Source organism: Oncorhynchus nerka, linkage group LG10 (genome assembly GCF_034236695.1).
Source record: "Oncorhynchus nerka isolate Pitt River linkage group LG10, Oner_Uvic_2.0, whole genome shotgun sequence".
NCBI lineage: Eukaryota > Metazoa > Chordata > Actinopteri > Salmoniformes > Salmonidae > Oncorhynchus > Oncorhynchus nerka.
In genome coordinates this window covers 30,538,440-30,610,528 of record NC_088405.1, presented here as the reverse complement: position 1 = coordinate 30,610,528, position 72,089 = coordinate 30,538,440, and the positions used below count along the sequence as shown (strand labels likewise).

Here is a 72,089-nt window from a genome sequence, read left to right as displayed (position 1 = left end):
ATCCTGTTTACAACAGCGCACTGAAGTAATACTGCAAAAAAGTGCCAAAGCAATTCACTTTTTGACCTGAATATAAAGTGTTATGTTAGGGGCAAATCCAATACAACATATTACTGATTACCACACAAATTTTCAAGCATAGTGGTGGACTGGGGAATTTTTCAGGGGGGGAAATCATTTAAATGGAGCTAAGCACAGGCAAAATCCTAGAGGAAAACCTGGTTTAGTCTGCTTTACACCAGATACTGGGAGATGAATTCACCTTTCAGCAGTACAACAACTTAAAACACAAGGTTAAAATCTACACTGGAGTTGCTTACCAAGAAAACAGTGAATGTTCCTGAGTTGCCAAGTTACAGTTTTGACTTAAATATCTACGGCAAGACCTGCAGATCTTGCATTGATCGACAACCAATTTGACAGAGCTTGAAAAATGTTTGAAAAAAAGAGTAAATGGGCAAATGTTGCACAATCCAGGTGTGGAAAGCTGTACATAACACAGATGATCTGATTTCAAAAAAGAAAGCTTAGGCTTGACTACTACATTTCAGTAAGTAAACCTCACTGGCTAGCAGTTCTTCAAAAGCTAGTAACGTCTGCCCAGCATCCACATACCTATGTCCTGAATGTCGCTTGCTGTGCCAGTCTGGTTAGTCAATAAATAAATGATGAAATGTGAAATGAATAAAAACATGAATGACTGTGGCGATGACACCCAGTGACAGCGCTGAGATGGGAATTAGGCCAAAGCAGCTCTAAAGCTGGTTATTGGGCAGGGGCCCCACTAACGAGCCGTGAGATTGAGTTTGACACGTCAGAGAACAGGTGCTCCTTTATTTCATGAATAAAAGGACCCGGCAACGTATTGCCCGCTGCCATGCCAGCGCAAAAACACAACAATATATATATATATTTTTTAATTCATGTTTTGTGAGAATTAAAGTGTGCTAATGAAGACAGCATGCTTGTTTTAGGTTGATCCGTCTCCCTATCCTCACTCTTCATGCCGCCCTGGTTTGCTGTTATCCCGTTCGCGACGCTCTTCAGATATTCTAATATCCGCCGGCTCGTTTTGGGCGCAGGTGTGGTAATGTGGGCAATAACAAGCTCCTAGTAATTACCATAGCTATATCCATAACAGCCCTAAACCCCCAAAGTATCCTCTGTATCCTCTGTACCCCTGGCACCCCCTCCTCCTCCCTTCCTCCACCCAAGCCCCCCTTCACTCTCTTGCAAAATTACAGAACTGGGCTTCTGTCCAGGCCCGGCACTGCCCGGTTAGAAGGAAATAAAGCTGTGGATCCTCGTGGGGACGCGCTAATTTCTGCGTTAATTGTGAGTTATGGGTAAACATGGCAGGACTGCCGAGGTCAGGCCTGTCAGCAATCAGACTTTTCAGGAGGAATTTATGAGATGCTTCCTGTTTATCCCGCCGTGACAGGAAGGAGCGGGTGGAATTAGTGCCTGGGTCTGTTGTTGTCGTTTTTGTTTTTGCATTTGCTCACTTCTATCAATGGCGTCCTCCCTGGCTGTCCTCCAATGGTAGCAGTTAAAACAGAGTTTAGGCTCCTCCAGTGCCTTCGTCCTAAATGTAACGACGTCATTCAGTTCTGTAGCTTTGGGAAATACAGACATGCAGTACAATGGAATACAGCAGAGGAGGGATCATATTCATTCAATGGCTATATCTCAACCCCTCTCACAGTCTCTGGCTCCAAGGTGAAATGATACCCATAACACCCCTTAGAATGGGTAGTTATTCTCTCTGAACCATTGAACACTCAGAAACCAGGGTCCGTGTCTCCATTCCCCATTAATATGTCCGGAACATGCCAGGTGCCATACAAGGGAATGTATCAGAGCATGTGTTGTGCCAGACTAGAATAATCTGGTCGGGATAGGAGGTCAAGCAAAGTAGAGAGACAGAGAGAGAGAGAGAGAGAGACAGACAGAGAGAGAGACAGACAGAGAGAGAGACAGAGAGAGAGAGAGAGAGAGAGAGAGACAGACAGCGAGAGAGAGAGAGACAGACAGCGAGAGAGAGAGAGACAGAGAGAGACAGAGAGAAAGAGAGAGAGAAAGAAGGCAGACCTCAGGAGAGGTCGGTATTAACGGTTGTGAGCCACGCAGGTCCAGCAGCAGAAAGCAGGGTATGAGATAGCATTACTTTAACAGCTGTGCAAACAGCGCTGATGCCAGCTTCTGCTGGGCCCTGCGAGTCCACACACAGCTAATGATACCACACTTCTCTCTGTTTCTCCTAAAGCCCTGAGTTAAACAGAGATGCAGCCCCCCCAAAATGATGTCTTTCTCTGTTGTCATCCCAATGAGTCTTGAAATGAGCTGATGAAGATACGTAGACAAGGGAGAGATGTTAGGAAAGTTAAACACACACAGGTTGTGATGCATTTTTAACAGCATGCCGAGACAATGAGTACAGGTTTATTAGAGCCACCGCTACTTCCCTCTCTATGAGTTACTATCTCAAGACGTCTAGTCCTAACCTGAGCCATGTACAGTGTTTAGAGAGTTAGGACAACTTTTAGAATTGTGAATATTGTCGTTCAGTTACATCTTATAATAAAACTATTCCCCATGTAATGTTAATGGGGTTCTAACATGGCTGCCATAATGTCATGTCAATGTATCATGATACAGAACCCTCAATGGCCGGACTCTCTAAATACATGGCTCTGATCCTAACCCCCCCACATGACCTACGTTAGAGTTCTCTCCAGGATCACCTAGAATGCATCTGCTACAATTACCTGGCCTCTCCCCCTCCCACGACCTCTCAACCTGCCAGCGAACATGAAAGAGACCCTCGGTATTGTAAATAAATACATAGAAATATGTTAACTACGCTAGTGAGTGACAAGGAATAAATCATAAATAATACACACAGGACATCACAGGCTACGCAGGAGAGCGAGTGGCTTCCCTCCTCCTCCTCTGGAGATAAATAATGCATTAAAAAGAAGGAAAAGCTTGTTCATATGTGGCTTTTGTGATTCTTCACAGGCAAATTATTCCTTGGGAATTGACTGATAGGTCAACAGACGGAAAGTGCTGAAGGTACAGTACATTTTTCTTACCGTACTTGAAGTTGAATTACTGTACTGGCTGTAGTGTCAGAAGGAGTTTTGAAGGGGTGTGAGTCTAATTAGATTAAACTAACCACGCCACCTCTTGGTAAATAGTGGGAGCCATGATGTTTTCTAGATGCTGCATGGTTGCTAGAGTATGAACATATTAATATCCTACAATACTGTTCGGATGTGTTACTTCTCCTGATGTGAAACCTCACTTTATTGATGGAGAGTTTATTTACAATTTGAACACAGACCAGTTGACTCTCCTGAATGTCACATCACACGTCAGTGTGTGAGCTGTAAGAAAGCTTTCTGTACTCTGATGAGCTGTCAGATCAATGGAAAGCCTGTGTATGTGTATGTGTGCATGTATCTGTGTGTGTAAGCATGTGTGTGCGGCTTTAATGGCTTGCTGATTCCAACAGTGTTAAAAGTGTGAAAATTCACCTCACGAACAGGTCGGGCCATGGAGAGGTGTGATCCTCACCTCAGCAAGAGAAACAGTAGAGAGGTGAGAGGACAGCACAGAATTAGCTACAGCAATTAGAGCCACGGCAACACACAGGGATGCTTCTTGGTAAGGTGGAGGTGTGTTAGCCAGCAGGTTAAACCAGATACTGTGTTTAACAGGAAATGATGAAGGTCTTAGGTCTCACAGGGTTTACTGTCAGAAGGGAGATATCGCCAACCAAAATAGATTTGTTTAACAGCAGCAACACTTGAGATTGGTGGATTTTATTTGATTCTTTGGTGGTATGTAAAGCGTGCCAGTTGTGATGACAGGTCATGTGTGTGAGTGTGTTTACAGTATGTCTGTATGTGAAAGAATGAGAGTGTGTGTGTGTGTGTGTGTGTGTGTGTGTGTGTGTGTGTGTGTGTGTGTGTGTGTGTGTGTGTGTGTGTGTGTGTGTGTGTGTGTGTGTGTGTGTGTGTGTGAAAGAATGAGAGAGTGTGCGTGTGCGAGTGAATGTGTGTGAATGTGTGTGTGTGTGTGTGTGTGTGTGTGTGTGTGTGTGTGTGTGTGTGTGTGTGTGTGTGTGTGTGTGTGTGCGTGCAAGGCTGGTCACAGGTGAGTGTCATGTGTGATTATTATTATTATTTTACACCTGCTCCGCTCCTGCAATTAACTTTGGATATGCAAATTAGGTGCATTGCATCATGAAGCACTCTTTCCTCCTCTACAGACAAGAGGATGTTCATCTGCTGGATCTAATTAGGATAATGAGAGAGGGAGGGAGGGATGAGGAAAGAAGAGGAAGAAGGAGGTAAAGAGGGAAGGAGGATGACTTGGTTGAGAGGACGAGTGAGGGGTAGAAATTGAAATATTGTGGTGAAAAAACAAGGGGGTGAAGTTGTGAGGAAATATAAGCTCCTGCGTGTGTGTGTGTGTGTGTGATGACCTTTCCTCTGTCCTGTGCTTTCTCTGGTGGTCCCCTTAATGCCAGCTCTGATAAGAGGGGATTGATGAAGTGTCGGAAGGAGGGAGGAGAGGAGGAGGGCGAGAGGAGAAGAGGGAAGGAAACAGCAGGTGTTCTGACAAGGACAACAGCTTTCACACCACCATGCCAGTCACACACACACACACACCTAAATGCTATACTGTCTCACTTCCCATCTGCAGAGTTAGTATCATCACCTGGATCTATCACACACGGGGTCAGACAAATATCCCCAAAAACATGTTTTTCACAAAAGTCACATTTGAAAGTGACCTCACACCAGATTATTGACTCACACATGCTCTAGAACTTTACTGATTATTTTTAAACCTTCCGCTTTGAGCTGTATGTGTCAATGTGTAGTTCATACATGCATAATCTAGGAGCATAATTACTGTTTTACCTCAATTAGCAATGAAATGCCTAGTTTGAAAGTGACTGTTTTTCTGGAAAGCTGTGCTACACCATTTTCCCTACATTTTCCTCCAAGTGCTCCGGCCCCCTAGCAATTTGAGATTCAACCAATAAGCTATAGCTCCTTGCCATTTGAGTGACAGTTAGCTAAGATGCACACATGGCACAGCAAGAGAGAGAGAGCAATGACGTGGTGCACATACCTGCACATATGTAATGTAGTACGCAATTTTTGGGGACCGCTTTTGTCTCGTGAGCGCTACTTTCAGAACTACTGGCTGAAAAGTATACAGGGGCACCAGAGAATATCTTTAACACTAATGACAAGTTACCCCTAAAAAGGTACAAAACTGCACAACTTGTTCTTATTGATTTGACTGAATAGACTAGTGTTCCAGTGGACATTGAACTGTATGACTTGTTTATTTGTGATCAATAATTTTTGTTGATTTAGAAAAAAACAAGTCATATCTTGTTTTTTTGAGCACACGTTCCTATTCCTTGACATTTCAGGAGAGAAGTACAGACACACTGGAACCTCTCACTTTTCTTTTCCCCCTCTATCACTCTTTCTCAAATACAATACAATGCAAATCCATCCATCTGTCCCTCTCTCTCTATCAAATCAACCGCAGTTTCTCCCAGCAAGCGGCTCCGCTCTCCTCTTTCCATTCTCCCTCCTGCTTTTAATCTCTGTGCTCGAGGTGACTGATTGGGGAGGGTGTGAGCTGCTTATTGGATGCAAGGGAAACAAATTGCAGTTTTAAGTGTGCTGCCATGCTACCAGACGAGAGTCAAGATGAAGCATCTCGCCAGCACTCTCCCCAGTGTGGGCAAAACACAAAACACAGCCTTCATTTGGACTGCTGCCAGCTCAATCGCTCTTATAAACACTGAATGAGCACACAAACACATACACATACACGAGCATACAAACCAATGTGGGTACACATGCACATAAAGACATGAACACATAAATACACACATAAAATGCATACTCAAATCCATACAGCGCATATATGTTTTCTTCTGTCTTTTGTGAACCTACAGCGATGACCCTCAAGTTTTGTATGCAAGGCACTTGAGCGTATCTGGTCTCTGACCTGGTAGAGACAGCACACAGCAACAGCGCTTGAAACCTGTCACTATAGCCATTCGACAGCGCTCACCTGTAGAAAAACGGCTGTAAAGATACTATCTTACAATGAAACATATCACAGTGCTAGGACTTGCTGTCAATTCCATTTAATTAAATCAATGCAGAAGTGAATTTAAAGTCCAAAGTCGTCTTAGGAAACAAACAGTACTTCTACTACTGAGTACAATTTTTGTTATTTGCCTAACATGACTGAATTGAAATGGAATTGACACCAACCCTGCGCAATACCGAAGTTGTCTAGCTAGGATTCTATTGCAATATTATTTGCTACACTGAAGTAATTAACTGATCTGCATGTACAGTGCCATTAGAAAGTATTGACACCCCTTTACATTTTTCCACATTTGGTTGTGTTACAACCTGAATGTAAAAAAAAAAATATTTAAAAAAATGTCACTGGTCTACACACAATAACCCATAATGTCAAAGTGGAATTTTGTTTTTCAAAAATTGTACAAATGTATTAAAAATGAAAAGCTGAAATGTCTTCAGTCAATAAATATTCAACCCCTTTTTTATGGCAAGCCTAAATAAGTTCAGGAGTAAAGATGTGCTTAACACGTCACATAATAAGTTGCATAGCGTTTAACATTCTTTTTTTATGACTACCTCATGTATGTCTGTACCCCACCCATACAATTATCTGTCAGGTCCCTCAGTCAAGCAGTGAATTTCAAATACCAATTCAACAACAAAGATCAGGGAGGTATTCCAATGCCTCGCAAAGGGCACCGATTGGTAGATGGGTAAAAAAGCAGCCATTCAATATCCCTTTGAGCATGGTGCAGTTATTAATTACACTATGGATGGTTTAAGCTAGAGATATCTACCGCATCCCCTTATGTCGGCCTTACGCTTCTGGTGGAAGGTGGCCTAGCTACAGCAGTGTTTGTCAGACCATGAGACATCCCAAAAATGGATATTCTCATGAAAATGTCTGTAGCGTCTGAACAACCCCCGCAAGCCCGATGGGACTCGTCTGAAGTCAATACTGCCGATGTGCCAACTTCTGTCTGTAGAGTCCGAACCGTTTGGGCTACAAACTAATATGAAGGACGGCCCCCACAAGTGTCACAGGACTCGTCTGTAGGTACCATGCCTTTGTTAGTAGCTACTATGTTAGTAGCTACCATGAAGGAAGTATGGAGGTAGTTTTGTGCCGACCAAAAAGAGGGGTTAAATATGTGTCCAAAAAAACAAAAATATTTAATGCACCTTCTTATATCTCAGAGATACCCGACACACTTCAAAATCTTATTCCTTAGGATACATTTTTGGACAGTCTGTTTTGCCATTTATGACTGTTATTCAATGCATTTCTATGGGTAGTAAAGGCCAAATTCTATATTTTATCAAACTATTTATTCATATATTTTTTGGTACCTATAGGGTTCATACAATTCTAAATCAAATAGCTAAATGATCCTTGGTATGACCATCTTAAAACAATTCCATATGTTAGCTTTCCATGGGAAACAATGTCATGCTTATGCTTGTAATCGTTAAGGACTGGGGAGTTTTTTTGGGAATAAAATATAAACGGAATGGTACATGCAAAATCCTAGAGGACACTGGGATATGAATTCACCCTTCAGCAAGACAATAACCTAAAACCTTATCAAAAAGACGGAGAATGTTTCTGAGTGGCCAAGTTACAGTGTTGACTTAAATCTACTTTAAAATGACAAGACCTGAAAATGGTTGTCTAATGTCTAGCATTATACTGTACAACGGGTGGGACTAATACTGAATGCTGATTGCTTAAAACTGCATTCCAGCTGGTGACCATTCCACAAGTTACCACCAGCTAAATCTGACGTTAAAATGCCTATTTACTCCGTTACATCTGACTGCGCAATCCCCTGTCTCATCAGCCCAGCCAAGCAATTTATAAACTTGATCTCCACTATAAAAAGCATCTACACATTCTCTCAAATTTCTTTTAGACTAATATTTCGCTTTAAACAGCAGAGATTTGTATAAACCTTGCTGTTTGTCTCTCCGACATTTGCAACATTGTTTCAATATTCAAATTCAATCTCCAGCTGTCCCATAGTAATGAACGTGTCAGGAGTCTGGATGAGACTGACAGGCTGGTTTCTCAACCACTTGAAATCATGAATCCTCTCATCATTTTTATGGATATATACAAAGAAATGTAAATTGAAAAAGGTCAAATGAAACGAAGTTCAGCTAGTTTGCAGTCTTTCCAGCTTCAGTTTGAAGTGATTGTGTTAGCTGTGTTGTTGGCTAGCTGCTCTGAACAACAGTGTCTTGAAGAGTGAGCACATTTTCTATGCCAGGTGAAATTGCACCTCATTAGGTCATTGTTATGGATGTATCCAAAGACATGTCACTAGAAAACAGCTTAAACAAATGCAAATACAGCTACTTTGCTGTTATTCTGGGTGCACTGTTTGACATCACTGTAAGTTAGCCATAGTTGGCTAGCTAGCAAGCAAGGAATAAGAACGTTGCAAGCTGGTATGGCATTGAAACATTTAGAACGAATGACTGGGTCGCATCCATAGATACAGAACAAAAAAACTGAGCGACTGGGTCGCGTCTCTGGCAACCGAACCGATAGAGCGACTGACCAGCCGGCTTGGGAAGCAACCCTAGATTTGCGTCGGGACTATATCTTGTGGAAGGATGAAATAGTATGAATAAATTCATTCAATTATGATTTTAAAGGGCCTCCTGGGTGGCGTAGTGGTTAAGGGCGCTGTACTGCAGCGCCAACTGTGCCACCAGAGACTGTGGGTTCTCGCCCAGGCTCTGTCGTAACCGGCTGCGACAGGGAGGTCCGTGGGGTGACGCACAATTGGTTGTAGCGATGAGACAAGATAGTAGCTACTAACAATTGGACACCACGAAATTGGGGAGAAAAAGGGGTAAAATTCACACAAAAAAAAAATATGATTTTAATAAATATGTCAATCATCATTTGAATATGTAAAAGTAATAATGCCTTCGAAGCCGGTGTTTGGAGGATATATTGTCACAGTTTTCCCGGCCTCGACTTCGTCTCGGGGCTAACAACACCCGTGCCAATATATCCTCCAAACACCAGCTTCTTGGGCATTATCACTTAAATGATCAACAACCAATTTGACAGAGCTTTAAGAATCTTGGAAAGAATAATGGGCAAATGTTGCACATCCAGGTGTGGAAAGCTCTTAGAGACTTAGCCAGAAAGACTCACAGCTGTAATCGCTGCCAAAGGTCCTTATACAAAGTTTTGACTCAGGCGTGTGAATACTTACGTCAATTAGATATTTTTGCATTTAATTTCAATAAATTTGCAAAAATGTAATAAAAGATGTTTTAACTTTATTATTATGGGGTATTATGTGTAGATGGGTGAGATTTAAAAAAGTATATATTTAATCCATTTTGAATTCAGGCTGTAACACAACAAATGTGGCATAAGTCAAGGGGTATGAATACTTTCTGAAGGCACTGTACATGCCACATCATTTGTCGGGTGAGATGCGTAGAGCTGGACCACACGGCTGCCATAAAGTCTTGTTAGAGTCCATTACCAAACAAACAAAACACACAGCACTCGTCTGCACTCTGATTCTTTTGAGAAACCCGACCTCCTCCTCTCTCTTCATTATCGTTTCTCTCCCTCCCTCTATTGTGCGTTGTGAAGAACGTATGTGGCAGTTTTGTTGTGTCTGTGTGTGTGCCTGTGCGTTTGGCAAGTAACTTTCTTAATGACAATCTGTCTGCGCTCTCACATTTCTTCCTTCAGCTCCACCACTTGATGAAGTGCGATGCCTTTCCTTTTGTTGCCCTTAAATCGGGGCTTAACGTCTTTACTGGGAGATCAATATACTTTATTAATTATCTGGCCTGGGTCTATTTTTCCAGCCTCAGCTAGCTCATTAGCATGCTGCCTTTATTAGCCGGAGCAGCCAGTGTCTTTGACCCATCCTTTGTGTGTGTGTGTCTGTGTGTGTGCACGCATGTCTGAACTGGAGAATGTGGGTGCAGTGTGATTGCATTGTGCGTGTTTGTGGGGGGGGGGGGGGGGGTTCCTTAGGTATCGTGACTATGACTCCCGCTGTAATTAATAAGCTGCTCCTCAGCTCTGATTAAACTCAGATACTTCATGATCACTCCACCAGTTTTCAGGCCTCCCCAGCCTAGTCATACTCACCAGGAACAACAACACAGGAACAGATCTAGGAAACACAGGAAAACCAGGAAGTAGGGGATACTTTCAAGACCCTCACAAACCTCTGGGAGGTGTAAACCCACTTAAACATACAGTATTAGCCCACACTGGTGCGTGTATAAAATAGAAATATGCATCTGCATATTCATGAACAAAATGACAGTGATATCTAAAGCCCCTTTATTACAGTGCTTGTGATTGCCCTTTATGAAATCAAGTCAATAAGATCTATTAGAAGCCTTTAATAAAGAGGTTTCTCAACTCAACGCTGAAGAGCTTCTTCTCAGTGTAATCTGTAATAATTGTAGCCGTAATAATCCTGCAAACAGAGGAAAAGGTCAGGGCTGTGAGGGGAAGATGGAGGGAGGTAAGAAGGAAAGAGAGAGAGAGAGAGAGAGAGAGAGAGGAAAATAGAAAGTTCCCCGCACATCTCCCACTCACCACATGTCTCTGCTGTTGCATCACTTTTGCCTCCACTTCTATGTACTGTAGCTTCACTGAGTAACTATAGTCACTCACTCTACATCTGCTGTATTGGAAGGCTTTGCTCGTCAATGACTAAGCGTTTCACAATTTTGTAAGGCACGTGTCACAAGCAGCAGCTATTTCTAGCCTGGGTGCCAGACTGTTTGTTACAACACTCAAATCATCCAAAACTATAAGTCTAACTGTCAGAATTTAAACTTAGACCTACCTGTAAAAACAATATCATGGAAATTAAGTAAACTGAAGCAAATTAAAATACCTTTATTCAGAGATATGTATTAAAGTCACACTCTAGCACAAGAAACTACTCGTTCCAGATTCTTGAAGTGAAACTTTGAAGCAAACTTTTATCCAAAGTTTAAAAAGTCACAAGAGGCAAATATCACACAGCGCTGATTCACGATGTGACCAAACACGGCATCCAAGTTGAAACTAATGAAGTCTTTCATTTGGTTATAGTATATTAATGTCAGAGACACTCTGCGATTAATCACGTTATAACACCCCTGTGAGTGTGTGTGTCTGTGTGTGTCTGTGTGTGTGTGTGTGCTCTTGCGTGTGTGATGGCTGAGCCTCTGCTGGTAATAAGATCATTTTAAAGCGCTGCCATTATCGCCGTGGGTTACCCCGGCCCCCGTCAGAATCCCCCCCAAACCATTTTCATTCCAAACTCATTAATATGCAAACTTATTCAAATGAGATTGTAATTAAGGATCTACTGAGTGGGAACCCTTTTCATGATAATTTATGATAAACTCACAGCACCTTTGATTGAGATAGATTTTTGGTGCAGGGAAACCGTCATGAATACAAAAGGCACACCTGAAAGACCTGAACAAAAAAAAACAACACAAATTTATACACCTAACTTATTTCATGGATGATTGTGCCACAGTCATCTGAGAAGAAAAATAAACTAATACAAATAGATGCTTCTGCATAATAAATTCTCATCTGAAAGAGAGTGTGCCTATCTAGCCTAGGCTTGATGTCCAGTAACTGTTTAAACAGGCACACATATTAACCTGCCATATAGTATGCTTATATATATGTACAAACTTTAAAACAAGCATTTACTGTAAGGAAGAGATCTCTAAACATAAAATAACCCAACTGCTGTTAACTCACAATTTTTATCTTAGTACAAGGCAAAAGTGTATGTGCATGTGAGAGTTTTCTCAATTACAGTGTGCAGTGTGCAGTTCATGTACATTTTCACTCTCTGTATCTGTACGCTTCATTGCTGTTCATGTGTGTTGGCCAAATAATGCATATGGGCGTGGACAGTACTGCAGGTACTGAGAGTATGTGTGTGTATGTGTGTGCTGGTGTCTGCGTGTGTGTGTCCGTGTGTGTGTGTGGAGGATTTATTTAGATGCTGATGATAATAGCCTTTGTAATTAACAATGCCAGAGTGGGCACCTCGGTGATAGGAATATGAATCCATTGTTGTTTAGGAACAACATGAAAGAGAAATGGAATCTTGAGCAAATGATAGGCCTGTAATTGCCATACCTGGGAGTATTGTGGAGATATTCTCTGAGCTAGTTAGAAGTCCCAGGTGAGACCAGAGAAGATAACAGTGGGGTTGGCTCCCCTGCATCCCCCTGTCTCCCCTCACACCACATTAAACAAGCACATGTACAGACAAACACACACAAATTAAATGTAAACTTTCAAATCAGCATCTGAAGTGCTTTTGTATTTCAAAAGTCTCCATTGTTTATCAAGGTCAGAGTGATTTGGAGAATGATTTGGGGCGAAACAAAAAGCACCACGGTTATTGTGTTTGTAGCTTGTTCGTGTTCGACTTCAAACTCGACTGTTAACTTTCACAGCCTTGTCAATCAACTCTAATCCAGTAAACTACTACTCAGCAGCTGTATCCTCCACCCCTCCTCTCTGTTAAATCACTGTCTCCTCTTTCTCCCCGTATGTCCTCTACCTCTCTTTTCAACTTTAACTCTCGTTCTCTGAGCACTCTTCCTCCACCTATTTCATACTTACTGTACGCTCTACCTATCTTATTTGCTGGCCCTCTCCACCCCTCTCTCTCGTCCTCTCCCTTTAGGAAGTGGCCTGTTGGAACAAACAGAGCCTCATGGAGAGCAGTAATCTACCAGGTGTTAGGAATGTTCCTCTGCTCAAATCTGACAACTAGGCCATCAATTCTTCTCTGCCTTTCACCCTCTTCCTCCTCTCGCTATCCCCCCCTCTCTCTCTCTGCCATCTCTTCTCTGCTGTAGTCTGCACATGATCTCTGCAAGGTGAGACTACGGGTGGTTCCATATTTGCCAGAATAACTTCAAAAAGTACATTTCCCAGCCTCTGTGCTGTACAAGCCTTAACACCTTGCAGGCCATAAGGAATGCAGTCCGTCCTTTACAGATACAGGGCAAACCGTTCACTTTCCTCATTTTATGCTACAAAAGGTCAGGGCCAGACCTCTGAGGGTGTCCTGGCTTGTCTGTGTGTAGAGTTCTCTGATCAGACTGTCCAGTCTTTTTCATTTACCATTTTTAGGGGGTAGATCAGTGTTAATATCACAGATAGGTTGTAGGCTCCCATCAGTGTACTTGAGTGCATCATTTCCAATCCCCCATATATATAGTTTTTTGTAAGTATAAAAATATATATATTTTTGAAATATATTTTCCTTTATTATTTTCCCCTAACCCTACCACCCCTCCCCTAATTTGAGTAAACTAACAGACAACAACACTTATGCTTCTACTTACAGCTTATACATACAGTGCTATATACATTTCAAAGACAACTTTTCTAAAATACACTGTCTTTATAAGAGCATTGGGAGTACTGGGAATACTTTGTCTCGTCTCCCATGGTGTGCTGGTCTCTAATTGGTTGTCCTATGGGGCCAGGTAGTGTCAAATCAAATCAAATTGTATTTGAAACATGCAGCGAATACAGATGTAGACTTTACCATGAAATGCTTACTTTACGAGTCCTTTCCTGTCACTCTGTGTGTGTGCATATCAGTCTCCAAAGAGACTCCTCAGTGCATGTGTCTGTTCAACCAGCCCCCCCACACACACACACTGACCCTGGAATCAACAATGACAACAAGATGACAAACATGTTCGTGTGTTTTCATTTAATTTCTCATTTCAAGACTTCTGCTTTCTCCTTAACCTCTTCAACCTATGGGGGCGCTATGTCATTATTGGATAAAAAGACGTGCCCGTTTTAAGCGCAATATTTTGTCACGAAAAGATGCTCGACTATGCATGGAATTGACAGCCTTGGAAAGACAAAACTCTGACGTCTCCAAAACTGCAAAGATATTATCTGTGAGTGCCCCAGAACTAATGCTACAGGCGAAACCAAGATGAAGTTTCATACAGGAAATGCCCCAGATTCTGAAGGTGCTGTGTTCCAATGTCTCCTTATATGGCTGTGAATGCGCCAGGAATGAGCCTGCACTTTCTGTCTATTCCCCGAGGTGTCTGCAGCATTGTGACGTGTTTGTAGGCATATCATTGGAAGATTGACCATAAAGAGACTACATTTACCTGGTGTCCCGCCCGGTGTCCTGTGTGCGTAATCTGTAGGTCCATGCGCGTTCCATTTCTTCAGAAGAGAAAGTAAACTGCCACGATGAATTTATTGTCGATAGATATGTGAAAAACACCTTGAGGATTGATTCTAAACATCGATTTGCCATGTTTCTGTCGATATTATGGAGTTAATTTGGAAAAAAGTTAGCGTTTTAATGACTTAACATATATATTTTTTTCCTTACCCAAACGTGATGAACAAAACGGAGCGATTAGTCGACACAAATAATATTTTTTGTAAAAACGGAACATTTGCTATCTAACAGAGTCTCCTCATTGAAAACATCTGAAGTTCTTCAAAGGTAAATTATTTTATTTGAATTCTTTTCTGGTTTTTGTGGAAAATGTTGCATGGTGAAAGAGAGGCATAATACTATGCTAGGCTATCAATACTGTTACACAAATGCTTGTTTAGCTATGGTTCAAAAGCACATTTTGAAAATCTGAGATGACAGTGTTGTTAACAAAAGGCTAAGCTTGAGAGCAAATAGATTAATTTCATTTGCGATTTTCATGAATAGTTAACGTTGTGTTATGCTAATGAGCTTGCAGATAGATTTACACAATCCTGGATACAGGTTTTTTTTCGTAGCTAAACGTGACGCAGAAAACGGAGCGATTTGTCCTAAACAAATAATCTTTCAGGAAAAACTGAACATTTGCTATCTGAGTCTCCTCATTGAAAACATCCGAAGTTCTTCAAAGGTAAATGATTTTATTTGAATGCTTTTCTGGTTTTTGTGAAAATGTTGCCTGCTGAATGCTAACGCTAAATGCTATGCTAAATGCTACGTTAGCTATCAATACTGTTACACAAATGCTTGTTTTGCAATGGTTGAGAAGCATATTTTGAAAATCTGAGATGACAGTGTTGTTAACAAAAGGCTAAGCTTGAGAGCAAATAGATTAATTTCATTTCATTTGCGATTTTCATGAATAGTTAACGTACCGGATCCGGGATGGCTCAACGCAAGAAGTTTAAACCACAAGAACACACAATGGTGAACATCAAGAAAATTGAATTGAAAAGACATTTTAAAGATTGAGAACAATTGATGTGATACAGTGACCACTGCAAAATACCAACGACATTTGGGGTGTGTTCGTAAACTCACTCTGGCACACTCAGACGAGAGTGCTCTGAAATGGGAGTAGATAGCCAGAGTGAATTTACAAATGTCCATTGGTATTTTAGGACTTCAACCAAGCTCCCCCCCCCCTTCTCTCTTTTTTTCCATAGGGCTCTAGCCCGAATTGGCCAAGCTCTCTCTGTGTGTTGTGGATGTGTTGCTTGTACGTGTGGAGAGTCAGAGATACTCGAGGAAAGAGACAAACTTGATTTTTTCTTTGTCAAACTTCTCAAAAACATGTATTTCTTATGCTCTGTGCAACTTCTCAATCATTAATTTCCTCTTTGCTCATGCTGTTTGATTGAAAATATAATATGTTATTATATTGATCCGTTTTTGACAAAGGAAACTGATATTGAATGGTAGTTACTAAATACATAGAGGTACTTTATTTGATTTTATACACCTTGGTCTGACAGTTAGCAGCACTCCTTTTGTCCTCTCATTATTATGAAAACATCAATGCAATCATTAACAGTACAGTAATGTAAGGTTGCACAATCATGCCTGTCAAATGATATAGCATCACCTGAACATACATTCTCATAGGCCAAACTAACTAATTTCAGTCTCATAGTTCTCCTGGAGATAACCAATGAGCTCTTTAGCTCAGAGTGGCTCTTTAGAACAAATTAAATTACACAATCCAACAACTACAGTCCAACAAATTATAGTTCAATAACTCCAACAGCGGCGCCAATATCCACATGCAGGGCCACATCAACAGGGTAGACGTATAGGACTAAATTATGTTTGGTTTGTGGTTTTACATTTCAATTTAGCCCCAGGCCTAAGAGCCATTATGGCCTAATCTGAATCCTGGTCAGTGCCTGCTCCCTGGAGCAGAAAGCAGACTTTATCATCCTCACATCACACACACAGACCTGCACTCACACAGTGCCACTGTCTATTATAGAGACACTGCTTCACATTACTGGCCATTAGATGTATAATGTATGTTCATTTGAAATGGCAATCTCATATTTAAAAAAATTGAGAGAGCCACAAAGCAGAAAAGTTACATGTGATGCATGATGGAATTCAAAAGAAAAAGACAAACAGACACAGTCTCAGAAACACATTCCTGTTGATTAAATATCAGGAGACTTCTAGAGTTGAAGAGTTATAGGTAGATGACTACAATTCAGACCTCACTGTCACACGGTGGCAGCGATGCTCACTCTACAGTGCAAACTCGTATCACGACAGACGAACAAAAGGAACAGAAAACTCTCCAGCCAGACTGATGGCCGCGGTTCCATATTGAGTATCTCTTCCTGATGGACACAGCACATTAACTGGCTCATTATCTATTTCCCACCATATGGACTTGGGCTGGGGTGGGTCACCACAGCGCCACCCTGCTCTGCTCCGCCTAATTATAACAATTATGCCATCTCCATCACGAGGGCCAGTTACACAAAATGGTGTCACGGCCTTCCCGAGATTGGTGTCACTGTGCCCAGACTATGAGAGCTGGGGAGAGGTGCCCGGTGGCACTCGGAAGGCCTCTTGGAGCTCACAGAGCAATTACCCTGGGTGAAGGGAGAGGAGACGGAGAGAGGGCAGAGGAGGGAGACAGCTACACCAGGCTAGCCAGAGATTAGGGGATCCTCTGCGTTAATGTAGGTGACTTTTAGAGATGAATCGCCTTCTCTACATCTCGACAAAGTCAGAACCAAAGTGATGTTACTGTGAACTCCACTGTTCCGCATGAATAAGGCGACCTAGATAGAATAACATTAGGGAAACGGCAGGCCATCAGAGATGAGAGTGCAGATGAGTAGGCTGTGGATGTTTCCTGTAGTTCCATATTAGCGAATGTAGTAAAAAAACGTAACTTGCTTTGCAATAACACAACAGAGACTTACTTGGAATTGAAGATGGGTGAATGCAAAAAATATGTGAGAGATTATGCAACACCAAGGGCTTCATGCCAATTATATAGAACCTAATCATTAGCTGGTCATTCATATACAGAAGGCCTACACGCAATTAGGCCAAATTCATTATGTTCTAGTTGGATATAAACCCAATGTTATCCATTGATCTTTCATATGCAGCAACACATGCATTGGTTAGACTTTTTTTCTCTAAATTAACATTCTTCCGATTTTTTCCTTCCCCTCTCTTTGTGCTCAGCCCTTAATGTACTTTAGCAGAGTCCTTGAGTCTTAAATTAGGCCCTACGGGTGCCCACCGATCGATAGCTTCGCTGCAGGTGCGTGCCAATGGGAAAAAACGGCAGTTTTGCTCTGCTCTAAATAAAACAACCTGGGCTGAGAGCAGAGAGCGCCTTCGCCATCAGTTTGAGCGCTCCGTTTGTTAAACCACTCTGGGTACATTATGGAAGGATAATATTGACCAATACATGCTGTAAAGCAACACTAGGATCAAGCTGTGATACATCTCAGAGACCACCAGACTGCTGTCCAAAAAACAACTGCCTATTGATCTGTGTGTGAACTAAACCAGCAAGAACTGAGAGGTTGTTATTCTGGTAAATAATTGTTGTTAGTGTCTCTCTGTTGTGGTTTCTTCAATCACTTTATAAATAGACTGAAATGGAAGTTTCACTGTATCAAGAACAGCTATAATGATAATGTGCTGCTGCGTTGGCTGTTACACAAACCATGCTGGAGCAACATCAAGGTCTCTAAGATAAAGCCTAGGGCATTATGGGATCCGACAGGTTTGGAGCAAGGTTAGAGCCAATGTCATGACATAAAGGTTTAAGCTGATAAAAACTGATTGAGCTGATTTCCTTCCACTGGGTCATCTTGATTAGGACAGAGACAACTGGCAGCTCTACGTTTTACACATCTTTGTGCATCTTTTACGTGTCAAAAGTTTAGCTTGTGTTCAGTCTCTATAGCCTAGGCCCATGAATAGACAATGCCATCGATCACGTGACACCATTCATTCCTATGTGAAGACTCAATAACCCATTGAAGCCAAATTAAGTTGGTTAAGATGGCGTCTCATGGATACTTAATATGTGCAGTTTGACCTACTCCAGGAAGCAACGTTGCAGGCTAGCTCAGTGCTGCCCCCTCAATGAGTAACTAAAGTTGATGGCCTACCGGGGTACTGTAGGCTGCAATTAGCAACTAAATTATCCTTATAACATCTTCGATGTGCGATTCTTCAAATAATCGGTTCAAGGACATACATCTGGTGTATTAGAAGTAATTATTGGTAACATGAGTGTCTCCTAAACATTTTTTTTTTTTTACACAAAGATGGAACACAAAAATGGCCATTTTCCCATTTACTAAAATGGGGGGTCCTATTTTCTGCAAACAATGCCTGCAGTACTGTTGATTGGCCTTGCACACCGTGGCTTCAATGAGAGGGGGCAGTTGTTCTCCCTTGGCTTCATCCCATGAGCTGAAGAGATCTTGGCAATAGTTTTAGTGCCTACTTCTACAATCATCCAGAAAGCTTTGGTTTAGACAAACTGAGGCAGTACCAACGCTCTAAAAAGTTGGGTAAACAATACTTTCCTGTGGATATTCTGTCTCAAATTTTGCCCGCGTGCAGAGTAAGTAGAAATGTAATTGTATTCAACATTTTGGCTTGTAAGGAAACTTTCTGGTATCATAGTCTGATTTATCAGCCTACCTGTATATCTGCTTCATGTAACCTATTATTCAGGCTAAGTATATTAATAGTATTGTGGAGAATAGTGTTAATTCCACTGACTCTACACATTTCACATTTGATTGTTCCATTAGCACTAGCCATGGCATAGGCCGGTGAACGCAATGCGGCAATGTTTAGTTTTTTTGGTCAAAAGTTGAAAACATATCAGTAAATGAAGTACACAGAGCTTGATCTACTCGTCTAACATTTAGCATTTACTTGAATCTTGTCTTTGTTATTTTAGTTTCTCTCTCCAGGAGTGGTGGGGAGTAGCAAGCTGCAGGTAGTGTGCCCAAGAAAGATTGTACAGGCGCTGGGAATGTTCAAAAGCACTTGAACACAATCATGTCGGACTTCCCAGTTGACCATTTCCCATGAGCATTTCCCATGAGCATGTGAAGCCACTTTTACAGCCTGTGCTAATATAATGCGGCATTGTGCAGTGAAACATCGGAAGCCATTCAAATTCAAGCGGAGTGGGCAGGGACCGTTGAGCGAAAGGAGCATTGGGGAAAGCTGAACTTTATGCAAACCCTTTGCGATATTGCGAGGAAAGTGGCCAATCAACCAGAGCTTGTGCAAGGTGGCCTGCATGGGGAACCTAGCCCAATATTGGACTAAAGGAGCCTAACGTTACTCCTTAGTCCAAGGACCTTATGTGTTCTGTGTAAAGGGCGCATTGGCTCTAGAAGCCAAAATAGTCAAATAATCCATCTTAATGTGAATTGATTCTCAATTGCTGTACAGATCTAGAAACATAAATCCCTCTACTTTCATATCACATCAAAATATATATTTTTTTCAGTAACAACACATTTGTGGTGTCTGTCTTCCATTTATACACGTCACACGTGTTCGGTGACGAAAATAGCTAATTAGCACAGGTAGTCCACTCTGTCTTCCGTCTGTTTTCCGTAAACAAACGCTGCAACATGGAAATATGGTTGTATGGGAACCCTAACCCCATAAAGGTGTGTATCAATTTAACCTTTAATTTTTTGAAAATTGGTTCTCACTGATATGAAAGACAAGGTTCTTGTGCTTCCAAAACCATACCGCAAGCCATGTGTGTTACTGTTCAGACAGAGCTTCGCAGCTCAATCTTTCCCAAACATCAGGCTACTGTTCCAGCCCTCCCTTCTACAAAACTCTCCCCTACAAAAGACACCTTTGTCCAATGACTTATGTGTAATGTAATGGAACGGAGTCATGATCAAGGGCTGGGTCACACTATTTTTGTACAAAGTTTCTTGGAGGGCTCAAAAGGTAAAAATCTTGCAGAAAAGGAAAACCCTAGACTTGGATTCCTGGTGCCACGACTCCCTCCTTCCACTCCATCAGTGCCATCAATCAGAAAGACAGGCAGTCCAATTCTGATAGTTGTTTTAACTAATTGGTATTTTGACCAATCAGATTAACCCTGAAAAAGATCTTGGGGAAAAAAAACATCAAAATGGCGGAGGTGAATAAAGATCGCGGCCCCTTATCCTTTGATCGTGATGACTCTCAGGTCCATTACACATAAATCATTGGACGAAGGCGTCATTCTTAGGGGGGAGTTTTAAGATCCCCAATGTTCGGTCTGAACGTTACCATGCATCACTTGCAGTATGGTTTTGGAAGCATTAGGACCTAATCAGTGAGAAATCATTTTCAAAAAACAATATGTTAAATTAATACTCACCTTTTATAAGGTTATGGTTAGTGTTCCCAGATGGCCATATCACAGCGCGTGTTTATGGAAGACCGAAGCACCACCTGTGCTAATGAGCTATTTAGCATGATCCGAACACTTGTGCGTAATGGAAGGACGCCAGACACTTGTCACTGAAAAATACTGTTGGCTGCAACTGTGATAAAGACGGTTAAAACAGTGTATATTTGGATTATAATTATTATGTTTTGACATGAAAGTTAAGGGCTTTATGTTTTTATAATCATAGATTCGCGTTTAGATGGCCTATTTGGCTGTTTTGGCAGCCAGAGTCACCTCTGAAAATAACATAAGATCCTTGGACCTTAAGGAGTGACGGTAGGCTCCTTAGCGTCACTCTTGGGCTAGCTGCCCTCATGCGCTTACCACAAATGCCTCCTTTTACTAAATTCCCAATATATTGTACATTGCTTTCCTTTACTCTTTTTTGTCTGGTCATTAAGAGGATATACATGATCCCAATTTCAGCTTCAAGATGCTGGGAATTTGAAATACAGAAAAAGTAGTTTGTGCTGATTTATTAGCACATTGAACCATATCGCAACCTGTAGTTTAAAAACTCAGTGGATAGTGCTAAAACATTGACGTCATATCTGCGTTCTGCCATCTTCATGCACGTTCGTAATTTGGCCGCCTGCCTACGTGTCTTTCTTACAAATATATCAATTAAATTGATACGACTCCCTGGCCTAATCTAAATGACATAGCGTTTCTGTTCTATACAGTTTTACCAGAACGTTCTGTAACGTTGTACTCCACTTAACGCATCCCAGGTCAGACGGTTTAAAGGTGACTGACAGCAGTGTGAACCTGTACGGCACATGCTGTGTCATCGTCCCGCCTCTAGATAGCATTCATTGGCGGTTGAATATCCAGATCTATCGCTTCCTAGATCTTTGAGACATTTCACGGAAAATTATCCAAACTCTAATGGTAATGTATCGCCAGATGTTTCATTTTTATAGTAGATTTCTAGTTGGGTATCTTGCTAAGAACAAGTTGACACTGAACTGTGCAATGCCACCGAGCCAAATTAATCGAATATATTGTTTTGCTAGCTAGCTAATTTAGTTATATGTAGGGAGAGCTAACTAGTTTATTCGATATAGTCTGTTGGCTTGCTGTAGCTATCTAGGTAACGTTAGCTAGCTAATATGCTGGCCAGTTTCCAGATTTAACTGACTTTCAGTTTTGTTTCTGGATTTATTACAGGACTATATAGCTTCTCTCTACTTTGCAAGCTAGCTGGGTGGCTGTAGTTGCATCTGTTGACCACATGTCAATAGTCGGTCTGTACCATAAGTTACTATTGCCAGCCAACTAACTTGACTCTCTTTTACGCCCAAATAGGTTCCCATTGCTGGCTAGCCCCATGGCCCCTCCTAGGAAACGAGCATTGCCTGCACCCCTACCAGACGGGTTTACACTGATCGACACTGAGAAGAAGCAATGGAAACTGGGCAGAATTATTGGCCAAGGAGGTTTTGGATTGATCTACCTAGGTAAGTAACCAGACGAGTATGTCAATCCGTCAAGGTATCACAGATTCTCAAATAAACACACCCATCCCAATTTATTTTACCAGGAATCACAGATTTGGGTGTAAAGCATTACCAACAGAGCATAAAAACTGGAGTACATCTGATTGATGCCAAATTACTGTCATGTTTATCACTGTTTATTTATCTGTGTCCCTGTTTTTTTCTCTCCTCTTTTTCTCTCTCACACACTCACACCCTCCTTTTTCCCCATCTCCTACCTTTCTCTCTCTCCCTTTTTTTCCTTCAGCTTCACAGGACATGGAAATGCCTGTTGGGGAGGATTCTCATTTTGTGATTAAAGTGGTGAGTACAGGGATGGCTGTGTTGTGAGTCAGGGCATTTCTATCACTGTATATGCTTTGCCATTTGTTCAGAGATAACATCAGATGTGATCGACAGTTTGACTTAACCACAATAATTTGCTGTGAAACTCTCTTTCATTTCTTTCTCTCTTGCTTGCTCTCTGCTTACTGGGTTTTTCGTGGATATGGGAAGGTATAATAAGGAACTGCCGTGTTAATATGCTTATAAATAAACCTAGAATTGTACGGCAGTCACATGCAACAGTTCTCAGCATTTCTATTTCCACATTTCCTCATATTTCACCCTCTTATTTCATTGTCTGCAGGAGTACCATGAGAATGGGCCTCTGTTTTCTGAGCTCAAGTTCTATCAGAGGGCAGCTAAACCTGAGAACAGTGAGTATCAACAAATTCAATCAGTCAACATCATGATGTAGCAGAAATATGACCAAGAGTTCATAGCCTATGTCCAATATAGGCTACATACTGTGTGGTTACAACCAAACCTATTTTAGGCTACATCTTATTTGAGCGGCCAGGCCCAGAGCAGCGGGAGTGTACTTGGCTGATGAAGTGCCCAAGACTGCTGCCTGGTGTAATTAATAAGCCAAAGCAAACATGCACCTCAGTGGCAGTTAGCCCCTTCCCTGCTTGTTTGAGCTCTTAATTCATAGAGAGGGACCCAATCCCACATAATGATGCCTGCTCCTCTGCTGGGCCCCTGACCACCTGCCAGTCTGGTGGAGAGCCAGCCAGCACTCCAAGACAGGCTTCCTGTTCACTTTGTGTGTTTCTGTGTCTGTGATTTAGAAGTGCATGATTATTTCCTCTGTCTTTAAGTGGTCATATGTGTTTTTGTGAACAGTTCAGACAGTCCAACCTGAATCCACAGTCATTAAAACCACATCGCGTCCTAATTTGTTGCACCACTTTTAAGACCAAAGGCTTAGGTCCTCTAGGATCGTATCTTGGGCACTTGGCCATATTTGCTCAGCACCAGTTGTGCACCTGCTACCTTTCAGAGGGAATGAAACAAAATGGCATGAAGGTAAATACTGGGAGCAACAAGTAATTCATAAAACAAAAATGCTAAAGAGCAAATATCTGTTTTTTGCACTCTTATTGTGTCCATTATTTCTATAGAAAAACAATAGGTGCAATCGTTGCACTGGTGAAAATACGTTGTGGAAAGGGGCGGCAGGTAGCCTAGTGGTTAGAGCGTTGGGCCAGTTGCTGTAAGGTTGCTGGATCGAATCCCCGAGCTGACAAAGTAGAAACCGGTTGTTCTGTCCCTGAGTGGGGCAGGGTGCTGAAGGACCCCCCCGCACCTCTCACCTGATTGAGGGGTTGGGTTAAATGTGGAAGACAGGTTTCAGTTGAATACATTCCAGTTGGACAATTGATTAGGTATCTCCCTTTCCCTAAATATAGTATGTAAGATACCATTTTTGGCCCTTGTAATTCTGTCCTGCTGTTGATTCAGTGCAGAGGTGGATGAGGAGCAAGACGCTGGATTTTCTGGGGATCCCTGCATACTGGGGATCAGGACTGGCAGAACACAACGGAACCAGGTACTACTGGAGCCACTACACTGACTGGTGTAGTGATGGTCATGGTGAATGCATTAATAATCCCTTGCTTTGTGGTTGGGAAGTGTGTTAGAGATGATTTTACCTCTTATCCTTGACCTTTGCCCTGTAACAACATGTACAGTTTTTATCCAGGTGACTCGATTAAGAACAAATTCTTATTTCCAATCCAGGTACAGGTTCATGGTGATGGACCGCCTGGGCAGTGACCTGCAGAAGGTGTGTGAGAGAAACGGTGGCAAGCTGAAGAAGCACACAGTACTACAGCTAGGACGTGTCCTGGTGAGTCCCTCCCTCTGTTCAAATCAAATTGTATTAGTCACATGCGTCGAATACAGTGAAATGCTTACTTACAAGCTAACAATGAAGTTTTAAGAAAATACGAGTTAAGAAAATATTTACTAAATAAACTAAAGTAAACATAAAATATAAATAAAAAAACACAAAATAATATTAATAAAACATCCTCTTCCAAGATGGAATGTAAAGATTTCACCTTCTCTTTGTCTTCCTACAGCTGGATGTGCTTGAGTATATCCATGACAACGAGTATGTCCATGCAGACATAAAGGCTGCCAACCTGATGCTTGGTCACACAGATCCTGACAAGGTTAGCGTTAGCACTGTCTCAGAACAGTAGGCATGCGTATTCAAGGCATTTCTTGTACTGTGTATAAAACATACGTAGAAGACCGTTACTAGCTATATTAACATTGAGCAATGTATATGTTAAGCTTTTTACTTGTAGGTGAGCTGACTGTTATCTACACATACTGTCTGTTTATTCCCTGTACTGCAGGTGTACCTGGCTGACTACGGCCTGTCCTACAGGTACAGCCCAGACGGCGTACACAAAGAGTACAAAAAGAACCCAAAAAAGGGACACAACGGAACCATAGAGTACACCAGCATAGATGCCCACAATGGAGTCGGTAAAGTGGGATTTCATTGATATGAACACACAGTTTCAGGCGGCAACAACTATTGTGTAGTGAAAGGGCAAGGTTTCTGGGTGCACATACAATAGCTCACTTGTCTTGACTGTGTGGCCAATGATCTCGTACGGATGTATACTAACTGCGTTACTGTATCTTTCAGTTGGCAGTGTACTTGTTTATCAATGCATAAAGTGAACCCCCCCTTCGTTCCTTGCTATAAAACCGCCCTCAGTAGGGAACACATTAGCTGGCAAATTGCGTACATGGTCCTTTTTTATTGGACATTGATTCTCTCGGCCTCGTATTCCCCGACAGACTCCATTAAAAAAATCCCCTAATTAGGTAAAGTCATAACCTGCATCGTGTATTCATCCCCCATTAATTAAGACTTTGATGTTTGGTTAGAGTGGGACTGGCCACTGATAACCTCCGTTTGCTAAGAGCGGAGGACGGTGCCGAGTTCGATATGCTGAACGAGTGTGGCGAAGACTCCCTAATCGCCATGCAACTGTTTCAATCAATGCTGTCCATATGAAGGAAAACAGACAAGATGCTTGGTCAGCGTTATTGATAAAGGTAAACCCGTCAATTTGAATCTTTTATAGAGTGAAGAGGGTGGTGGGGGTTAACATGCTGAGCTTGTGTTTTTATGTTCGGTTCTCTGAATCAAGAGGTGTATGTTGGGCCCATGTAATTCACAGTTGCATACAAGTTAAAATGTGGCAGGCGGAACATGCTTCAACATGTTCCGAGTCGTTGATCTATGGCTGTGAATTTAATTTAACAAGAGGTTGGATAGGAATGACATTTAAATCACAGGACTGGTTTAAACACCGGTCTGTTCTTTTACAGACCTACATAGAAGTACACACACACTGTCATCTAGGGCAATTTGTTCTCATGTCACATATACTGTATGTCGTTGCATATGGTCCTCATTCCTACTTCTTGGTCTTCGCTTAACAGTAGAAGCTCTTGTATAGGTGAATCATTCCTTTGCTTCTATAGCCCAGGGGTCATGAATCTTCTACAAACTAAAGTAGGTATAAGATGAAAATATACACCCATCTAGTGGGGTTGCCCCCCCCATTTTGCCTCCAGAACAGCCTGAATTCTTCAATTGCTGCAGATTGGATGGTGGTACAGCAAGTTCCATCCCTAAGATGTTCTATTGGGTTGAGGTCTGGGGACTGTGCAGGCCACTCAAGTAAACTGAACTCGCTGTCCTGTTCCAGGCAATGTTTTTCCATTCCTCAATTGTCCAGTGTTGGTGATTTGCGTGCCCACTGGAGCTGCTTCTTAGCTGATTGGAGTGGAATCCAGTGTGATCATTTGCTGCAATAGCCCATCCGTAACAAGAATCAACGAGTTGTGTGTTCCGAGATGCCATTCTGCTCACCGCTGTTGTACTGTGCCGTTATTTGTCTGTTTGGCCTGCCTGTTAACTTGCACGATTGCCGTTCTCCTTCAACCTCTCATCAACGAGCTGTTTTTGCCCACTGGACTGTCAATGTAATGACGCCAACAGACATGGCCGCTCTGCTTCTTTGCAGTATTTTGTTTTTGGGGTGTTATTTCTTACATTATTAGCCCAGAATGTTTTTGTGTTTTTACATACAGCCGGGAATAACTTTTGGATATCAGAGCGGCGGTATCTCACTAGCAATACAACCAGGAATATGACTTTCCCGAATTGAATCCTTTGTTCGTACCCCCTGGGCAATCAAACTTATCCCAGAGGCTGTTCCATGTCGGCGCCGGCAGAGAAGAGGTATTTGGAGTGGACAGTCAATCCACCGCTTCCGAGTATTTTACTTTCGAATGTTCAGTCTTTGGACAATAAAGTAGACGAGCTCAGGGTGAGGATCTCCTTCCAGAAAGACATCAGGGACTGTAACATACTCTGTTTCACAGAATCATGGCACTCTCGGGATATGCTGTCCCCGTCCGTACAACCAGCTCGGTTCTCAGTTCATGGCGCAGACAGGAATAAAGAACTCTCCGGAAAGAAGAAAGGTGTGGGTGTATGCTTCATGGTGTGATTGTGATAATATATAGACACTTAAGTCATTTTGTTCACCCGACCTAGAATACAATCAAATGCTGACCGTATTACCTCCCAGCCCTCAAGAAACTACACCGGACTTTATGCAAACTGGTAACCACATATTCTGAGGCCGCATTTATTGTAGCTGGGGATTTTAACAAAGCAAATTTGAGGCAAACGCTACCGAAGTTCTATCAACACATTGACTGTAGTACTTGCTTAGGGAAACACTAGATCACTGCTATTCACCTTTTCGAAATACCTAATAAGGCCCTCCCTTCGGTGACCTAGTTAATCAGGAAGTGTGTAGGGGATATTTTTCCTACCATGACTTAAACCTACTCAAAACAGAAACCGTGGATAGATGGCAGCATTCGCTCAACTGAAAGCGCGAACTACCACATTTAACCATGGCAAGGTGACTAGAAATATGGTCAAATACAGTGTAGTTATTCCCTCTGTAAGGCAATCAAACAGGCAGCATTTGTCAGTACAAAGTGGGCAGACAAAGTATGTGGCAGGGTCTACAGACAATCACAGATTACTGAGTAAGACATTCATGCGTGTTAACCCTTGCAAGGCTGCCGGCCCAGACGGCATCCCTAGCCACATCCTCAGAGCATGCGTAGACCAGCTGGCTGGAGTGTTTACAGACGTATTCAATCTCTCTCTATCCCAGTCTGCTGTCCCCACTTGCTTCAAGATGTCCACTACTGTTCCTGTACCGAAGAAAGCAAAGGTATCTGAACTAAATGACTATCACCCCATTGCACTCACTTCTGTCATCATGAAGTGCTTTGAGAGACGAGTCAAGGATCATATCACCTCCACCTTACCTGTCACCCTAGATCCACTTCAATTTGCTTACTGCCCCAATAGGTCCACAGACAGAATTGCCTGCACACTGCTCTATCCCATCTGGACAAGAGGAATACCTATGCTGTTCATTGACTACAGCTCAGCATTCAACACCGTAGTACCCTCCAATCTCATCATTAAGCTTGAGGCCCTGGGTCTGAACCCCGCCCTGTGCAACTGGGTCCTGGACTTCCTGACGGGCCGCCCCCCAGGTGGTGAAAATAGGAAACAACACCTCCACTTAGCTGATCCTCAACACTGGAGCCCCACAAGGATGCATGCTCAGCCCCCTCCTGTACTCTCTGTTCACCCATGACTGTGTGGCCACGCACACCTCCAACTCAATCATAAGGTTTTCAGACAACACAACAGTCGTTGGCCTGATTACCAACAATGACGAGACAGCCTACAGGGAGGAGGTGAGGGCCCTGGCGGAGTGGTGCCAGGAAAATAACCTCTCCCTCAGCGTCAACAAAACGAAGGAGCTGATGGTGGATTTCAGGAAACCACATAGGGAGCACGCCCATCCACAGTGACGGGACAGTAGTGGAGAAGGTGGAAAGCTTCAAGTTCCTCGGCCTACACATCACTGACACTGAAATGTTCCACCTACACAGACAGTGTACGACAACTGCACAGCCCGCAACCGCAGAACTCTCCAGAGGGTGGTATGGTCTGCCCAACACATCACCGGGGGCACACTGCCTCCCTCAAGGCCGTCAGACTGTTAAATAGCCAGCTACCACCCAGCTACATAACCCTGCACCTTAAAGGCTGCTGCCCTATATACATAGATATGAAATCACTGGCCACTTTAATAATGGAACACTAGTCACTTTAATGTTTACATACCTATATTCATATCATATGTGTATACTGTATTCTACTGTATTTAGTCAATGCCACTCCGACATTGATCGTCTTAATATTTATATTTTTCTTAATTCCATTATTTTTAGATTTGTGTATTATTGTTAATTGTTAGATACTACTGCACTGTTGGCGCTAGGAACACAAGCATTTTGCTACACCCGCAATAACAAATGCTAAATATATGAATGTGACCAATATATTTGATGGATGGATGTTTGTTTGTCGTACCAGTCTCTGTAAACCATAGACACTGTCTCGCGTGAAAAGCCCAGGAGGCCGGCCGTATCTGAGATACTTGATCCGGCACACCTGGCACCAAAGATCGTAACATGCTCAGTTGCTTGGGTCACTCGTTTTGCCCACTCTAACATTCAACCCAACAGTAACTGAATGCCTCAATGCCTGTGCGTGCTTTATATAGCAAGCCACGGCCACGTGACTCACTGTCTGTAGGAGCGATCCAATTTTTTTGTTGTTGTAAACTGTCTGGAATGTGTTTATGCTTCTAATCATCAGTCCTTTGATGTAATAACTTCTGTTAGGCCTACAGTACTCTACTATTGGAATGAGTCAATCAGGTAACGTTTCCCTTTTTGTCTACAGTTGATAAACAAACCAGAATTATATTCCAGGTGGCTAAATATGATGGCTGGTCTTACTTGACCTCCACGTTGTAAGTTCCTTTGGGTCAAATGGAAATCGAGATGCATGCAGATTGACAAGCTACAAGACTACTTTTTGCTCAAGATCCCACACTCCCATCTTACCTATCATCACCCTCGCTGGGTAGATGTTGCCATGACAAGGGTGGAGATAGAACAGAGTGAGGCATCACTGAACTCTGAGCTAATTATCACCTATTGGAGCAGGATGCTTTGGAACACGGAGATTCCGAAAGAGCGTGTTAAGAGTGAAAATCTGAATATCAATAGGAGAGAAACCCGTGTGCGTACACGCAAGCATATGCATGAATGTGTGGGTGCATTAGAGAGAGCTGTATGTGTGTGTGCTGCCTTCTCATTAGGGAAAGATTCATAAATACACGACCAAACAGCAAAGGAAAAGCTATTGTGAACAGGGACAATATGGTCAAAGCACACGCCACTGGTGCTTAACGTAGTTGTTGATCTTTTTAATTGTTAATCTATTTTGTGGCTGTGGGAGTTGGCGTAGTTTTTGAGTGCTGGTGTCACTTGTGTTTTTCATCTTTATTCCCTCTTATCTGCCTCTCAGTATCAATGAGGCTTTATATAATTGTTTACAACAATGGCTTAATTAGAAGTGGCAGCAACAAATATACTGTAATGCTGACCTATACACTTAAGTACTTTACACCTTCCACTCTTGAGATAATTGATTCAGTAAATTACTTAAACAAGCGGCTTAATCACAAAAATGTTGAAGGCAACAACCGAGGCAGACACCGTGGCAACCCACATTTAACTACAACCAACCAACACCTGTTGTCCGTCTCCTAGGCTAGCCAGTAGTGCTGTCCTGTTGGGTGCCGCTGCCTGGCAGCCACTGTGGCAGCAGCCTATTTAACTACAACCAACCCCTGTTGTCCGTCTCCTAGGCTAGCCAGTAGTGCTGTCCTGTTGGGTGCCGCTGCCTGGCAGCCACTGTGGCAGCAGCCTATTTAACTACAACCAACCAACTCCTGTTGTCCGTCTCCTAGGCTAGCCAGTAGTGCTGTCCTGTTTGGTGCCGCTGCCTGGCAGCCACTGTGGCAGCAGCCTATTTAACTACAACCAACCAACTCCTGTTGTCCGTCTCCTAGGCTAGCCAGTAGTGCTGTCCTGTTTGGTGCCGCTGCCTGGCAGCCACTGTGGCAGCAGCCTATTTAACTACAACCAACCAACCCCTGTTGTTCGTCTCCTAGGCTAGCCAGTAGTGCTGTCCTGTTGGGTGCCGCTGCCTGGCAGCCACTGTGGCAGCAGCCTATTTAATTGGGAACACTGTCTGGGATCAATGCTAGCCATGGATCTGGCTGGAGATTTCTCCTTCTGACGAAGCTAGTCAGTCGATGGGTAATTTCTCCGGAGATGCACGGCCGTTACAGTATTGAGCTGCTAAAACTCCTCGGGCTCGACCCCTCACATGCACTCAATCCAGACGTATTGATGAACTCCCCACAGTTTTTCATAAAGACACTTTCTCAGTGCAGGGTTTGTTCACTTCCTTGTATTAAAACTAGGTGGAAGGCATTGTTTACAACGAGGCAAGTCTAGAGGTTAATGTCTAGCCATCATCAGTATTTAGTATTTAGATATCTCCCCAGTGCACAGCACCCTGTCGACTTCTGTAACCTGTGGTATTGATTTGGGCGTAGATATCTGTGTGGTTTACTGCCTTAGAGGGGGTGTTTGAGCAATCGAGTGTGTGTGTTTAGGCTGTGCAGCGGGCGTCTGAATCATGTCAGAGGCCACAAGGATCCAGTTTCCTGGAACAGGCCAGAGAAGAAGGAAAACTGACATAAAATGTTGGCCCTCCCCTCAAAGCCCTGTCTGTCTGCAGAGCACAGGAAAAGTTGAAAGACTAACACTCCCTCCATAATTGTCATCCTCCTTACCCTCTCTTTGCATACTGTTTTACCTCTGAAGACAGCCCCTCAAACAAAGCTGTTTCTATCCTCCCAAACCAGGTTCTGATCATCTTCTTCTCTGTCTCTGTGTAGCTCCATCGAGACGTGGAGACCTGGAGGTGTTGGGCTTCTGTCTGCTCCACTGGCTGTGTGGGGCGCTGCCCTGGGACTCTGTGCTCAAGAACCCTATACAGGTCCAAGAGGCCAAGACCAGGTAAAGACCACCCTCTCTCTGGATCCCTCTCCATCTTCCTATTGATCCTTAGTGTTAAATCTCTATCAAAATCCGTCAGTTTTAAGCTAGAGGGATGTTTTTTTTGCATGGACCGCGTCTCAATTCACCACACCCACCTAGAATATGTCGGTGGCCGAGCTACAGTGGTGTTTGTCACGTGACTTGTCTGAAGGTAACCCGGTACCAGTTAAAAATAAAATATGGAGGTAGTTTTGTGTTGAAAATAAGGGGTTAAATGTGTCAAAATATATATTTCCTGAGCTTTGTTATACACCTGTCCACATACTTGTGTGTGTATATAGAGTATCAAAATCGAGCACACCGCCATGCAATCTACATAGACAAACTGAATGGCCTTACTGAAGAGCTCAGTGACTTTCAACGTGGCACCGTCATAGGATGCCACCTTTTTATAACAAGTCAGTTCGTAAAATGTCTGCCCTGGTCAACTGTAAGTGCAGTTCTTGTGAAGTAGAATGTCTAGGAGCAACAACGGCTCAGCCGTGAAGTGGTATGCCACACAAGCTCACAGAACGGGTGCTGAAGCGCATAGCACGTAAAAATTATGTCCCCGGTTCCAACACTCACTACCGAGTTTCAAACTGCCTCTGGAAGCAACGTCAGCACAAGAACTGTTCATCGGGAGCTTCGTGAAATGGGTTTTCACGGCCTAAGCCTAAGATGACCATGCGTAATGCTAAGTGTCGGCCGGAGTGGTGTAAAGCTCGCCCCCCATTGGACTCAGACCTTAGTTCCATTGAAGGGAAATCTTAACACTACAGCGAACAATGACATTCTCAACGATTCTGGGTTTCCAACTTTGTGGCAACAGTTTGGGGAAGGACATTTTCTGTTTCAGCATGACAATGCCCCTGTGCACAAAGCAAGGTCCATACAGAAATGGTTTGTCGAGATCAGTGTGGAAGAACTTGACTGGCCAACATCTGTGCCCGACCTCACTAATGCTCTTGTGGCTGAATGGAAGCAAGTCCCCGCAGCAATGTTCCAACATCTAGTGAAAAGCCTTCCCAGTAGAGTGGAGGCTGTTATAGCAGCAAAGGGGGGACCAACTCCATGTTAATGCCCATGATTTTAGAATGAGATGTTCGAACCTGTGTCCACACTAATTGACAAAGTATATCTCTCGGATATAGGACAGACCCTTCAAAACTTTGTCCTTACAGTATGTCTGTTGTCTTTAAGTTAAACCCTTGTTTCTCTCTCCCCCTCTATTTCATGCCTGTTTCTCTTTTCAGACTCATAGGTAATCTACCTGGTTCGGTGCAGGAGCTGTCGGTGGGTGGAGCTTGCACAGGTGAGTGAGAGGGCCTCCGTACCAGTCAGTACTTGTCCAGTAGTCAGAGTCACCACTTTGTCCCAGAAGGGAATTAAACCATTTTAGGAGGGTTTTTTGAAATATGTTCCCACAACTCCATTATCCATCCCAGAGAGATGTCTTAGAGACTCCATTGTTGTTATCTCTGGTACTGTAAACAGAGGTCACGTCTCTGTGAGGTTATGGCTATGTGATGTATGGTGGTGACTGACTGGGATGATTCTCTGCACCTCCTCCAGAGGCAGGGCTGGGCTGGTCGCCACAGATAAGGCCCAGGACATGCATCAACCCTATTGTATATGAGTGTGATACACACTCAACCACAGTGTGTGTGGGTACACTAGGTAGCTGGACATGTTAGTTGCAGTAAGGGGTGACGGTTTCTGTGTACTGAAACACGCAGATCACACGGCACATAGCCAGTGTTAAAACATCACAGATACGTCGGAGTGGGACTATTGCGCATTCTCTCTCTTTTGTCCCTCTTCCTCTCCTAGATGAGTTGGCCAGTTTCCTGCTCAGTGTCAAAGCTCTGGAGTATGAGGAACGTCCGGACTACCAGAGGCTGAGAGAGCTGCTGTCTGAGGCGGGACTGAGAGCGAGCGGAGGCCAGGGAAGGCTGGACCTGTCTGTGCCACGAGGAGCAATGTCAGGGGGTTCCTCCACCAGAGGGTCTGATTGGCCAGACGGGGGCAAGGTGAGAGCACACCTTGCTCAGAAAACTGCCTATTGGGGACCCCTAATGTACACCTATTAATCAATCGCACACATCCAGATCTACTCACAAATGTAGGCTAAATAGGCTCTTCTGGGAAAGCTTTCCACTAGATGAAGGAATATTTCTGCGGGGACTTGCTTCCATTCAGCCACGAGCATTAGTAGGTCGGGCACTGATGTTGGGCAATTAGGCCTGGCTCACAGTCAGAGTTTCAATTCATCCTGAAGGTGTTCGATGGGGTTGAGGTCAGGGCTCTGTGGAGGCCAGTCAAGTTCTTCCACACCAATCTCAACAAACTTTTTCTGTATGGACCTCGCTTTGTGCATGGGGACATTTTCATGCAGAAACAGGTAAGGGCCTTCTCCAAACTGTTGCCACAATGTTGGGAGCACAGAATCGTCTAGAATGTCATTTTATGCTGTAGCATTAATATTTCTCCTCACTGGAACTAAGGGGCCTAGCCCAAACCTTGAAAAACAGCCCCAGACTATTATTGCTCATCCACCAAACTTTACAGTTGCCACTGCATTCGGGCAGGTAGCGTTCTCCTGGCATCTGCCAATCCCAGATTCGTCCGTCGGACTGCCAGATAGTGAAACGTGATTCATCACTCCAGAGAACGCGTTTCCACTACTCCAGAATCCAATTTACACCACTCTAGCCGACACTTGGCATTGCGCATGGTGATCTCAGGCTTGTGTGTGGATGCTTGGCCATGGAGACTCATTTCATGAAGCTCCCGACAAACAGGTCTTGTGCTGACGTTACTTCCAGAGGTGGTTTGGAACTCTGTAGTGAGTGTTGCAACCGAGGGCAGCCGATTCTTACGTGATACGTACTTCAGCACTCAGTGGTCCCATTCTGTTGGCTTGTGTGGCCTACCACTTCACAGCTGAGCCATTGTTGTTCCTAGACGTTGCCACTTTGCTCGATTTAAAAAAAAAAATTTATACAGCTGTCAGCAATGGGTGTGGCTCAAATAGTTGCATCCACTAATTTGAAGGGATGTCATTATTCTGTGTGTCATGCTGTTTTAATGAGCTTCTTGATATGCCACACCTGTCAGGATGGATTGTCTTGGCAAATGAGAAAGCCTCACTAACCGGAATGTAAACAATTTTGAGAGAAATAAGTCGTGTGTGTGGAACATTTCATTTCAGCTCATGAAACATGGGACCAACATGTTGATATTTTTGTTCAGTATCTAATATAGCTGGATAGGGTAAAGTGCAGGTCAGGGGAGTGTAATGGAGACCAGATGGCTAGACTCCATGTTCATTGTTTATACTCTGATTTATAACCCTCTGGGAGAGGTGTCTATGTGTGGGTCTGTCGGGAGCCCCAGTGCAGTGTGGGAGATCTACACACACTAACAGCCTCAGCCACAAATCCAGGTCTTTATTTACAACACACATACACTCCAGAAAGTATTTCTCATCAAATATGTGCATTTCAATTGGACTGTACCAAATATGTCATCTCTCTGGCTCTTTGCATAGCGGTGTAGAGGTGAATCACATTTTCTTCTCTAAATGCCTGGCGGGGATCTTGACCGTAGTAAAGGGGGTCAACTTGCCCCTGACCCCCACGGAGGCACACCTCGTCCCCCTCAAGAGGCTCTGGAGCAGAGAGGTGGTGATTTTCTGGAATCACTTGAGCCTCCAATGGTGACTAACTTGACCCGCAGATGGCCAAAACAGCCCAATTTGAGGCGATTGATGACACACACTTTACACACACTTTACAGGGGCAGAGGATCAGCAGCCATAATTGTTCTAATTTTCTCTAATTTCCATGCTGAACTGCTGGGCAGTTGGATCTGTAGTCAAATAGAAGTCAATTTCTGGAGGTTTGGAAAGTGAGTGTAAATGTCAGTCGAATTAATAGGGGTCATGGAAAGGCTGCTTTCAGTGTCTGTCCTACTCCTCTGTTATTTACTCCTTTTTCCTCCCCGATTTCATGATATCCAATAGGTAGTTAGTCGTTGTCCTGTACGGACTCCCGTATTATTATTTATCTTCATCATTCAAAGACAAATGAATAATTCAGTGAACAATGCTTCGTCTTCAACACAGTAGGTGGCCTTCTGCTGGTCAATGGAGAATCAAGCAAGTTTCTACTATCAGAAACCGTTGCATGCTAGCCTCTTACTAAGCCCCTCACCCTCTCTTCCTGTATCCTTTCCCCACAGAAAGCAGGCAGAGGTAGAGGCTCATCCAAACTAAAGCCCGTAGTGGTGGATGAGGAGAGTGATGAAGAGGAGAAGATGGAGTTGGATGAAGCGAGGCCCAAACCTGTACCACCCAAGGGCGTAAAGGTGTTGGCTATAAACGGGATTCACTAAACTTTACTACTGAGCTGTTTGCAACTGGTTTTAGTACAATATGACCCAAAAATAAATGTATTGGAATGTACAGTAGTGGACACACATGGAGAAATGCCCTTTTATTTTGAAGTGTTGACAACAGGAGTAAAAGTATGTTTTCATTCAGTTGTTCGTTTGCGTCACATGAAATAATTATTCCGGTGTCCTTTCCCCACAGAAAGCGGGCAGGGCTAAACCTGCAACTAGAAGGGCCTCCAAACCAAAGCCTATATATGTGGAGGATGACAGTGATGAAGAAAAGATGGAGATTGAAGAGGGGAGACCCAAGCCTGTACCATCTCGCTACATTAGGGGACCACCAGTATCCAACCCCCAGTCAGAACATGGGGTAAGGTGTTAGTGAATTCACAAGCAGGAAATGTCCAGGAGTATGTTGTCATAAACTAGTGCATGCTAGCTTCACGTGAAATCTCAATCCGGTCTTGAATCTTTTCCCCACAGAAAGCAGGGCGAGCTAGAGGGTCGTCCAAACCAAAGTCTGTATATGCGGAGGATGACGAGAGTGAGGAGGAGATGGAGAGACCCAGACCTGTGCCGTCTCAATACATCAGAGGACCACCCAAATCCAAGCCCCAGCCAGAACAGGCGGTGAGGCCAAGGCACTAAGTCCTGCAATATTGACAGGATTCACAGCATTTTACTAGAATGTTGTCCAACTGGTTTTACAAGAATGGACAAAATGACCAGCTACTTTACATTGACGCCCAACTGATAATGAAATACGTTTTATCAGAGCAAGTTCAAAATAAATCACTTTTTAAAATTGTGATTATATATTTTTTTATTGCCTTTGTTGTAATTTCACATTAACGGCTGTTACAAAAGTTCAGGTCAATGGAAGAAACCCAAGCAAATGTGTGAATTATCCCCTAACAGAAAACATCAACACAAACCAAACGTCGCGTCAGGAAAATAGTTGCTGATGACGGCGTTGCTGTGACATCAAGACCACAAGTCAACCATAGACTGTTCCAACCCAGAGAAAGTACAACCCCTACAAAAAGCAAATTGGGTCAAACACATGATGACCAGTGGGAGGACCACAGTCAGACACACTGGGAAAAACATCTGTACAAAGAGGATGGTTCAGAAATCTTCAACCATGACCACCGGTGTGGGGGTAAGAGTAATAAGCACAATCCCCCAGAATCTGGTGAGTGGGAGGAATACAGCCACAAAGACCACGGCCAGAGAGCAGAGCCTTCTCCCAAACAGAAGAGTGGCTGTAATGTCACACTGTACTGTAGTGCCTTGGTGGTCTTATTCCTGTCCCTGGCCTTTCTAATTCACTCTGGCTGACAGTCCTGAATGATGACTTGGTGCTGTTTCCCTGCAACTCTTTGAGCTTTTTTGTTGTTTCCTATTCATCATGCCTAATTTTAGGTTTGTATCATCCCCAACTCTTACTCCAGTTCGCTATAGTGTCATGACGTGAGTGAGACGATATACATTAGATGAGATGTATTATGGATTTGCTGAGGCTCATGTTAAACCATATAGCTCTATGCCCAGGCTTCAGTCAGCTCTCAGGGTTTCTGGGTGGACATCTTCACTGTGATGGGCTGTAAACAACAAAAGTAAAAATGTAATTTAACATGGACTACATTGTGATTTGCAACTGTACCTCTGGGGATTTTCTATAGTGTTACAGTGTGACTGTTGTATAATATACTAACCAAGGACATGGTACCTCCACACTACTAAATGTGATCTGCTATATTCAATGTACTTATTGTGCATGAACAGCGCTCTATATTACCTTTTTTGAAACTTTATGAATGACACATTATATGAAGACTATATAAGGTATGTTATATGACTTTTTTTATGAAGGACATCGACTGTAAAGTGAGTCTTAATGCCATATGGCGGCTTGAAATACCTTGCTGCAGTAGGGACACTCTCCAAACACTATGTTGAAGCTCTGGCGACTGGAAGGTAGTCCACGCAACCACTGGAGAGAAACCGAACAGGAACTAGTCAAACTAATTAACAGGAACTAGCCAAATTGAAGTTGACCAATTCCTTGTGCCTGTAGTGGCAAGATTAGAGAAATGCAAAGAAGCCAAACACCTGAAATGAATTTGATGTTAAAAAAAAAAAAATTCACATCCCATTTTTGTATGAATTTATAACAAATGATTTTAAATTCATGCATGCCTTATCCTGGATAGTGTGTAGTGTTTTGTAAAACAGACATGCCTACTGATTGGGTAGGATAGTTGTGTGCGTGTCCCTTACCTCGTACAGACAGGCCTGGTGGAAGGGTTGGCCGCAGCGAGGGTCGTTGCACACCTGATCAGGAATGGCTGACTCCAGACGGTAGGCGTAACAGATCCCACACTCCGCACTGAAACTCTACAGGAGACATTCTTAGTAGCTCTCCTCCTGTCTATCCCCTCTCTATCAGTGTCCCCCTTCCCTCTCTCTGTTTGCATATTTCTTTTCATGTAACGAGAAGCCCTTTTTCTCTCCAAGCGATCCATTAAAAAGAGGATGGCAGGTACAATTTCAACATCTGGTAAAGTAAACTTTGCTCTTCGGAATGTTAATGATGCTGAGGCATTAATCACCGTGGCGACAGTGGATAAACACGGCACCCTTTCAACCCATCCGGCGGCAAAAAAAGAGATAAATGGGGGTGTGATTAAAGCGATCTCGATAGTGCCGAGGATTCTGCCATCTTTGTTATTCTAATGATCTTATCTGTAAACAACCCAATTAAAGGGGATGCACACCCACCTCCAGCAAACAAAAAAGACCAGAAATAAAAATATATTTCTATACACACGATTCCTCGGCAGAGGTAATTGTGAGGGCTTGGTGTTTGAAACAGGGAAATGCAACGTACAGATTTTTCGTGGGTGGCAGGTGATGGGAATTCTATCTCCAAAACATCCCGGAGGTTTTGCAAGATGCTGCAGTCCGGGTTCCTGAAAGACACAAAACAGCTCCTTCACACACTAATTAAACACATGCAAATGAGGGCGAGACGGAGGGAAGAGAAGTTTGCAATTATGACCAATATGTCTTTCTCTCCCAGCTAGGAAATGTTGACCAATACTATCACGTTGAAATGGCATAGAAGACTGTTAATTTAGAATCACATTGTATGGAACATATAATACCAAAAAGTAGACTGTATCCAAATAACTGACTACCTAACTTACCATAAATGCATGTTGGCATTCAGCTTGTTCCTCAAAGGTGTTACCACTGCAGGGGAAAATAACCCACACAAGTTGTGAATACCAAATGGACATTGTAAAAAGAGGTTTAGAGATACACAACACTTGCAGGGGGATTTAACAGTCGTTTTTGTGCATTTCAGAAAACATCGCCCTACATCTAATTTGGGGTGATGTCAAGTGTTTTCCTGGATGCAGCACACAGGCTCTTACAAACAGCTCTTCATATTTGATGACAGAGAGTCAGGCAAAGAGGAAATATTCCAATAACTTCCACATAAACGCTCTGCTCTAGTCCGTTCCACCCCATGAGCCTCGTCTTTGTGTACAGCCATCATTGCATTCTGTTGTTTATTCTTAAATGCAAAAAGCAATATTTCTGTGTGACCCCATCTATTTGAGGGTCGCTGCCTGCCTCAGTCTTGGCGACAGCAGTGTGTGTTTAATAGCATTGCTAGGCAACCAACAATGAGTTCTGTGTGGCACTGTTGGCCAAGCATGACCTTGGATTTAAAGAAACAATTGGCAACAATTGTTAGGACTTAAATAGAACAAACTCGACCTTGGTTGGTCCGCTCCTACTCGTACCAAATCAAAAGCATGATTATGTTGTAAAAAACTTTGTTGGGTAGTACACATTCATCAGCTTTCCTTTTTAATACAGCTTTCCTTTGTCTGTGATCACAGATATGATAGAATAAGGGTAGGTGGAAGCCAGGTTTCCTCAATACTACATGTGCTTATCAAATTGAGTCAGATCAGTTAATAAACAGGAGGATGCATAAAATGTAAAATAAATTGAAACATGGCAGTGTGCCGTCATTTAATATAGGGTACACATTTCATATACATTATCGATTAAAAAAACATTTAAAAAAAGGAACAACCATAATTATAGTCTTTCACCTACCATGCTCAGCTCCAAGCAGGCAGCACTCTGGCAACATCTTTGGGTGTTGCGTGTCAACCTCCACTTTTATGGACACGTTATTTGCTGCAGACATAGTTAATCAGTGATTGGAGACGAGGAATAGCTGACCACAACACAAAGGAAGCAATGATAAAAGTGATAGTAGCAGTAGTGGTCTGTTGTTTAGTTCAGTGTGCATGAGGGTTAATTATGGCCTATAGAGGTCTCTAGTTGGTGAGTTTGCATGTCTGTGTGTGCGTTACCGATGGCAATCCTCCTCATGGTGTCGGCTCTGCTGGGTTTCTCTGGCTCTAGAACCCAGGTCTTTTCATCGATCTCATCTAGAACCGCCCAAAACTCAGCCAGAGACTCTAGAAGCAGCAGGAACTGAGTGTGAACATGACCCAGAGAACTCTGTGGGGAACAGAACACCGGTATGACAACCTAAACTAGGGTTCAAATGTGTGGGTGGAAACTTTTTGAATAAAGAAATGAATTATCTTAACTGAGAAATTATAATTACCGGTAGTTAATACAGTCCCTTCAAAGTATTCACACCACTTTTCCCACATTTTGTTGTTCCAAAGTGAGTTTAAAATGTATTTTATTATATTTTATTTAAAAAAATGATTGACACAAAATACTCAAAGTAGAAGAAAAATTCTAACATTTGTAAAATATTTATAAAACCTAAAAACACTAATATATCTTGATTAGATAAGTATTCAACCCCCTGAGTCAATACATGTTAAAAATCACCTTTGGCAGCGATTATAGCTCAGTCTTTAAAATGATTAGTTCTGAACTTATTTAGGCTTGCCATGAAGGGGTTGAATACTTATTGACTCAAGACATTTCATATTTAATTAATTTGTAAAAATGTCTAAATTCAAAATTCCACTTTGATATTGTGTGTAGGCCAGTAACAAAAATCTCAGTTTAAACAATTTTCAATTCAGGCTGTAACACAAAATGTGGAAAAAGTCAAGGGATATGAATACTTTCTGAAGGCACTGTATCATTATACCCATGTACATTAAATGGTAAGGATTTGCAGAAAAATTGGCATCTATAAAAGGTCTGACCTTGGAGAGAATGACCTGTGTAACCTAATAAGTTTATTTGTATTAAAATGACCACAATTTACACCAACTAAGCTATCTAACGGTTAGGGAAATATTTTTGCCTAGATTTGTGAGGTGATGAAACGTTATATACAAACATGATTTAGAAAATGATTCTTCAGCATTTAATGCAGGCACAGGCTCAAAAAAACAAATTCCCTTTAGACTAGCTTTGTCCCGGGAAATCCGACATGAGGGAGAAAAAAAAAAAACGTACAAAAAAAATAGAGAAATGAACCAAAAATGATGGGTCATTGTGCCAGCACAGTGCACACAATTTAGCATCGCACAGGTGCAGAGACTCCGCAATTACTGGCCAATTAATGCCAGTGGCGTGATTATGGTTATGGCTCCATAGAAATACAGTGGACCCAGTAAAAGGGGGCTTGGTAATTGAATTCCTGCTGGATTTGAGTGGCAGGATGTAAGAGTGTGTGTCTGTGGAAAGCTAAGATCCGCTCAGTACTCCTTGAGTGCCTCAATTAGGCCTCTTCATCTAGCACTGAGTAAAAACAGATCTATCCTCGCTACAGGCTTAACTCCTGAGGAAATGAGAGCCTAACCGTACATACTAAAACACTGCTAATAAAAGCAATCATCTAGTGTGGTTCAAATGGAGTAATGATGTATGAATGGATACACCTAAAGCCTTTATAATGGTGGCTTGTGTAGACATTGTGGGAACTGTGATGCATCTGCCTGGGCCCTCTTCTCCTGGCTGATGACAGATAGGATTCTAATCATCTATTACTGTAGGTCCGGTACATACAGTTGTACACGCACGGACTCACAAACACACAGACTGCTGGCAGAGGTTGCTCATGCTGTGCCACACCTGCATTGGTGGGTCTGGTGCCCACCAATGGTCTTGCTCAGCCACAATCTGATTCGTACGTCAATCACCACACACTGATTTTAAAAGACAAACAGGTATGTATTACTGTATGAACATACACTCATTTGCCAGTTTATTAGGTACACCCATCTTGTGCCAGGTCAGACCCCACCTTTGCCCCCAGAACAGCCTGAATTCTTTGGGTTGGAAAACGTTGCTCAATTTGTATCAAGGGACCTAACGTGTGCCAAGAAAACATTCCCCACAACGTTACACCACTGCCACCAGCCTGTACCGTTGACAATAGGCAGGATGGGGCCTAGGTGTCATGTTGCTTACGCCAAATCCTGACTGCCATCAGCAAGACGCAACAGGAACCAGGATTTGTCTGACCAGGCAATGTTTTTCCAATTCTCAATTGTCCAGTGTTGGTGGAGCCACTTCTTGTTTTTACCTGATAGGAGTGGAGCCCGGTGTGGTCGTCTGCTACAATAGCCCATCGGTGACAAGGAACGACGAGTTGTGCATTCCGAGATGCCGTTCTGCACATCACTGTTGTACTGCACCGTTACTTGCCCTTTTGTGGCCCGCTTGTTGGCTTGCACAATTCTTCCCATTCTCCTTCGACCTCTCATCAAATAGCTGTTTCAGCCCACAGGAATGCCGCTGACTGGATGTTTTTTAGTGTGTAGCACCATTCTCTGTAAACCTTAGACACTATCATGAATAAAAAGCCCAGGAGGCCGACTGTTTCTGAGATACTGGAACTGGCGCGCCTGGCACCGACGATCATACCACGCACAGTCGCTGAGGTCACTCGTTTTGCCCATTCTTACGTTCAATCGAAAAGTAACTGAATGCCTCGATGCCTGTCTGCCTGCTTTATATAGCAAACCACAGCCACGTGACTCACTGTCTTGTAGGAGTGAACCATTTTCAATGGGAACGTGTACTTGATAAACTGGCCACTGAGTGTATATGACGCATTGTCTTGTTTTTCCTCTCTAATGTGCACACAAACTACAGTGTCTCTCTGTCCCTCTCATTCTCTCACACAAACACAGTGTGGCACATCTTGGCCCTGCAACAGAGCAGGCAATAATTACTCATTCAAATGAACATGTCAGGACAGCCGACAGACAAGCCCTTCCCCCACAACACACACAGTCCTCTCACAGCACAGGAGAGATCCATCAGCTGCCCAGCAGGCAGACAGGCTCCATACGGCAGCGCTGTACTTAGCTCGTCTTCTCTGTACGGCTGCCATGTACCACACACACACACACAGACACACACACGTGTAGAGGGACACACCCAGCACATAGCAAGAGAACAGCTGTCAGTGTCTAGGGCTCAATATTACTGACTGTAACTGAGAATAAAATAGGAGTTAAAAGGCTATCATTTAAAGGTTGTACTGAGACAGACAGCAAGTGTTTGAATTGCAACTGAAAAAGTGTGTTAGTGTGTATAAGTAGTAAAGAAAAAAAAAAAAAAATTAATATAGTTACATATCGCAATACTATTTTTGACAATTTCTTTGTTGTTAGGTTGCGTTAGCTAGCGCTAGTCGGCTGCACTTGCGCTAAAACTCTGGTATTTTTCATCCTATAGCTTGTTATCCATCTTTTTAAATAGTGAGCCAACATGTTTTCAGCACTTTCATTCCATGACTGATCAACATTTGTTTTCTCATGGCTCTCTTGTCTCTCTGCAGCAGACATAGTGAGCAATATGTTTGGAATTTCAAATCGCAATCCCAGTATCGAATCACAATACATATAGAATCGGCACCTAAGTATCGTGATATAATTTCCACTCCATGTACGAGTGTGAGACAGTTGGACTGAAAAAGTGTGATGTGTTTGTGTGTACAGTACCTGTGGTGTCCAAGTCATGGCCAGTGGAACAGGTAGGTCTGCGGAGCACCATGGGGCCTCTACAGGGTGCTGTGAATAGGAGGGAAACTTGCCTTAACCCCCTAGAGTTGGCAAACATGCATATCAATGTCCCTGGGTACTTGACTGTTACCAATACGGTATGTACACTAAACAGGCTATAGCCTACTGGTAACTGTGTTTTTCAGGAAGTTAACCCACACCCTTTCCTTACATCTCTTTTTTATGATTCCTCTCCTTCTTTCCACATATCACTTCCCCCCTTATCTCTGCATGCCAACGCCTACCTTCCACCCTCTGACTGCCTATGTGGGGTGACCTGGGTAGGGGAGAAGGGCGGGCGAGGCAGCTGGGCCACAGGGGGAAACCAGGCTATTTTTACACAGCGACGGGGGCAGGCAGGTGGGCACACAGGCAGGTGGGCACAGGGTGAAACCAACCACCTCCTCTGGATATCATCTGGGCCAGCTACCACCAACCTGCCATGCGGCCACCCTGCTCACTACTCCCGAACCCAGCACTGCCACCCTGCTATACTCAGAGGGAGGGGGCAGGCAGGCATGGAAAGAGTGATATGCCGGCTATCGCTAACCAAGATGCAGGCACGGTCTGTGCTAAAACTGATCTAGATGTTCTACCTACAGGCAGGGTAGCCTAGTGGTTAGAGCATTGGACTAGTAACCGGAAGGTTGCAAGTTCAAATCCCCGAGCTGACAAGGTACAAATCTGTCGTTCTGCCCCTGAACAGGCAGTTAACCCACTGTTCCTAGGCCGTCATTGAAAATAAGAATTTGTTCTTAACTGACTTGCCTAGTTAAATAAAGGTAAAATAAAAAAAATTAAAAATAAAAAGAGGACCAACCATATGTATTTCTACTAGTTATGCCCACATGCTCTCATCTCCCTCCTCTGCTTCTGGAGGGTTGTATCATGCAACTGTGAATCTAAAGTGGATATCTCTACACTCCCATCTCACAGGGTGTTGGAACCTCTCACGCAGACTATGTTTGTCCTAGATATGGGACTGCTCAGAGAAGTACTGTCTTTTTAACACAAGATGGATATTTGAGCGTACTGTGTAAGAGTATGACTTGGGGTTTTTCATTGACTGTTACAATGTGTGTGTTCTCACTTCAGGCTTTAGTTAGCTTAGCTGTAAGTGTACATGTGTGAACATATTAGCCTGCATAGTGTGTGTGTTCCCTTACCTTGGGCTTCAGTTTGACGGTGACGACGTGCTGTCGCCCTGAGGAGTCCTCAGCCCTCAGTCTCAGTGTGCGGAACTCCGTGTCAATGGACACCAGCCTGGGAACACACAGACATTGGTCAGTCTGGTCAGACACATACTGCATAAAGAGGTGATGCGTTCTCACACACAGACAGACTCAGAGGTGTTTAGTAGAGGGAAAGCAGGTTGCTCCCATCGTAGCCCATTAATCACACCCTCTGAGAGGCAGTAAGATGTCTAAACAGATAGAAATCCCCGTAGGTACAGCTCTAGGACCAGCTTACATTTCCCTAATCCTAACCTTAACCTTTAGCGGAGGAAATGTCAAACTGACCCTAGATCAGTTTCTAGACTCTGGGGGGTAACTTCCTCCTAGATTTCCAGTGCAGTAATGGAACTCTGCTGTGGCTGACATGGCCATATTTCTGCTGGAGATTTATGTGGTGTGGTGGTCAGTGTGCAACTTCTGAAGGCATGGAGCAGGGCAGCGTTTCTGACGGACCAGACTAGGATGATCGTAAAACTGACAAAACCACAGAAATGAGTGGAAATATGCTCGAACACACACACCGTGACCCCACAGCACCTCACTCCTTTAATCTAGTAACACACAGAAAATGTTTCACTCACTCAATTCATCTCCCTCTTTCCCCCCCTTCCCATTTCATTGCAGTGACAATCTAGCAAAAACATTTCTGCATATCAGTATCACAGCTCCATTCTTGAATCACAGTCCCATATCCTCTACTCTGCATTCACACGCGGCCTCCCGCCCCACAATAGCAGGGGCTGGCTGGCACTTGGCGCGATGGACACAGCGTGACAGTGTGATGCCCCACTGTGAAGACTGATGATAGCAGTGCAATTGGAACTACAGGAACGGAGTTGCTTAGAAAGCAGGAACAGATGACACACGTGTGTTTGAGTGAGCAGTATATGGATGGAGCTAGCTGTACACAGTGGTGAAAAAGTCATTTGTTAAAGTAATGATGAGAACTGTGGTACTCCAGATATCAGTATGAAAAGTATGAGATCTGTGTAGAAAGCCAGACAGTCATGTAAAATTCCATTCACTATTACAGTGCCTTCGGAAAGTATTCAGACCCCTTGACTTTTTCCAAATTTGGTTATGTTACTGCCTTATTCTAAAATAGTTAAATAGTCCCCCCCTCATTAATATACACATAATACACCATAATGACAAAAACAGGTTTTTAGAAAAATAGAAATATGATATTTACATAAGTATTCAGACCCTTTACTCAGTACTTTGTTGAAGCACCTTTGGCAGCGATTACAGCATCAAGTCTTCTTAGGTATGACGCTACAAGCTTAGCACACCTCTATCTGGGGAGTTTCTCCCATTCTTCTCTGCAGATCCTCTCAAGGTTTGTCTGGCTCAATTTAAATCAAATTTGTCACATGCGCCGAAAACAACAGGTGAAATGCTTACTTACAAGCCTTTAACCAACAATGGAGATTCAAGAAAATACAAAAAAAGTAAGAGATAAGGATAACAAATAATTAAAGAGCAGCAGAAAAAATAACAATAGCGGGGCTATATACAGGGGGTACCGGTACAGAGTCAATGTGCGAGGGCACCGGTATTGAGGTAATGTACATGTAGGTAGAGTTATTAAAGTGACTATGCATAGATAACAGAGAGTAGCAGCAGCATAGAAGAGGGGGGCAATGCAAATAGTCTGGTTAGCTATTTGATTAGATGTTCAGGAGTCCTATGGCTTGGGGGGTAGAAGATGTTTAGAAGCCTCTTGGACCTAGACTTGGCGCTCTGGTACAGCTTACTGTGCGGTAGCAGAGAGAACAGTCTATGACTAGGGTGGCTAGAGTCTTTGATAATTTTTAGGGCCTTCCTCTGACACCGCCTGGTATAGAGCTCCCGGGTAGCAGGAAGCGTGGCCCCAGTGATGCACTGCCCCCCTGTACGCACTGCCCTCTGTAGTGCCTTGAAGTTGGAGGCTGAGCAGTTGCCATACCAGGCAGTGATGCAACCCGTCAGGATGCTCTCGGTGGTGCTGGGGGAATAGGTTTTGTTGTGCCCTCTTCACGACTGTCTTGGTGTGTTTGGACCATGTTAGTTTGTTGGTGATGTGGACGCCAAGGAACTTGAAGCTCTCAACCTTCTCCACTACTGCCCCGTCGATGTTAATGGGGGCATGCTCGGTCCTCCTTTTCCTGAAGTCCACACTCCTCTCCTTTGTCTTGATCACGTTGAGGGAGTTTGTTGTCCTTGCACCACAGGGTCAGTTCTCTGACTTCCTCCCTATAGACTGTCTCATCGTTGTCGGTGATCAGGCCTACCACTGTTGTGTCATCGGCAAACTTAATGATGGTGTTAGTGACGTGCATGGCTGTGCAGTCATGAGTGAACAGGGACTACAGGAGGGGACTGAGCATGCACCCCTGAGGGGCCTCCGTGTTGAGGATCAGCGTGGTGGATGTGTTGTTACCTACTCTTACCAACTAGGGGCAGCCTGTCAGTAAGTCCAGGATTCAGATGCAGAGGAAGGTTGGATGGGGAGTGTTGCTGCACAGCTATTTTCAGGTCTCTCCAGAGATGTTCGATTGGGTTCAAAGTCCGGACTCTGGCTGGGCCACTCAAGGACATTCAGAGACATGTCCCGAAGCCACTCCTGCGTTGTCTTGGCTGTGTGCTTATGATCATTGTCCTGTTGGAAGGTGAGCCTTCAACCCAGTCTGAGGTCCTGAGCGCTCTGGAGTAGGTTTTCATCAAGGATCTCTCTGTACTTCACTCCATTCATCTTTGCCTCAATCCTGATTGGTGTCCCAGTCCCTGCTGCTGAAAAACATCCACACAGCATGACGCTGCCACCACCATGCTTCACCGTAGGAATGGTGCCAGGTTTCCTCCAGATGTGACACTTGAAATTCAGGTCAAATCTTGGTTTCATCAGACCCGAGAATCTTGTTTCTCATGGTCTGAGAGTCTTTAGGTGCCTTTTGGAAAACTCCAAGCGGGTGGTCATGTATCTTTTACTGAGGAGTGGCTTGCGTCTGGCCACACTACCATAAAGGCCTGATTGCTGCAGAGATGGTTGTCCTTCTGGAAGGTTCTCCCATCTCCACAGAGCAACTGTAGAGCTCTGTCAGAGTGACCATGGGGTTCTTGGTCACCTCCCTGACCAAGGCCCTTCTCCCTCGAGTGCTCAGTTTGGCTGAGCGGCCAGCTCTAGGAAGAATGTTGGTGGTTCCAAACTTCTTCCATTTAATAATTATGGAGGCCACTGTGTTCTTGGGGACCTTCAATGCTGCAGACATTTTTTGGTACCCTTCCCCATATCTGTGCTTCGACACAATCCTGTCTAGGAGCTCTACGGACAATTCCTTCAACTTCAATGCTTCGTTTTTGCTCTGTCAACTGTGGGACCTTAAATAGACAGGGGTGTGCCTTTCCAAATCATGTCCAATCAATTGAATTTACCACAGGTGGACTCAACAATAAAGTTGTAGAAACATCTCAAGGATGATCAATGGAAACAGGATGCACCAGAGCTCGATTTCAGGCCTCATAGCAAAGGGTCTGAATACTTATTTACATAAGGTATTTCTCTTATTTGTAATACATTTGTAAACACACAAAATATATATATTCAATGATGCCTAGTAGACTCCTCCAAGTTAGGAAGATGTGACACCTATACCGATTACAATTAAAGCCAAATGGATGTATGGCCATTAGGGGTAAAGGCAAAGTATACGGCAGGGGTGTCAAAGTCAATCCATGGAGGGCCTAGTGTCCGCGCCCCCCCCCCCCCTCCTGTCAATTAAGATCTAGACCATCAGGTGAGGGGAGTTGTTTACTAATTAGTGAACTTAATTCATCAATCAAGTACAAGGGAGGAGCGAAAACCTGCAGACACTGCCCTCCGTGGAATGAGATTGACACGTGGTATACGGTCTTTGGGAAACCTAAAGACAGATTGAAGAGAAATACACAAAAGGTCAAGGCAAAAACACATTCACACACCTCTTACTCCAAACAGAGAAGAAAAAAATGTATATGCCTCAAAGAGTTGTGAATATGGAATAAAGTTGTGTCTATTTAATGATGCCAAACACTTTAAAGCATGTGTTTTGGGCATAGAGGGGGCTGGAGTGGAGATACTTGACTCCATATTCCCATTCACTAACTCATGACTTCTCAAGGCAGTCTCAAGCCCATTCAAATGACCAGGCTCAACGCAAGCCTCTCTTGCCTGCACCCATCAGCAGACAAAATGAGTGAACGAGTGAAAACCCTGGCTATTAATGCCACTGCCAATTAAGACGTTAAACGAATCTCGAGTGCATTGAGGCCTGCTGCGTAATGCCTCTAAAGGTAATACAGTATTGAAATGACGTTCACCTCATTTCCACATAACTTCAACATCCCCCCCATTAAACCTAAGAGTAGGGTCTTCAATTAGACCAATTTGCATTTGCTAATATCATAATTGCAGCTGTAGTCATTAATAGGGAAAGTGGAAAATGAGTAGCCGAGCTAAATGGTAGCTGAGATGCATCACCAGTCACAAAGAGAAGACGGTATTGGCCCTGGCTGACATATAGCTAGGCAGTGTTATTAAATGGGATATGGCTTTAACTATAACTCAACAACAAAAAAATAAGGATGTCATTATTAGTCAGTTATTAATGCAGTATAATATTGTCCTAAGCCTTTATTTTATGGTTCAGGCTGATGGTATGGCCGCTATAGGGTAATAGTTAGTCACTGGCTGGTATAATAGAACTCAACAGGAAATAATGCAGGTCATAGTTATATTCTATGACTAGTGACAAGAGTTTTTCCTGGTCAGGTCACATGGTAAAGCTCCTGGCCCTATCCCTACTTGCTCCAGTACATACTTATCCCATCCCAGGTCCTCCATCTCAATGATGAGCTGAGAGTAGTACTGTGGAGGGGGGATGGAGCGACACTCTGGCCTGCACTTGAGGGCCACTTCCTGGAACAGAACACTTCCTGTTTACATTCAATCACCAGCATTTCAGTGCGGTATTATTTTACTGTATGTATTATGACATCAAGGAATATGTCAATATCAATCTGAAAGGTAAAAACAGATGCTCTTACCAGGACAGTCTTCAGCTCCAGAACAAAGCTGACTAGATCAGGAGAGTGATGTAATCTCTGCAAAAAGACAAAACAACGAGAGATCTCTGATCAGCTGGAAAATTAAGTGTTACTGTAGTGTCTTCTTTCAAACCAACTTAGTAGCTGTTCAAATCAAGGCCAAAGTTTTGATTAATGGAGCCTGCCACTAGGTTTAATAATTAATGATAGCTTAAAGCCTGTGAAAATAATGAACTTTACAGCCTGGGGTGAAATATAAATCTAATCCCAATAACCCAGAGGTGACCACATAACAAATAGGGACATTTCCAAGGCAATGTTAATTATGCAGTGGAAAATATTTTTTTCAACAAGCGAATGAAACACAGCAAGTGATGGAATGCATAAGTGAACATACAGTTCACTAAGCAGTCCAGTCTACCTATCCTTGAAAACATCTTCATCTGAAATGAGTTGGCCTCTCAATTGATTAGAGTTATTAAAGTGTTGGTGTGGTTAGCTTTGTTTTTTTCTTACCTGTTTTACTATGTGTCCATATCCACACAATAGCTGTTTCAACTGCCAGCAGCATTGAAGCCTGCAATGCAGAATGATATTTAGTGAATCATTGATTCCATTTGATCCAGGGGACTAGAGTGAAATATAAGTCATTTGGGGTATAAAAGAGGGCAGGCAACATGTATCATTAAGTTTGAGGCCACCAATCCTCTGCATAAGTCTGTCTGTGTGCGTGTAGAGAAAGCAAGAAACAGATGAACAGAGAGAGGAATTGACAGACAATTTCTTGTGTCTGTCTTTCTCGGACTCTGACACACACACATAGAATTACAGGGGACTTGTAACGTTACTTAGCCAGTTTAAGTTGATGATCTGGTGGAAGCAGTATTCTTATTCTGAAGTCTCTCTCCTAAAATAAAATAGCAACAATAGTAGATAAAGTAGGTCATCAGATCTTGTTCAAACCATAAATATTCTTCTGTCAACTTCTAAATAAACAGCTGACTGTCCAAGAATCGATGCATGCGCGCGACTACTTCACAGCTAACAACGTTACAAATTATATCTAAGATACAACATTATCTTGACTTGATTGTAGCGCAAGTAACAGTTACCTAACTCAGAAACCATGTTTGTCCCACCTGAACCGTGATAAATCCATCATAGACAGTTTTCTCCTTGTTGAGTGGTAACAACAGCGGACTCTCTTTGACAAGTAAACTCTCCATTCTTGACAGTTCGAAGTCAGCTGTGTAGTGCTGGGCTAAAATAACAACATGGTTAGCTGACCATGCTAGCATGTAAACATCTCAAGTTTTCAGCTGCATACAGTACTCACGTTCGTGCCACTTGAACATTAACTAATAATGCGTTTGAGAAAAGGTATTTCAGAAATACAAGTATTGCCTTTGTACACAAACCGATACGTTATTTTTGGTTGAGTAGCTAGCCATCTAACTGTTTTTCCCGCAAAAAAAACAATAAAAAAGTGTAACATACGTCACTCAGGCTTTGGTTTGAATGACAAAACTTTATTAGCCAGTGCCAATTAAGCAGTGTTTCGGGTAAGCTACTATTATTTTAAGTATTTATGCAACTTTCACTGAAAAAGTTAATTGATTAAGAAAAATGGTTATTATAAGTTATTACACATTATCAATTGCCATTCTCCATGTAAATTATTGTTGTAGCCTGTTTACAAAAATATTGAATGGTTCATGAATGTTGCTGACTAGACATAACCCTATATTAGCTTGGCCTCAAATTAAATACATGATTAAATCATGGAAATAGGCTTAACCTCACTTCTAGGATGTTCAGCTAACTGGTCCTTTTATATGAATAGCCCACAGGTAATGGACACCTTTTGATGTACAGTATAAAGAATGGAATTTCATGATCGAAAATGTACCAAAGCAGTAGCTAAAAGAGTCTCTGGAAGGCATAGGCCTAGTCAATGTGTTGAAATGTAGGCTAAGCAAAAATGTGTGGTTATATTTACAGTGGGTATTCCTTTTTTATTCATTATAAAGACAATATGTAAGGGACTGGGATAGGTTAAGAAATAAAATGATTGCTTATAGTTTTGTGAAAGGATTCTCAGTTTATTCTGTTCTATTCTATTCTACAGGTGACATTGCCAACCTCAGATAATGTGTTCTCCTTTGAGGTAGGTATTGGCATTACATCTATTTTTAGTCTAGATTACCTTGACCATAAGACAACAAAACAATCACACTGTCATGTCATTTTTCTGCCAGTATCATTCATATTCCATATATTATGAAATCCAATAAGACATCTGTCTCTGTTTCAATTTACATACGCATTGTCACAACATGTGGCATGAATCCCCTCTCCCGAATGCCAAATATGTCATTACAATTCCTATTCAAATCCAATCAAACCATGATTACTACAAACGCCACCGTATTGCCGTGCTCCTATATGCAGGTTTGAGTCTTAGCTCCCTTTAAGCAAATATTTATCCCTCCAGCCAGGATGACTTTATTGCAGTTTGTGATTATATATGGGTCTGTGAGAGGAGTGTGTCAACCGTGCATGCTCCACAATGTGCCTGGAGAGATTGATGTTTTGTCATCCACCTGCTTCAAAGCTGTAAAACCCGGGAGGCAGCAGCAAACGGAGAGACCTACCCAGCCCGGAAAAAAACAAACAAAGAGAGACCTTACTGGTGCTGTTTACACATCTGTGTGGAGGACTATCTGGGCTTGTGTGTTTTGACATCGCGCTCAAATGGCTGCACGGCTCCTGTCTCAGTGAAACGGGTGAGTGATATTCTCCTTCTCTCTCTGTCTCTCTTCATGTGCAAAGTGCAGCAGTCATGCAACACGGCTGGCTTAATAGCATTCAAAAAGAAAAAAGGCTTAAAGAATTGAGTGTTGGAGAATAGCCCAAGCCGGTGCATAGATTGTGCTCTCTCTCTCTTTCCCTCTCTCTGTCCTTCCTTCCGCAGCCTCCAGCGCTGGGCTCCAGCTCTGAGAGAAATGATCTATTGTGCTTTGTTTATCGCTAGCCATGGTCACTTCTCTGAAATGCAATTGGCTGGAACTACAGCGTGTGGGTCCTGCACCCAGTGTTTTTTCCTCCTCCCTCTCTTTTCCTCTCTCTGCCTCGCTCTCCCTCTCTCTCTCGCTCGTTCGTACAGATCCCTTTGAGACAAGATATGAGCAGGAGTGTCTGGTCCAACGCACTTCTCTCGCTCTCTCTGTGTTCTGCATTCATCTGAAATGACAATATATAGGACATATTGCTGTGCAAGAGTTGAAATGGACATAAAGACTAAATAGTAAAATAATAATGACATATCGGTAAATATAGTTTTTATTGATAAAGATGTAGGTTGTGTTTAGGTTACACTATTTTAGCTGTCTTTTGAATGCTGGTGGGATTGCTGATATGACCTATATTTTATGTTACCACTTACCACAGATTTATACTTAATTTACACTTTTGTCTCACATATAAAATGTGTGTTGCCATTCTATGTCAGCTGTTTAGAAATAATTGAAGGTATATATTATGGGAACCCCCTGCCCGTTACCCAGGTCTTTATCATATTATTTGAGCCAAGATCTGTTCTGCTCGAATGGCTCTTCAGACATGCACGCTAGACATTTTTTAAATTTACATCATTATAGTCAGAGTTACAAAATATTTGCAGTGTGCACCTGTTATTTTCAAGAGCGAATATATGATAGACATAATGAAAGACAAAAAAAGAATATGAAGAGTTACCTATCAAGTGTTTTTGTACCTTACCTTTAAAAAAAGATGTGGATGTGAGTGGTCCCACACCAGATTAGTTCCTGATTAGGCAGTGCACTATGAAGGTTTGAAGTAATGAAGGGAATCAGACCCAGCCTCACTACTGACCAGGCCAGCCCAGAGTGCCAGAGTCTGGCCCCGGTCCGGATGTCTTATTTAGGCCCATTAAAATAGACTCACACAGACAAACAAGACAGACAAAAACACAGCACTTGTTTAAAAAACAAATAGAATCAAAATCAAATGTTATTTCCCACATTCTTTGTAAAAAAAAAACAGGTGAAGACTAACAATGAAATGCTTAATTACGGGTCCTTTTTCAACAATGCAGAGTTAAAGGCAAAAAATAAAATTGCAAATAGAAATAGTGACACCAGGAATAAATATACAGTGAGTAACAAATAACAATGCAGAGTAAAATATAACATGGAGTACCAGTACCGAATCGATGTGCAGGGGTACGAGGTAGTTGAGGTGGCTATATACATATTTTTATTTTTACCTTTATTTAACCAGGCAAGTCAGTTAAGAACAAATTCTTATTTTCAATGACGGCCTAGGAACAGTGGGTTAACTGCCTGTTCAGGGGCAGAACGACAGATTTATACCTTGTCAGCTCGGGTGTTTGAACTTGCAACCTTCCGGTTACTAGTACAACGCTCTAACCACTAGGCACCCTGCCGCCCCTGGTGGCAGTGCTTGAATTGGGATGAAAGAGGTGCTGGAGCTGTCTTTTTCCAAGTCGGTCCATTAGACTATGTTAACGGAAATTCACAAATTACATTATGTTATAGAGACCTCTGATTATTCAATGTTAAGGGTTAAAAAACAATGACTATTATAATAGTCTGCCTCCTGTACCTGCGTGACCCTGACCTGATTATGTACCTCTGCCTGCCCTGACCCGAGCCTGCCTGCTGGCCTGGACCTGCCTGACTCTGACCTGATCACAAACCTCTCTCTGCCTGCCCTGACCCGAGCCTGCCTGCTGGCCTGGACCTGCCTGACTCTGACCTGATCACAAACCTCTCTCTGCCTGCCCTGACCCAGAGCCTGCCTGCTGGCCTGGACCTGCCTGACTCTGACCTGATCACAAACCTCTCTCTGCCTGCCCTGACCCAGAGCCTGCCTGCTGGCCTGGACCTGCCTGACTCTGACCTGATCACAAACCTCTCTCTGCCTGCCCTGACCCAGAGCCTGCCTGCTGGCCTGGACCTGCCTGACTCTGACCTGATCACAAACCTCTCTCTGTCTGCCCTGACCCAGAGCCTGCCTGCTGGCCTGGACCTGCCTGACTCTGACCTGATCACAAACCTCTGTCTGCCCTCAATCTGCCCAGTGTTTCTAATAAACCATCTGAGAACTGTACTATCCGCCTCCCGTGTCTGCATTTGGTTCATATCCGGAGTCGTGGTAGTATAAGGTGCAAATAAACATGTTTCAGGGGACATCCATGCACAGCAAGTTATATTTTTTAACGTTGCAACAAATACATTGCTCCTGTTTAATAGACGGGAATCCCAGTTTTCCAACGGTGCAGATTTATTTAGGCTAGATTTAGTGGCGGTGGAAAGACGACGACGATATTAATGCTTAGTTAGCTATAGTTAACTAGCGAGATAACTGCTAAATGGTATGTTTTGAATTGGCTATCTAGTTAGTCTGTCATTATTTTATACATGCTGCTGATTTGTCGCGCGCTCTCTCCTCGGGCAACGGCCTACTGGCATGCAACACACAAAGAAGGGTCTTTCCGATAATGGTTGATATGTATATTTATAAGTGATTGGTCATATTTAAAAGCGTGGCTTCATGAATTACATTACTTTTCATGATTTTACAAACCCTAATTTGACCATTTGGAACGGCGCATCAAGCGCATTCAGGTTGGTGTATTTTCAATCTGCACAATCTCGAACAGCCTACTGTCACGCACAGATTTACAGAGTAGCGGCAAATAAATGTGAACAAAGCAGGATCAGAAAACGAATGCCCACTCACCATTGCTATTCAATGCAGATCCCGCCTTCATTCTGCATTGATGAACCTTTTTTTGCCTTATGCGTGAATCTGGGACGATGATAGGCTACTTTGTTTTATAGAGGAGCTGGTACGCAATTACCCAAACATTTGAAATGCCGGTATGGCGCTCTGGATAGCTCCTTCACAATTCAAGCGCTGCATAAACAGTGTATTCGGAAGGTATTCAGACCCTTTGACTTTTTCCACATGTTGTTACATTACAGCCGTATTCTAAAATGCATTAAATTGTTGTTTATCCTCATCACTCTACACACAATACCCCATCATTACAAATATTTATATATATTTTTGTATAAAATAAAAACGGAAATATCACAGTTATATAAGTACTCAGACCCTTTACTCAGTACTTTGCTGAAGCACCTTTGACAATGATTACAGCCTCAAGTCTTTTTTGGCTATCATGCTACAAGCTTGGCACACCTGTAATTGGGGAGTTTCTCCCATTCCTCTCTGCAGATATGCTCAAGCTCTGTCAGGTTGGATGGGGAGCATCACTGCACAGCTATTTTCAGGTCTCTTTAGAGATGTTGATCGGGTTCAAGTCCGGGCTCTGGCTGCACCACTCAAGGACATTCAGATACTTGTCCCAAAGCCACTCCTGCGTTGTCTTGGCTGTGTGCTTAGGGTTATTGTCTGGTTGAAAGGTGAACCTTTTCCCCAGTCTGAGTGCTCTAGAGCAGGTTTTCATGAAGGATTTCTCTGTACTTTTCTCTGTTCATCTTTCCCTCGATCCTGACTAGTCTCCCAGCCCCTGCCTCTGAAAAACATCCCCACAGCATGATGCTGCCACCACCATGCTTCATCGAAGGGATGGCGCCAGGTTTTCTCCAGACGTGACGTTTGGCATTCAGGCCAAATCTTGGTTTCATCAATCTTGGTTTCATCAGACCAGAGAATCATGTTTCTCATCGTCTGAGAGTCCTTTAAGTGCCCTTTGGCAAATTCCAATCGTGCTGTCATGTGCCTTTTACTAAGGAGTGGCTTCCGTCTGGCCACTCTACCATAAAGGCCTGATTGCTGGAGTGCTGCAGACATGGTGGTACTTCTGGAAGTTTCTCCCATCTCCACAGAGGAACTCTGGAGCTCTGTCAGTGACCATGGGGTTCTTGGTCACCTCCCAGACCAAGGCCCTTCTCCCCCGATTGCTCAGTTTGGTTGGGCGGCCAGCTCTAGGAAGAGTCTTGGTGGTTCCAAACTTCTTCCATTTAAGAATGACAGAGGCCACTGTACTCGTGGGGACCTTTAATACTGCAAACATTTCTATGTACCCTTTCCCAGATCTGTGCCTTTAGACAATCCTGTCTCAGAGCTCTACGGACAATTCCTTCAACCTCAAGGCTTGTTTTTTGCTCTGATATGCACTGTCAACTGTGGGACCTTATGTAGACAGGTGTGTGCCTTTCCCTATCATGTCCAATCAATTGAATTTACCACAGGTGGACTCCAATCAAGTTGTGGAAACAGCTCAAGGATGATCAATGGAAACAGGATGCACCTGAGCTAAATTTCGAGTCTCATAGCAAAGATTCTGAATACGAACGTAAATATTGTTATTCTGTTTTTATTTAGCATAAATTAGCACCCCCCCCAAAATTAGCATAAATTAGCAAAAAATTTGAACAACCTGTTTTCGCTTTGTCGTTATGGGGTATTGTGTGTAGATTGATGAATAAAAAAAATATGTAATCCATTTTAGAATAAAGCTATAACGTAACAAAATGTGAAAAAAACATTTCTCTCCTCTCGTAGGCTTGCGTCGGTGGGCAACTTACAGCTGGGTTTTCCTTTGCAATGCGTAATAGTTTGCAAGCCCTGCTTCATCTGCCGAGTGTCAGAGCTGGCATAGTAGGATTCAATCTTAGTCTTAGTCCTGGTATTGACGTTTTGCCTGTTTGATGGCTCATCAGAGGTCGTAGTGGGATTTCTTATAAGCATTCATATTAGTGTCCCGCTTCTTGAAAGCAGCAGCTCTAGACTTCAGCTCAGTGAGGGTGTTGCCTGTAATCCATGGCCTTTGGTTGGGGTATGTACGTACGGTCACTTTGGTGATGATCCCAGATTTTTTTCGAGTCTGTGCTAGCAAAACCATCCTGCAGTTTAGCATCTGCTTAATCAGACTATTTCTGTATTGAGTGTTCCACTGGTACTTCCTGTTTTGAGTTTTTGCTTGCAGGAAGTAGGAAGCAGGAGGATAAAGTTATGGTCTGATTTGCCAACAGGAGGGTGAGGGAGGGCCTTGTATGTGTTTCTGTGGGTGGAGTAAAGGTGATCTAAAATGTTGTTGCCTAGTTGCACAGGTCACATGCTGGTAAAATAAAGGTAAAACAGATGTCAGTTTTCCTGCATTAAAATCATCGGCCATGAGAAATGCTGCACCTGAATGTGCATTTTCTTGTTTGGTTATATCTTGTTGAGTGCGGGTCTTAGAGCCAGCATCGGTTTGTGGTGGTAAATAGACAGAAAACTATCTTGCCAAATAGTATGGTCTGCAGCTTATCATGACTGGTATTTCAACTCAGTCGAGCAAAAACTTGAGACTTCGTTAACAATAAAGATTGCGCACCAGCTGCTGTTAACAAAGAGACACACCCATTCTCCCTTCGTCTTACCCAAGGCTGCCGTCTGGTGTTGACAATGCGTGGAAAAACCAGCGAGATGTATATTCATGTTCTTGAATATCACAGTTTGTCAGGTTCGTTGATAGGATAGTCTTGAACAGAGCTCATCCAGTTTGTTCTCCAGTGACTGCACGTTCGCCAACAGAACAGAATCCAATGGCGGTCTGTTTGTTTGTCGACGTAGTCTCGTCAGGATGCCGCCTCGCCTGCCTCTTTTTTTCACTCTCTCTTCCTCTTTAGAGTCCCAGGGAATAGGGTCTGGTCTGTATTAAGCAGAATCTCCAGAGCTGCCAACTTGTTGAGGTAGACATGTTCATCCAAATTGAGGTTCATGATCACTGTTCTGATGTCCAGAAGCTGTTTTCAGGCATAGGAAATTATGGTGGACGCATTATGTACACAATTTTATTAGATCAGCTTTAAAACCCCAAGAAAAATAGCAAAATTGTTCAGGAGCTTTTAAGACGGCTGCTATACATTGCAGCTCCATCTTCATCTTCAAACCTCTTGATTCACTGTGAGCACTGACAGGACTGGGCAACAGTCTGAGAAATGTGTTGAGTAGCACTAAACTGCTCTCAGGACCCAACTCTGAGCCAAAGAGTCAGATGTAATGTGCTGCAGGAAGGATGGCTGCCAAAGACTATAATATGAGCTCTGATTATCTGACATCAAATGACATCAAACTGCTGTTTAAGTTCTTACCTGGCAAGCTTCTTGATAAATAAGTATAAATACTTTTTATGTGGTTTCGTGCTTTTTCTGTTGTTTCTTCTAGCCTGTATCGTGGCATTCACCATGAAGTTTAGGAACTGAGTAGATTTATGGTTTTGTTTGTGTGTTTGTTTGACTATGCACATATATATATATATCTGTTAGTGTGGGTGTGTTTACTCTAATTTGCTGTATCACGGATGTGTGGTGATCTGAGTTGGAGCGGCGCAGAGTGAGTCTTAGCCTGGATTACAGGGCTCAGAGATGGGGCTGAATCCAGCCAGCTGTCTGACATGAATTGATCGGATTAGAAAGTGTGGGTTCCTTTCCCCCACGGGGAGACCAAGCAGGTTGTGTATAATTGACTTTACTCCCTGAACGTCTTGTGGGCTAGGGAGGTCTGTCTGTCTGGGAGGGGGTTATCCCTAGGAGCCTGGCGGAGGCTTAGGAACAGATCGATATCACCAGTGTTGAGTTGCAGCAGGGAACCTACCTAAATAACAGTAGGGGGGTCTTTCCACCTCAGAAAGCACAATAAAGGAGGATATCGACACCCAGCATCTCAGATTGTTCTGAAATTGTTTCTGTAGTTAGAGACAGGTAAAATTAGAGTTCCTGAAACATTATTTTGTTAAAATTGTTTTATTTTATCTCAGAGAAATTGATTGCACCCAAATTGGCCATTTTAATTTATAGGATTCAGATAATATTCAATGAATATAGTGCCCAACAAACTTTTTCCTACCAATGAGTAAGACTTGAGGAATCAAAAACTTATTCAAAAGCCACCCACGTACCTCTCATATCCCATGCCAATCCCACCCCAACACCCAGTGAACAGTATTAGTTCTCTATGTTTGACAAGTAGTATGAAGCTGTGGCTTGGAGTATTGCTTCTTCATTCTTTGTCATGTATTCCCTGTTAATATGTTTTTTCCCCTGTTCAGATAAATTTGTCATTGATGTTGCTTTCATTATTTACCATAAAGTAGTGTGAAAGTACCAGGTTTTGACTACTAGATAACACTGTTGCTGATATACCAGAACACCTTTTAAAATCAATTTTGCTGGTCTCTTGTGTTTATTAAATAGATCCACATTTCCTTTGCAACTTTGTGTAGAAAACCAATAGAACTGTCTTATTATGAAAATACATTGTGTGGTCATCCTCACAATTCAAGCCTGTCCTTCATGAAAGCATTTCAAAAAGCTTATTTCTGGCCTCCTGAGTGGCGCAGCGGTCTAAGGCACTTGTGGGGGGCTAAACGACTTCAGGGATAAGCGAGCGGGTGTCAAGGTGTTATGAAGTGAAGCTTGGCGGGTCATGTTTTGGAAGAAGCATGACTCAACCTTTGCCTCTCCCGAGCCCATTGGGGAGTTGCAGCGATGAGACAAGATCGAAATTGGGGAGAAAAGGGAGTACAATTACAAAAACATTTAAGAGAAAATAAGCTTATTTCTCTGTTTACATCCCTGTTAGTGAGCATTTCTCCTTTGCCAAGATAGTCCTTCCACCTGACAGGTGTGGAATATCCAGAAAATTAAACGGCATGATCATTACACAGGTACACCTTGTGCTGGGGATAATAAAAGGCCACTCTTTGCAGTTTTTTTTGTCACACAAAACAATGCCATAGATGTTTCAGGTTTTGAGGAAGCGTGCAATTGACTTGCTGACTACAGGAATGTCCACCAGAGCTGTTGGCAGAGAGTTTAATGTTAATTTCTCTACCATAAGCAGTCTCCAACGTCATTTTAGAGAATTTGGCTGTACGTCTAACCAGCCTCACAACCGCAGACTACATGCAACCTCGCTAGCCCAGGACCTCCACATCGGACTTCTTCACCTGCGGGATCGTCTGAGACCAGCTACCCAGACAGCTGATGAAACTGTGAGTTTGCACAACCAAAGAATTTCTTCTCAAACTGTCAAAAACCGTCTCAGGGAAGCTCATCTGCGTGCTTGTCGTCCTCACCAGGGTCTTGACCTGACTGCAGTTTGGTGTGGTAACCGAATTCAGTGGGCAAATGCTCACCTTCGATGGCCACTGATACGCTGGAGAAGTGTGCTCTTCATGGATGAATCCTGGTTTCAACTGTATTGGGTAGATGACAGACAGTGTGCATGGAGACATGTGGACAAGCAGTTTGCGGATGTCAAAATTGTGAACGGAGTGCCCCATGATGATAATGGGGTTATGGTATTGGCAGGAATAAGCTACGAACAATGAACATAATTGCATTTTATCAATGGCATTTAAATGCACAGAGATACTGTGGCGAGATCCTGAGGCCCATTGTTGTGCCATTCATCCCCCGCCATCACCTCATGTTTCAGCACGATAAGACACGTCCCCATCTCGCAAGGATCTGTACACAATTCCTGGAAACTGAAAATGTCCCTCATACTCACCAGACATGCCACCCATTGAGCACGTTTGGGATGCTCTGGATCGCCTTGTATGACAGCCTGTTCCAATTCCCGCCAATATCCAGCAACTTCCACAGCCATTAAAGAGGAGCTGGACAACATTCTACAGGCCACAATCAATAGCCTGATCAACTCTATGCAAAGGAAATGTGTCACACTGCATGATATAAATGGTGGTCACACCAGATACTGACTGGTTTTCTGATCCATGCCCCAACTCTTTTCTTTTACGTTTCTGTGTCCAACAGATGCGTATCTGTATTCCCAATTGTGTGAAATCTGTAGATTAGGGCCTAATGAATTAATTTAAATCGACTGATTTCCTTATATGAACTGTAACTCAAAATCTTTAAATTGTTGCGTTTATATTTTTGTTCAGTGTAATATCTAATCATATCAAGACAATTTAATAATCAAGAGGTTCCCATGTGATAAGGTGAGAAAACGCAGGGTGTGGATGTAGAAAGTCCACTTGATTAGTGAAGTGTGCTTGTTATACACACTGTGGAGTGTTATTGTGATGTATCCTTCACCCCATACTGTTGATTACAGTCATCTAACCAGTAGGCTACGGTAGGTTTGCCATGCCCAGTGATACAGTAGTGTTATAGTATGTATCCACTTATCTTCAGTAGCACTACTGACTAAGGAAAGAAGCTTGGAAGTGTTCTTTTGTATTTTTAAATATAGCAAAATAATCACAAAGCCATTATATAAATATGAACTATACAGTGTCGGCTAACACATCAATCAAATATGTTATTTCCAACTTCATTTTCCTAATGTCTTGTAAATAGCTGCACTGGTGAGAGATGTCTTTTTAGATGTACTTAAAATAGAACATTCATTTATTTTTAAGTTAGTTCTGCATGCTATCCCTTTGTTTTTCTCTTTCTTAAACACCAACTTAAAGTTATCCATGGAAAGATACGGACTATAGTATATTTCAGTGAAGTAATGAGTGTTCTTCATTTCCAATAAGCTGTCATTAATTCTGTCTCTCGGTAAAATATAGCGATTCTCCACATAGGCCTTATAGGCACGAGTAAAGAGTGAAGAGTGGACTAACCTCGCCTATTTTGGCACAGACTAAGGTTCACTTTAATGGATCAATTCTTTTATTATTAAAGGCGGCCTCTGTAGTGCAGACTAATACATTCTGAATTGATCCCCCTCCAAACCTTTATTGCCATTTCTCCAGCGAAAGATATGTTCACTAGAATAAAGATTTTACATAGTGACTTGCCGTTAAATAAGCCTATAAACTGAAGTATTCACATTTTCATGGAAAGAAAATAAAAGGCGAGAGAGAAAGAGCTGGAATTGCCAGCAGGCTTTTGGAATATCATTACCACATTTTGCAAAAAATTCAAATCATAGCATAAGGACGGTACCTGATAATTAAAACTGTCTCGGTGCGCCAGGGCTTTGATACGTACTCAAACGTCTGTGTGTGTTTGTCTGACTCTGTGTGTGTGTGTGTCTGTGTGTGTGTGCGCACGGGTGTGTGTTTGTGTGTGCACACCATCCAATAGCGTTCACAGTCTAGGATATATTAAATCGGAGGCCATTCTTTCAGAATAGGGATGTACACTCAGTTTACCTTGTGTGTCTGTTTTGTGGATTGATTGGCTTTTGTCTCTGTGGTATGCTGAGGTATTTCCATAGACCGGAGAGACTAGTGAAAAGTTGTGGCTCTATGTAGTCACCTCTTTAACTCATTTTTTGGGGGCCTGAGACAAGGGCCCTGTTCAGTCAAAAAAATGATCAACAGTGAATCCCGTTAATCCAATGTAAGAAATGCATTCATAATGCCAGGTATGTTTCATTGTAATCATATTATCATTGAAACAAAATGAAACTCAACAATCAGAACATGCTCTCTTGTTGCATAAAAGCAATGTTTATTTCTGTGCTACCTAGGAAGTCATACTCTGGCAGTTTTAAATGAACAGGGCCCTCAGTCAGAGCTGAGAATAGTGTGGAGTCTTTGCGGTAATGGAGCCTGAAGCGTGCCAGACCATTATTGACCAAATCTGTGTGAATGAGCCCAGCAGTTGAGGACATAATGATCCAGACTCACTGGGGTCTGTGTACCCAGCCCACGGGCTAGCCACTCGATCGCTGATCAATAGCTTTTTATTAAAATTGTTTGCAAAGAAATACAAATCCATATTGTTTTCCTTGGACAGGGGCACTGTGAAATATGTTGATATATTTATATATTTTTCCAGATGAATGCAGAAAATGATTGGTTGATATGCATGAGAAAACCACAGGGCAGTGGTGGGGCGATATCGGAATATCCACTTGGAATTGATTTAAAAAAAAAAAGATGCATTTATGATGATCTTATTTTCCCTCCCTTCAATAGGGGTTGAATTACATATCATATTACCCTCATATTAAGAAAAATGTTATAACATAAGTCATTATAATACTTCTGCCAATAATGATATGCTGAGAGAGGCTTATTGATTCAGCTTATGATGCACCTGGACTAAATGAATTGCAAATTTGTCTATTGGCAATCTCTGCCACTCACTTCGATTCAGTGTTAGTATGTTGAATTGCACCAGCCAGAAAATTATCTTAGCATTTCAGAGGCACTGGAATACTCAACAAGGAAACCTTGTCACCAAACAAGATTTGTCTTCTTTCCTCTTTCTCACTATTGTGCCGTGCTTAAATCACATTTATAATCCTTCCACTGCAGCAGACTATCTGACATGTAATGGAATTTGAAGACCATCTTTATTTAGATCTGCAATTGGGTGAGATTACCAAACAAACTGCCCACCTCTCCACTTCTCCTCTCTGGGGGAAGACAAGGAAGGAAACAGGGACGGCAAACAGACAGGTGTAAAGACAGTGTGAAAGGATACAGGGAGACTTAAAGTCCGGGTTTATGTTTTCTCTTTGCAGAAGATGTAGAGGAGCTGAATGCTGGAGAGTGAGTGAAGGAGTGAAGCTGAGCCCTGGACGGAGGGATCTGCTGGAGGAAAGGAGAGAGAGAGGTGAGTTGGGAAAGTGGTGTGGAGAGCGGGTGGGAGGGGGTAGGAAAGTGGAGAGAGAGAAAGAGAGAGGAAATTGGGAATTTCTACAGTGTTTATTATCTAAAGTGGTGTATTTCTTTGAAACGGTTCCTGGTGAGGCTGGCATTGCTGCTGAAAGAGGGCATGCGGTCTCTGTAGTGCCGTAGCTTAGATGACTGAGATTTCTTTGATCACCTTGGTAACCGTCTCCTAATGTGACTGCTGCTGGTGAATTGTTGCTGATCTCAGACCAGAATTAGGCTGGTCTGACTGTGTAATGTATTGTTTACCGGATGGGGTCATTGCTGCTTGTCAGTCCATTAACACCTAGTCTGTCCTCAAGCACAAGGAGATAAATAGACATGTGTAAATATTAGCAGGTGTTTCCTCAGCAAGGTTAATACATTCATTATTTCGTTCCTGTGACTGGTATGACTGCTTCTCATTGTCTGTGAAAGCTTCTCATTGTTTGTGTTAATGGTCCCTTTTCAGTTGAACCAAAATGATATCATTTGTTGTTGTATTATCAGATTCTTGAAGAATTGAATGTTTAACTTTTTTGTACAATTGACATTTTCAGCAATATTTGTCACTTCATTAATATTTTTTTCTGGGCATCTAGTTTAATCTTGAATGTTGAGATAAGGAGCATGTTGCAGTGAGGAGAGAGTTGCAGTTGCACATGCCGACCAAAAGAGGGCAACATGATGTCAGAATTCCTGTTCTGGGTCCTGAATGAGATTGTATGTGTCGGGTTAAACGCGTAAGTAACAATAATTTACATTTACGCTTGGAACGGCTTCCCTCGCGCTGTCAGTCTGCAGTTCAAAGCGTCTTCCACTCTCCTGGCTACAAAGCAGCACCTTGTCACATGGTAAAGACAGCGAGGCTTGGGATGAAGTTCTTCACAGTCAAGGTGCCATTATGAAAGACCTTGCCTTGGCGTGGAAGCCAAATCAAAACAAGGGGAAAATTAAATGTGCCAGTCTCTTCCTCCTGAAACCGTCTCAGCTGCCTGGCTGGGCCTCAGCCAAGGACGTCTGGATGTTAAACAAACCCTCTTATATTACTTTACTTTTATTACTATTCTAGTCTGAGTTTGAGTTATCTTTTAATTATATTTATATTTAAGATTTGTGTCATTATCTTTACCATTGTTGTTAATGGAAGCTTTGTTAATGGAACATTTGAGAAATCTCCAAGTCATCTCTAAAAATGATGCATTTACAAAACACCCCACATTCAGATTAAAGCTGTCCAGTTGAAGTGATCTTTGATTCGTACAGTTGCGTTTTGATTGCTATTGAATGCTTGTACAGTAGTTTTATGGGTGTACATCAACACGCCCCCATAGTTGTCCCAGTCAAGTAGTATCCCCAGTCCATTCTGCTGAAGAGACCACCATCTTCAGCTCCACCGCTACCCTCTGTACCACGAAGCCCCTTACCCTGCACTCCTGTCCTCCCTCAACCCATGTCCCTGAGTGGAGAATGATAGCCCTCTTTGGCACAGTGTTCTGCCTTTGTTCCCTGTCAGGGACAGCCTGCTGGAAATACAGTGGCAGGGTCAGTGGTAGTTCAATATCTGGCCAGCAGAGGGCAAGGTGCCCTGGCATGGGGAGGTAGTTCGAGAGAGAAGGAGATATTGTACAGTAGTGGTATGGCATTTTAAAAACCACAGGGTTGTCCCGACTAGAGAAAACATCAGACTACATGTTCAGTATTATTTTCTTATTTTTCTTCATATTATTACTATTAAAGGTATAAGTGGGAAGGAGTAAGTTATAATATATCTACTCAGTAGTATTACTAATACTGTTAATAGGTAGTGCTCCTAATTACAAACTAATAGATAGATAACTGCTGTATTAGCCCAGACAAAAACTAATACTGGTACCACTGGAAATGCATTACAGTACAGTAATTGTAGAACAATTCAATTAAGTTGTACATGCTGTACAATTAGACTTTCCTGTTATGGAATTTAACAGTAAATTACTTGCATATTTGTGAGACATCTGCAAGTATGCAGGGATCATTTCATTTGTCTGTCAATGCATGCTCTCCAGGATCACCAAGGTGGAACTAAAAACATTCATCTCTCTTGTCAAGCTGTGCTCAAGTGATATGTAACAATTTACTCTACTGTATTGAAAAAAATAGATTGCACACAACAATAGATTGCACACAACAATAGATTGCACACAGGATTTCCAAGTCTATCCATTTACTGTTTTCGGCTTCAATGTCATAACATTTTTATTTACATTTTTTCTGACTGTCTATAGATTTCTGACAAATTTATGTGGCAAGCTCATTTTCACCAATGTCTGTTTAGAAACAGCAATAGCAGGTGCATTTAGACACCCTGTTTCCATTCTGTAAAACAAACCCCTTGTACTGCCGAACAACCCTCGAAACTAACTCATTACAAATATATCTCCTGTTTCCCTCTTTTCTCTTTGGTCTTATCTGGGCTAATGTGGAATTCATATTCAGAGACGAGAGAGTTCTGCTGAAGTAGACATTTTGTTTCTTCTCAAACACCAAACGCCCAAAAAGCAGCTTGTTTTTTTTTGTCTAACATTTAGCTAATTGATTATCACATGCCTCAGTCTTATCAGCAAACTGTTATTTTGTAAATGAATATACAGGCACGATCTGCCTTTGTAGTACATTATTTGTGGACAAAATATGCAGACAGAGAAGAACACAAGTAGGTTTTCTGTTGCAGTGTCTAATTACGTATGCTCGCACCTATACAGAGACGGGAGTATTTATAGCTGAAATGTATTCACACTCCCCCAGTGAAATCATACGCCAGGCATCTGTTTATGAAGTGGCTCTTTTACTCCCAGCATTCCGGAACGCTCTTCCACGACCCGGGAGAACGAAGGCTTAATCGCTCCTGTCTTCCTGAGCCACCGAATGATCTTTATGTGATCACTTTGACTTGTTTATGTGGTTTCTGCAGGATCTCTCGTCGCCGCCGCAATCCTTTCAGGAGGAATAGATTGTGAGAAAGGGATAGAGGGAGATGGATGGCAAAATGGAAGGAAAGAGAATGAAAGGTCATCATAAAATGAGGGATGAAGGGACAGAGGGAGATAATTTATCTGCTACACCTCTATATAGATTCCTTTTGTAGTTGCAGTCCCGTTGCTTTCTAACAAAGCATACACACAGACAGACAGACAGACAGACAGACAGACAGACAGACAGACAGACAGCCATAGTCAGTGACTAACACACACAGCAGCAGCAGCACCTCACTGCACCCAGATAGTCTGATGTGTCTGAACATCCTATGCCTCATTTTAGGCATACAGACGGTGAGGGGGAAATGATACTTTAAAGAGAAGGGGAGAAAGAAGGGAAGAAGAAGAAGAGAAAACATTTGGAAGGTGATTAGTTGTTCTGGCGGATCTTGGCAGTGGAGAAGGCTGGAACACTAATCTGCGCTTTGGTTGGAGACATTTTCGCACAGTAGGTCCCTCTTTCCGCCCCCTCTCAATTTTAAGCCCCGTGTCAAGCTCAAGCTCCTTTCCAGAGCTCGCTGCTCTCATTTCCTCTGCCTTCTGGCGAGCCCTGCTATTTATAAGAAATCATTTTTCTTCCTCTCTTTTATTTAATTCTTTCCCAGCGTGTTTTATTTTCTGCCCTGCTTAGGAAGGTGCCCAGATGAGTGGCAGGCGGCCAGAGGTTTTCTCTCCTCTTCCTCTCTCCTCCTCCTCCTCTTCCTCTCATCGCATGTCTTTTTCACATCCAGAATCCTCAGCTTAGAAGCAGTCCAACTGCTTGACACTACCTGAGGAGATGTGTAAACACACGCACACACACACTGATACACACACACACACACTAGCACAGCACAAAATTTGTGCTATTTCTACCAGAAATGTGTAGACTTATTTAAACTATTTTGGATAGCAAGTGTAGCAATGTGTGTAGACTGACCACGTAAATCCAGGTGAAAGCTATGAATTCTTATTGATGTCACAATCCACTTCAATCTGTGTAGATGAAGGGGAGGAGACACGTTAAAGAAGGATTTTTAAGCCTTGAGACAATTGAGACATGGATTGTGTATGTGTGTCATTCATAGGGTCAATGGGCAAGACAACATTTTTAAGTGCCTTTGAACTGAGTATGGTGGTAGGTGCCAGGTGCACCAGTTTGAGTGTGTCAAGAACTACAATGCTGCTGGGTTTTTCACACTCAGCAGTTTCCCATGTGCATCAATAATGTTCCACCACCCAACGGCAGGCCAGTGGTCAAAAACGGGTAATTGACAAAAGGGGACGAAGGAGGCTGACACGAATTGTGCAGAGCAACAGACGGGCTACAGTTGGTCAACTGACAGTCCAGTACAACATTGGTGCCCAAAGACACATAAAGGAATGCACAACTCACTCGTCGTACCTTGACATGAATGGGGTGTGGCAGCTGATGACCTTACAGAGTTCCAAGGCTGCTGGGCTAAGGAACGAAAACACTGGACACTGGAGAATTGGAAAAACATTGCCTGGTCTGATGAATCCCGGTTCCTGCTGTTTCACGCTGATGGGACGACTAGAGTATGGAGAAAACCAAATGAGTATATGCATCCATCACGCTGCGTGTCAACATCGCAGGCTGGTGGTGATGGTGCTGGGCGTGTTTTTCATGGCACACATTGGGCCCCTTGATTAAAGTGGTGGAACGTTTGAATGCCACAGGATATTTGAACATCATTGCCAATCAGGTGCATCCCTTCATGGCAGCAGTGTATCCATCTGCAAATTGATTTTTTTTCAGCATAAGGCCAGGATTGTCCAGGAATGGTTCCACAAACATGACAGTGAATTCAGCTTACTGCAGTGTCCTGCCCAGTCACCAGATCACAATCCAATTGAGCATTTGTGGGATGAGATGGAACGTGCAATTCGGAGTAGAGATCCACTGCCTGCCAACTTGACACAACTGTGGGAAGCATTGGAGTCAACATGTGCCAGCATCCCTGTTGAAGGCTTTTGACACCTTGTAGAGTCCATGCCCCAACGAATTGAGGCTGTTCTGATGGCAAAAGGGGATGCAACTCAATTAGAAAGATGTTCCTAATGTTTTGTACACTCAGTGTATAGATTTAGATCTCAATAATGTATGAACCGCAAATTAAATAAAGTAAATTTAGTGTAGTGATGAGTATTTGAATTATATGAAATACAATAAGGTGAAACAGTGTACTCGCAGTTGAAAAAAAGAGGTTCAAGTTACATGATTTTGATTGAGTTTGCAATATTTCTCTCTCGATCCCTCTTTCTTTTTATTTGCCTTCGTCTTCCCTCCTCAACAGTCAGTAAAATTAATTTCCCTGACCTTAGCTTCGCCCGAGCAGCAGGGTTCAAATTCCAGGGTTCTTTACACTGCCGTTTTATTTCACTATAAAATATGTTCAACAGGATAATGAGAGCTTGGGGAATCCGCTTATAGATTTTTATTTCGTGGCCGGAAAAAAATACAAAATAATTAAAGTTGAGTAAACAGGCACCTGGTCAGAGGAGGACTGAACCGGGGGGGGGGGGGGGGATGAACTTTAAGACAAGTTGGAGTCTTAGTTTTCTCGTCTCTAACGTGAGGGAACTCACTCAAGCTGATGACCCAGAGAGTTGAGAATGGCACAGACATGAACAGAGAATAGGAGCTGGAAGGGGGATACTATTTCCTATAGGGGGATGATAAGGGAACATCCACATGGTAACAGCACCAGGTGTTTGTGTCCTATACCTAAACAGACATGTAAGGATGCTAATTGTTCCACTTAGGGCCCCAAGCTGTGTGCATTTACCTGGAAATAACATTTAGAGGCATCAACCCACCACCCGAACACAACAGCTGCCACTTAGAGGTGTCAGGCTTTTTTAACTTCTCTGTCTATCTGATGAATGCTATTAGGGTACAACCATTCATTCAGATATGGGCAGTAGCTACACGGCCAACATTGTCCAAAGGCCTTAACCATAATGATCCATTAGACTCTGTCAGAATGTCAGTTCTGATACTGTAATGTACTGTGAATTGGTGTCTGTTACTATGTGATGGATGCCCAACTTAGTTCATTCTCCAGAACTGCAAACGGTCCCTTTCTTCCGAAACTTTGCAAAAGCTTAGTCTTTCTTAATCCCCTCACCTTTGTCCAGTTGGTAATGGTGCAGAATGAATAATGTGCTCTGCTTCCCCTAAAAGTAGTCATCTGATCCATGTTTCTCAGGACACAGTCTCTTAAAGCCCCTGCCACCGGTGTCCTTGCCAGCCTCCATCAATCGCCCGGCGATGGGCGGAACAGAGGAAGAGAGGGGCGATAGATGAAGTGAAAACTTTTCGAGGTATGCAGAGTGTCGGCAGCCGGCCGGGGCGATGGGGAAGAGTTGCCCGGCCTTCTGTAATGGGAGCGAGAGAGAGTGCGAAGGGAGAGCGGGCGCTGATAGATATTGATAGAGATTTTAATGAATGTTCAGGAGGGATGGCACCTAAAGCGCTCCTCTGGTAATGCAGTGTGACAGTGTATTTGTACTAATAACCCCTAAAAGTGGTGATAAAATACTGTGGGCTCCTACTGGAGCTGTGATGGATGTGGTGTGAGTAATTAAACTCCATTAGGATGGGACTTCACTTACCCAGGGATGTGTGTGTGTGTGTGTGTGTGTGTGTGTGTGTGTGTGTGTGTGTGTGTGTGTGTGTGTGTGTGTGTGTGTGTGTGTGTGTGTGCGTGGGCAGTGCCGGACAGTCAGGTGGCTGGGAGGTAGAAGAATGCATGAAAGCAGCATTATCCCCAGCCAGTCCATCCTAGGGAAAAGGGCACGTGTGTGTGTGTATCTGTGTGTGAAGGACTCATGAGTGCAAGCGTCTCTATGATCTCCCATGTTTCATTGCTG

The 72,089-nt window shown here is 42.9% G+C and overlaps 2 protein-coding genes across 6 annotated transcripts; one reads left to right on the top strand and one right to left on the bottom strand.

The window, feature by feature from the left end:
• Positions 1-21,074: 21,074 nt before the first annotated feature.
• vrk2 (VRK serine/threonine kinase 2) lies at positions 21,075-38,414 on the top strand. Of its 3 annotated transcripts, none has more exons than XM_029669441.2 (15): positions 21,075-21,161; positions 22,194-22,345; positions 22,632-22,687; positions 23,013-23,082; positions 24,170-24,257; positions 24,449-24,557; positions 24,793-24,885; positions 25,075-25,207; positions 31,669-31,789; positions 33,067-33,125; positions 33,644-33,843; positions 36,056-36,181; positions 36,408-36,578; positions 36,692-36,838; positions 37,127-38,414. In XM_029669441.2, the coding sequence occupies exons 2-15, from the start codon at positions 22,216-22,218 to the stop codon at positions 37,547-37,549; spliced, it is 1,926 nt and encodes a 641-aa protein (XP_029525301.1). In that variant the 5' UTR covers positions 21,075-21,161; positions 22,194-22,215; the 3' UTR covers positions 37,550-38,414. The 3 variants fall into 3 exon arrangements, with proteins under 3 accessions (XP_029525301.1, XP_029525300.1, XP_064879280.1); XM_029669440.2 differs by lacking the exon at positions 21,075-21,161 and adding an exon at positions 21,671-21,776; XM_065023208.1 differs by lacking the exon at positions 21,075-21,161 and having other exon boundaries at positions 22,111-22,345.
• On the bottom strand, positions 35,248-52,036 carry fancl (FA complementation group L). 3 transcript variants are annotated; one of them, XM_029669445.2, is made up of 15 exons: positions 51,883-52,034; positions 51,686-51,807; positions 51,395-51,453; positions 51,063-51,123; positions 50,547-50,603; positions 50,321-50,418; positions 45,414-45,510; positions 44,188-44,256; positions 40,612-40,762; positions 40,349-40,432; positions 39,421-39,466; positions 39,102-39,183; positions 38,492-38,608; positions 38,133-38,204; positions 35,248-37,812 (listed from the first exon to the last, which is right to left on the bottom strand). In XM_029669445.2, the coding sequence occupies exons 1-15, from the start codon at positions 51,899-51,901 to the stop codon at positions 37,777-37,779; spliced, it is 1,170 nt and encodes a 389-aa protein (XP_029525305.2). In that variant the 5' UTR covers positions 51,902-52,034; the 3' UTR covers positions 35,248-37,776. The 3 variants fall into 3 exon arrangements, with proteins under 3 accessions (XP_029525305.2, XP_029525303.2, XP_064879281.1); XM_029669443.2 differs by having other exon boundaries at positions 51,686-52,034; XM_065023209.1 differs by lacking the exon at positions 35,248-37,812 and having other exon boundaries at positions 38,195-38,282; positions 51,686-52,036.
• Between the last annotated feature and the right edge of the window lie 20,053 nt (positions 52,037-72,089).

Excerpts from the sequence above, each read along its gene's own strand:
- fancl (XM_029669443.2), bottom strand. The coding sequence starts at position 51,844 with ATGCTAGCATGGTCAGCTAACCATGTTGTTATTTTAGCCCAGCACTAC. Across the intron at positions 51,454-51,685 it reads ATGGATTTATCACGGTTCAG|GAGAGAGACTTCAGAATAAG; the intron begins GTGGGACAAACA and ends ATTTTATTTTAG. Across the intron at positions 40,433-40,611 it reads CATGAGGAGGATTGCCATCG|CAAATAACGTGTCCATAAAA; the intron begins GTAACGCACACA and ends CTATGTCTGCAG.
- vrk2 (XM_029669441.2), top strand. The coding sequence starts at position 22,216 with ATGGCCCCTCCTAGGAAACGAGCATTGCCTGCACCCCTACCAGACGGG. Across the intron at positions 31,790-33,066 it reads GTCCAAGAGGCCAAGACCAG|ACTCATAGGTAATCTACCTG; the intron begins GTAAAGACCACC and ends TTCTCTTTTCAG. Across the intron at positions 33,844-36,055 it reads ATTGGCCAGACGGGGGCAAG|AAAGCAGGCAGAGGTAGAGG; the intron begins GTGAGAGCACAC and ends CTTTCCCCACAG.